Here is a 69,558-nt window from a genome sequence, read left to right as displayed (position 1 = left end):
GACAGGGTTTCTCTGTGTAGTTCTGGCTGTCCTAGAACTCACGTTGTAGACCAGGCTGGCCTCGAACTCAGAGACCCACCTGCCTCTACCTCCCAAGTTCTGGGATTAAAAAGATTTGCACTACCATGCCTGGCTTTATTACAGTTTTTCATAAAGGGTGATTAATTTCTAATAGTATGGAAGCAGAGTGAGTTCACAGCTACACGAGGCCTGAAAGCACATTACTTACTACTAACTTGGTTACAGGTTAAGAGAAAGTTTGATTTGTAATGGTAAGTTATAAACAAGCACTGTTTTCTTTTCCTTCCCCCCCACCTCTTTTTTTTTTTTTTTTAGAAAAATCATTTCTGCCAGGTGATGGTAGTGCACACCTTTAATGCCAGCACTTGGGGAGCAGAAGCAGGTGAATCTCTGTGAGTTCAAGGACAACCTGGTCTACAAGAGCAGGACCCAGAATAGTCAAGGCTATACAGGGAAACCTGTCTTGAAAAAGGCAAACAAACAGACAAAAAACAAAGAAAAAAGAAAAATCATTTCTATAAATACTTCCTTTTCCAAGAGAATCTCAAACAAGAGTTAAGGACACGTACCCGTGCTTGATTAGATGCGTGTTCTTTGCATCTCAAGTGGCCAACCACATCAGTGCTCTTCCCATAACTATGCCTGAACAGAAAACCATCTTAGAATTACAAAGAAGAAATTCTTTAGGAGGGCTGTATAAACAAGCTCTCCCTTTAAATTCAAATTTTAAACTTTGCTTAATCTTTAGATCTGGTTGTGAATTCTATCTTTTCAGCAATATAGCTTTAAAAGTCACAAAGTCACACAAAGGAGGACCGTTAAAGTATTTAAAAGTAAGCCCCCCATTGTGGAGAGAACCGACTCCAAGTTAGGATATCTGAGCAACATGAATGCATGCATACTCTGCATGTGCTTGTACACACACACTCTCTCTTTCTCTAATTCCTTTCTCTAAATTACACCCAATGTAATCGCCAGCCAATAAAGACTTAAACTCATGTCCGTCTGGGCAGTCTTCTCTGGTGAACACCCCACAACAAGGGTGCCATCTCGCCAGCCCGAGGACCTTTTAAAAGACCCGTAAATTGGGCCAGATAGTGGTAGCACATGCCTTTAATCGTAGGAGGTAGAAATAGACAAATCTCTATGAGTTCAAGACCAGCCTGGTCTATAGCGTGAGCCATATCAGCCAGTGCAATATGATAAGACCTTAATCTCAAAGAGGTGGAGCTGCTGAAGAGTTAAGGACATTTACTGCTTTTGCAGAGGATCCAGGTTATAAATCAAGATACTTTTCAAACATGCTGAAACATCAGATGGCTGGGTCAAGTGGAGAGATCGTGCCAAAGTCCTCAGGAACTACCTAATAGGATTTCTAGCTTCCGGGGTGGAAACTAGTGGCCAGCTAAGTTAATACATTCCAAACGTTTTTGCCTGTCACAGAAGAGCTGGGAAGGGAACAGCTACACAGGAGGCTAAAGATAGCCCAAGATAAACCGTAATTCAGCTCTTGACCCGCCACATTCCAGCCTCCCCGTGCTGTGCCGCTGAAGTTCTAATCACAATAGCACAGCTCCTCTCCAGGAATTCTCCTTCGCGCTGCCCAGTCCCTGTTATGTGCTGATCTCCCACAAGCGATTTCTGTTTGAAGTGGAAGCTTCTTGTAGAGAGTTTAAAACAATGGCTTTGAGTTGTGTTTTGTTTTGGTTTTCAAGACAGGGTTTCTCTGTGTCACCCTGGCTGTCCTAGAACTGCTCTGTAGACCAGACTGGCCTCGAATTCAGAGATCCACTTGCCTCTACCTTCTGAGTGCTGGGATTAAAGGTGCATGCCATCACTGCCCAGCCCACCCCGTCAAAAAAAATGATTTATATACATTCAATGAGAATTTTCCATCAGGTGTGCACTGAGTGACAGGACCGGCTGTCTCTGGGACTCTCACTGAGAGTAAAAGGTGATACTGTAGAACTTTAAGACAACTCTGAAGCCATTTCTGACAACTCTCAGTACTTTCTCTCTTCCCCTGGGAACCAAGGACATAACAGCTATGCATGCACGTACTGAGATGTTGGGAACTTTTCATCTCCCTGAATAGGGGCAAGATAACCCTTAGGTGTTGACTCAGTTACTGATGTTTTGACTTAGTCCCTGAGAAGGGGCAAAGTGATTCTCAGAAGTGTCCCTTTACCTCATCTGATCTGGCAACCACTCTCCAGCCAATTATTGGTATAATAGCCTTTTTGAATAAGCCAATTATAATAGCTAAAGAACAACCCCCAGACACCCCTTCCTTCTGTGGTTTTTCCCTTTAAAAATAGCTTGTACCAGACATTCAGGATCTTCTAGCCTCCCAACTGCTGGAAGACCCTGTCATGACAGAATTAATAAAATCCTCATACTTTTACATCAGCTGTGATATGAGAGATGGTCTCTTGGGGCGACTCCTCCTCCTCGGTGACTGGACGCTAGGGTCCAACAATACATTCCTTACATTTGCAAATATTAATTTTGTTTTATGTGGAAATATCAAATAATCACACAAATAAATGCAAAATTACAACGTCTTTATGGGGGGGCAGCATTAGGACAGGGTCTTTCTATGTAAACCAGGCTGGCCTGAAGCTCATTAAGTAGCCAGGCTGACTTTGAACTCAGAAATCTGCCTTCCTCTGCCTCCCAAGTGCTAGAATTAAAGGTGTGTGCCACTAGACACACCTAAAGACACAGTTTTGAAAATAGATAATAGATCTCTTAGCACTCCAGACCTGGAGGCAAGAGGATCAGGAGTTCAGGGGCCAACCTCAGCGACACAGCCAGCCTGAATGACAACATAGCCTGACTTGAAAAACAGAGAGTAAACTCAAAAGAGAGGCTCGGGGAGAAGAGTTAGCACTCCAGTTCATGGATACCTCTTCAGGTTGATAGCTGAGCTTCAAGGAAAGCAGGCGTTAACTAGAAGACTCAGAGCAGCGCTGGGTGGTGGTGGAGCACGCCTTCAATCCCAGCACTCGGGAGGCAGACGTAGGCAGAGGTAGGTAGATCTCTGTGAATTCGAGGTCAACCTGGTCTACAAGCGCTAGTTCCAGGACAGCCAGGGCTGTTACACAGAGATACCATCTTGAAAAACAAAACAACAAACAACAACAAGAAGACATAGAGCAATTACAGAGGGATGAAGAATGGACTCGGGAAGGTCAGCTCAGTCATGTAGAGCTGAAGGTAGGATGACTAAGACAGTAGCCATGGAGATTCAGGGAAACCAGGGTCTCTAGAGATGTTCAAAAATAAAAGTTAATACAGACCTTGGTAATGTCTCCCCCTGACTTTCATTTGTGTGTGTGTGTGTGTCACATTTGTGTCTCTGTTCAAGGTCAGACATCTAGCTTTCTGCTCTGTTACTCGTGTGTGTGTGTGTGTGTGTGTGTGTGTTTGTGTACCCTGTGTGAGGTCAGAGGACATCAGCATTCTGTTCTATTACTGTGTGTGTGTGTGTATGCTGTTTGTGTACCCTGTGTTAGGTCAGAAGACATAAGCATTCTGTTCTATTACTCGTGTGTGTGTGTGTGTGTGTACTATATTCACATAGCCTATGCAAGATCAGAGGACATCAGCATTCTATTCTATTACTCTGTGTGTGTGTGTGTGTGTTTGTGTACCCTGTGTGAGGTCAGAGGACAGTCAGCATTCTGCTCTATTACTCTGTGTATGTGTGTGCTGTTTGTGTACCCTGTGTGAGGTCAGAGGACATCAGCATTCTGCTCTATTACTGTGTGTGTGGTGTGTGCGTGTGCTATGTTCATGTACCCTACGTGAGGTCAGAGGACAGTCAGCATTCTGTTCTATTACTCTTCACTTTATTCCTTAGGGGCTGTCTCACTGAAGCTGACTGATGAAGTATTCAAAGAAAAAGTCGACGATATAGGACTCTTGCGGCTGCTGTCCTTTGAGTTTGGTCTGGGACACAAGGGATTGAGGATGCACCAGCTTAGGAGATACACAGGACCTTGCAGAGAGGCAGAGTGAATGCCTGGGATGGTGACAAACAGGACAGGGTCAATCCTTTTCTACCATCAGTCATCATGGTGAGGTCACTGATATGGAGAGAGGGTGGGAAGACATCGGTGAGGGAGATCCGAGAACAAACCAGGTATGGTGGTGCCCGCCTGTACGCCCAGTACCGGAGAGGTGGAGCCCAAAGATCAGAAGTGCAGAGTCATCCTTGTCTACAGAGGGAGTTTAAGTCCAGCCTGGGCTACATGAGACTGTGTCTCCAAACAAACAAAACCAGTAGCAATGCAAAGGATTTCCTTGTACCGTCCACACATATCCTGAATTCTCTGCTCCCCTCTTGGTAGAACTCCAAAAAGGTTTTCATATTCTTTCCTTCTCCCTCACACTAACTGCTCAGCTCCCATCATGTCACGGGCATTTTTTATTAAGTTCATCAATAAATCGGTTTAATCAAAATATTCTAATTCTTTTTTTTAAATTTATTTATTATGTATACAATGTTCCCTGTGCAGGTACATCTCCATGCCAGAAGAGGGCCCCAGATCTCATTACAGATGGTTATGAGCCACTATGTGGTTGCTGGGAATTGAACTCAGGACCTCTGGAAGAGCAGCCAGTGCTCTTAACCTCTGAGCCATCTCTCCAGTCCAATATTCTAATTCTTTAAGCATGTTTGCGTGTGAATGGGCATGGGTGTGCCACTATGCTCAGTTAGGGGTCAGGGAACTTGAGGGAGTTGGTTATTTACTTTGAGTCCCAAAGGCCATCAGGCCTGGCAGCAAAGCAACTTTACTCCACTCACCGAGCCAACTTCACTAGTCCAAACGTGCAGTTCGTTGTCCCATGATTGAATGTCTCTGCACAATTTGACATAGTTGATCCTGCCTCTTAGGTTTGATTTATGCTGAGGTTCTGAGATGGTGCATGCCTGTGACAGTCTTTGCTTTCCATTTGTTTCCTCTCTTCTACTTTGCTCTTCCTTTTTTTTTTTTCTTGAGACAGGATTTCTCTGTTTAGCCGTCTGTCCTGGAACTTTCTCTGTAAATCAGGCTGGCCTCGAACTCACAGAGATCCACCTGCTTCTGCCTCCTGAGTGCTGGAATTAAAGGTGTGTACCACTACTGCCCAGCTCCATTCTTTTCTTTATGTGACGCAAAAGTCAGATATCTCGGTGCTTCTGCCTCCTATTGCTGGGATTAAAGGCTTGAACCGGCGTACCTTCCATCAACAACTCTGTTTGGTTTGAGACACTTCTCTGTGTAATAGCCTTGGCTGTCCTAGAACTCATTTTCTTTTTTTTTTAATTGATTTTTATTGAGCTCTACATTTTTCTCTGCTCCCCTCTTTTGTTCTTTAATGATATGATGTTGGGGTCCCCCCCCAGTGGCCTACAAGCCAGGCAGAGGCTGCTGCCAAAGTGGTGTAGGTGTCGTGTCCCGTCCCCCCACCCCCCGTGTCTCCCCCCCCCCAGCAGGCGGACGGATGCGGCAGATAAAAGACTTACAGGACATAATAAATAGACGTAAGGCTAAACATAAGGGTAAACACTTATTACTTAAAGAAGAAGGAGAGAAAGAAAGGCAGAAATAGAAAAGAGGACAGAGAGAGGAAAACACATGTGCACATGCCAGGAGAGAGGGACAGAAGAGAAAGGGTTAATATGGTGTTGAGGGAGGTCAGAAGTGGCTGGGAGTGGGCGTGGTTAGCCCTTAAAGGGACCAGACCCACAGGAATAACACCCTCCCTGCCTCTCCTCTCCCTGCTTCAATCCTCCCCCAAAGTCCCCATGCTCCCAATTTACTCAGGAGATCTTGTCTTTTTCTACTTTCTACTTCCCATGTAGATTAGATCTAGAACTCACTTTCTAGACCAGTCTGGCCTCAAACTCACAGAGATCCTCCTGTCTCTGCCTCTGAATGCTGGGATAGAGGTATGTACCACCACCACCACCTGGTCCATCAACGCTTTTTAATATAACTTTTAAAAAGTGTTTGGTGTTTTTCCTGCATGCATGTTTGTGCATCACATGAATGTTTAACATTTTATTCTTTGAGAATCTCATACAGGTATACAATGTATTTTGAGTATATCTCCTTGAAACAGCCTCCAAAAGGTCCCCTTCATGTCTTCTTTTTAAAGTATGATTTCCATTTTATTTCCCCTGGAATGATGGGGGAAGTTTTGTTAACCAATCACCTCCAAGAAGTGGAACCTAATTAAGGCATGGCTACCTGGAGCCCAGGGAAGAAAAACTGGTACGGACCAGGTACTCGCTCTCTCTGGGTAATTCCCGCGGGACACAGGGGAGCTTGGACTTCCCATTCGCACGGTGTGAGTTTCCCCTTATAATAAGTAAAAATATAATTGTTTATCTTCAAGCTGGCCTGGTTATTTCACAAATCGAGTTAACATTTACAGTTGGTGCCCGGTTCGTGGGGCCACTTGAGTCGCTGGCAGCTCTGGCCAGCGGCGGCTACACCCGCTCATTCCGGCATAGAATACCCGCACATTGGCTCTGATTGGCCACTACTGGAGGCCAAGAAGGAAAAAGTTGAGGAGCTCGCCAGCTCTGCTGGTGACGGCTGCGGAGCTTGCACCCAGGCCAACTCTGTCACTGCCACGGTGGACAATGCGCCCTCTGTCCTGAACAGGAGGCGCCGTCTCTGTCCGCCGACTGTCTCATGGGGCTGTTGAACAGCCAAGGACCTTCACGGAGCACACAGTCTGTGATTTATACTAAACAACTTCTTGATTTGAGCATATCTTTCAACATTTAACCTAAAATCAGATTTAAACCAAGCACGTGGCTCCAAGTGCACCCCGACACCTACTGGCAGATACCAGTTATTGCACTTACTCCAGCTAATTAAACCACAGGTGAGATTTATTATTCTAAATATAATTAATGTTACTGATTTAAAAGGGCAATATGTCAGACACTCTAACTGTCCAAGGTTTCAATAGCCTCTTCACTTAGACCATGTGTGAGGTTTTACAATATGCTATGATGCCTCTTCCACATCACTATTTTTATTTGTAGGGTTTAGTCTTGTCCTCAATATTTTTTTTCTTAAAAGTATGGTTTGACAATAGAGAAATGGTGCAGTCTTTACAGACTGAATCCAGGATTCTTAGGAAAGAAGTTGGGAATCTGAAGAAGGACACGACCATCTTAACTAACAATTTTCAGTCAGCTGAGGTACTTTTAGACATGGTACAGACTGGTACAAAACTTCTTGAAAAGGAGGTCATACATCTAAAGGAGAATACAAACAATTTGAATAACAAAACTCAGTCGAATGAGGTGCTTTTAGAAGTGGTACAGACTGATAACAAACTTTTTGAATTATACATCTGAAGGAGGATACTAAGACTTTACTTAATAAGGCTTGCTCAACTGAGATGTTTTTGGAAAAGGTACAAAATGATAGTAATTTATTTAAAGAGAGATTCAGCATTCTGGAGAAGAAAACAGCTGTTTTGGCACATAAAACCCAGTCCATGACAGTGGTGCTGAAACATTATTTGTGAGAATTCGCACTGTTGATGTATTAATCGGACTCTGTCAAGGGAGTATGACAGATTGACTGGTAGAATGTCTCTCCAAGAAGGTAATATGCATACCATGAAGATATGCCCTGCTGAAAGCTTTTTTAAATTACTCACTCAGTCTAAGTAGTGCTGTTTATGTGCATATGCGAATGGGGGCATCCACCGGAGCATGGGTAACCTACCAATGGCCACACCCCAAAGAAAAGTAACTCTGCACTAACAACCATCAATTGTCAATGGCACCTCAGCTAGGTGTGGGAACTTGTAAGCCCCTTCCTCATCCAAGCTGGATTCTCAAACAAGAATTTTAATGATCCATTTTTGTGAATGTATAGAGACACAGGTGACACCTTGCATGTGGATGTGGAGATGAGAGAACAACTTATGAGGGTCAGTTCCCTCCTCCCAATATGTGGGTTCTAGGGATCCAACTAAGACCATCAGGCTTGGGGGCAAGTACCTGGAACTCACTCTGTAGACCAGGCTGGCCTCGAACTCAGAGCTACACCTGCCTCTGGAGTTCTGGACACAAAGGTGTGTGCCATCACCACCTGGAGCAATTCATATTTGACAAATGCTATCATCCTGTATTTGGGTGTGTCATACTTATTTTTGTCTTGGATCACAAACCGTTCCCAAGAATAGGAGTCAGTTTTACCCTCTTGCTGTCTTCTAAATCTTAACTTACTATCTTTTTTTTAAAAAAGATTTATTTATTATTATGTATACAGTGTTCCACCTGAATGTATGCCTGCAGGCCAGAAGAGGGTGTCAGATCTCTTTACAGATGGTTATGAGCCACCATATGGTTTCTGGGAACTGAACTCAGGACCTCTGGTAGAGCAGCCAGTGCTCTTAACCACTGAGCCATCTCTCCAGCCCCAACTTGGTATCTCTTTAAGTAGGCCTTATTCAGTTGGGTGGTGGTGGCTTGTGCCTTTAATATTAGCGAGGGCAGCAAATCTCTGTGAGTTTGAGGCCAGCCTGGGTTATAGAGCAAGTTCCAGGACAGGCTCCAAAGCTACATAGAGGAACCATTTCAAAAAACAAACAAACAAACAAACAAAAAGACCTTATTCTTCAAAAATGCTCATAAACCCCATTCCACAGAATAGAAAACAAAGTCACGCCTCCACACATACCTGCAGGTCTGCTGGTGCTAAATAAGGGTGGGAAATCAGTAACAATTTTCAAAACCAAGCATTCTAGCACAATACAATCAAAGATGTACAAATTTGAGACTTAAATAAACGGAATTATAGTAGAAAATATTTAAAATCTTTGCTTTTTCATAACTGTTAAATTTCTCTAAGAGCAGAAGACCTGGGAAGAGCAAAATCACTGCCATTCATTGCATGAATAGCCTCATGAGCACAGTGCAAGGTGCACACGTGTGTGCAGAACCAAGGCACCAGCGAAGGTGCACACATGTGTGCAGAACCAAGGCACCAGCGAAGGTGTACACGTGTGTGCAGAACAAAGGCACCAGCGAAGGTGCACACGTGTGTGCAGAACCAAGGCACCAGCGAAAATGTACACGTGTGCAGAACCAAGGCACCAGCGAAGCCACACAATACAATGTGATTGTTACCAAAAACACCTCTGATTCATTGATTGTGCATTCGAAACCTTTTATTGTTGACATTTTTCTCAACCCCACAATCAGCTACAGCAATCCCCACACAGGGTTACAACCTACACTTAAAGGTCTATGCTCTAGGAAATGACGGAGTGAGAGCCAGGCTAAGAGTCTGGGCTGTGATTGTGTGCAGCAGGCATCTGAGCCGGGCACCACTTACACAGTTAGAGCTTGTTTGAAATTACCAGGATGAGTCTTGTGTCTTTCCCCAACCCCTGACTGGCCTCCACCTCTCGATCCTCCTGCCTCCAAGTGCTGGGATTACAGGCACCATCACCCAGCCAACCACGTAGTCTTTATTCCAGTGAGTCAAAATGACTTCTAAGGAAAATTTCCTGGCAGCTTGCTTCCTCTCACCATTCATTTCCTGTCCACAAACCTTTCCCATCATCCGCCACTCCGTTGCTCAGGCTCCAAGATGACAGGCCACTCTCATTTTCTATCTTTTCCTTCATCCATCACCTGGACACTGCTGACCTATTGGCAGTACTCCAAAATGCCCAAATCTGCCAAAGCCACTACCACCTTTTATCGTAACCCCAAGGTTTGCTGGTTGGTTCATTCGTGTTAGCTGCTTCCTTTTCTCCCTTCCTGTGTGGAGCTGGACAAGAGTTGGAGCAAAGGTTCACACATGCGCTACTGCGGAGCAACACCTCAATCCGTGCCCCTTTCCTGAGTCACCCGATGCGTCTACACAGCAGCTAGAATGGGATTGTAAACAATTCCCTTGTCTCCGCTGCCAATCACTTTCCTTGATGCTCAGAGTGACTCCAAAGATTGTATCTGGCTTTCGAAGACCTAAGACAGACTTTCTTTCTGAGCTCCTCTGCCCAGTCCTTTGTTCTTTTCTCACCTCCTGAGAATTCTATTTCAATTGCAGGGCCTTTGCACTTGCTGTTACCATTCTTTCCTGGACCATGACATAGGTCAGGTCTCAGTTCAGACACCAGCTTGGAAAATTCTTAAGTGAACTGGTTCCTGAAACGACCTCACCTTCTTGGTTAACTTTTTTTTTTAAATTTTTTTTATGATTTATTTATCTTTTATTTTATGTGTATTGGTGTGAAGGTGTCAGGTCCCCTGGAATTGGATTTTCAGACAGTTGTGAGCTGCCATGTGGGTGCTGGGAATTCAACCCGGGTCCTCTGGAAGAGCAATCAGTGCTCTTAACCGCTGAGCTATCTCTCCAGCCCCTCTTGGTTAACTTTTGTATTGTCAGTAACTTGTAATTACAAGTATTTGTGTGCATGCGTTGCTGAGAATTGGACTCAGGGCCTCAAATGATAATTTTTCTTGACCACCACAAAGTTTAGTTATATGAAGAATGAAAATTCACACTAGGAATATTTTAAACCTACTCTTTGCAAAATGTTATCCTTATTAGCTACTAAAATAGATTTTTATGTCCTTAGAGACAGTGTCTTGCTTTGTGGTACAAGCTGGCTTTAAACATGGTCTTTCTGTCTCAGCTCCCCGAGTACTGGGACTCACGTAAGCACAGCCATGACTAAGTGTTTTCACTTCCTGGCCTTTCTCACTAATGGAACAGACTCCAGCTGGGAGTCATTCATGAAGTCATCTGTCTTCAGCACTACAACAACGGCAATTTCACAATATAAAATGTATTACTCCTAGATAACTTATTTTGCTATGTTAAAAGTAAATCTACGCTGGACAGTGGACTTACACTTTTAATCCCAGCGCTCGGGAGGCAGAGGCAGGAGGATCTCTGTGAGTTTGAGGACAGCCTGGTCTACAAAATTAGCTCCAGGACTGCTAGGGCTGTTACGCAGAGAAACCCTGTCTCAAAAAAACAAAAAAAAAGTAATTCTACTACCATAGGATTAGATATCAGCTGACTCCCAGCCCATGAATATAAACACAATGGGCAAAAATGATTTTAGCTGTGGTTTCTCGGTTCAAGAACAAAACATTTTTAGCACTTTACTCTCTTTTATTCAATGACTTAATCCTAGCAGTAGGGCTCATGGACATTTTACAATTTGGATTGTATTACCATGTACTACTTGGGTGTGTTTAAACATACCTGCAACTACAGCACTTAGAACAAAGAGGCAGGAGGATCAAGTGTTTCAGTTAGCTGAAAGATAATAAACTCTATTTTAAAATTCTTCTCTTCTGGTCAGTCAGAACCATGTAGATCCCACAAACATGGGCGCACTACAAGATGGACCCAGGAGCAACCCAGGAAGTATCTGTGACACTACACACTAGGTACAGCCACACAAGTCTCAGGTGTCTGGAGCTATAGAGTTTCATCACTGGGCCTGCCCTTCTGCAGCTTTCCTGTGTCCCTCGATCCACCGGATCACTAAGAACCATAGCCCAGAGGGGACACACTGGGATACTTTGATAGACAATGCCTGTAAGCTACTAGTGATGTAACCCTAGCTGAGTGTGACCTTGAATGTCTGGTTTTTCTGTCTTCACCTGTGAATGCTGGGATTAAAGGCATGGACCACCACGTCTAGTTTGATGCACTGCTGGAGCTGAAACCCAGGACTTTGTGTAAACCAAGCAAGCACTCTACTGACTGCTGTGCTCCCAGCCCATACGTGAGAAACTTTAGATTGAACTATTGTCCCCAAGAAGTCATATACTTCACAAAATTTGCTTTTGATGTGTGAACATGTGTGTGCATATACAGGTACACATGCAAGTTGCACGTGTATGCAGGTGGAGGCCATTTTAATTTCTGAGTTTTTCTCACTGGTTCTGTTAGCTTACTGATTCAGCCAGTGCTCCTAGCCAGCAAGTCCCAGGGACCTTCCTGTCTCCGTGGCAATGGGGTTGCACGCATTTACCACCATGCCCAGTTTTTAACTGATTGTTGATCCAAACTCAGGTTCTCAGGTTTACAAGGAAAACATTTTAGTAACTGAGTCATCTCCTCAGCCCCACAAAACATTGTCATTTTTCATGGTACTGGGTGACCTTCTGCTGCTAACTAGACACTTTACAGCTGAGCTCCATCATCAGCCTAGTGTTTCGTTCTTCAAACAAGGCTCTTGCTCAAGCATGCCTCCTGTTTAGCATTCCCAGCCGCTAGGTCTTTTAGTGTATGCTATCATGTTTAGACAGTTTCAGTAACATTTAAGATAGTTAGCTGGGTGTAGCACTTATTTATAACCCAGCACTAGAGAGGCTGATGGAGAATGGAGGATCTGAGGCCAGCCCAGGCTACAAAGATTGTCTCAAAAACAGAAAATGCACCAAAACTGCCACCAGGATCGAAGAGCAATTTGGGCATTGGTTAGGTGCTCCTTAAAGGACTAAATACAGGTACTAACGGCAGTGAACTGATCAAGACAAGCCCTTTTGCATAAACTGAAAGTTACCATCACCTTCTCTGATGATGAGACGCAGTTCAGACTTACAGATACCCAGCAAAATCTTGGTGTCTTACCTTCTACCAGAAGAAACCAACCCCCCAGGACTGGCCCGACACCAAGCTCCTATAATTGTTCAACTATCCAGTTCAGCTACCTCTATCCAGATTAAACAGTACCCAAAGACCCTGAAAACAAAGGCTTTTCCCCCATGCCGTACGCTATTATGATCTTTTGTATCTGGACACCTTCTAGGTCAGAGCAAAAGTAGATTTTTACTTCTGTGTAACTTCAATGCAGTTACAGGTCTAGCTTTGTAAATACTGTCTGCTCAGATAAATACTATTGCATATTAGTCCCTCAAAGAAAATGTCTGTTTGACCTCATATTCTAGGAAGAAAACAATAACCAAATAAATGGAATATAACTTCCTAGAGGTTCTTAGAACCTTTTCTTCTGAGTGCTTACCCATAATTTTTGGTTTGTTTTTGTTTTACATTTTTGACAAGGTCTCCTACATCCAAGGCTGGCTTCAAACTTGCTATGGCACAGAGTGACCGTGGATTGCCCTGCTCCTACCTCCCAAGAGCTGGGATTACAGATGTGTGCCACCAGGCCTGGTTTCTGAAGTGTTGGCGATAAGACTCAGAGCTTCAGGCATGACGGCTCTAACAAGTGGGTTTCATACCAAGCTATATGTAGATATTTTTCTCATTTCTTAGGAATATCTTGAGTTGAAAAGTTGTACCTAGAAATGCTAACCCAGGATGCTAACCCTTTACTAAGTAGAAGAGTTATTGTTTCCCACAGATGCCAAACAGAAAACAAAATGTTACTAACATTGTCTATTTATTCATTAATAAAAAGTGCATAGTACAGCCCTTTACCCCAATCCAAGTACTCAGTAAAAGATTAACAGTAAATGCTAGATGGCACAAACTGATTTGTTTGGCATGAATGAAACATTTAGAAACAGCAAATTACATTTAGTACATCATATGACCACTTTTGCTTTTAACAAATAATCATTGGACATGTAACAAATACTCAGGATTCTTCACCGAGAAATATAAGACTGTCCCTAGTTTCTATTGCAACAACAAAATTTAATCATTTGATATTAAGTCTCCTCATTTTTCCTTCTTCAAGTTGTTGTTTTGTGATTTAAACTAAGTTGGTCAAATTTGAGCATAAAATCACTGAAAGTGACAAACTTTTGGTTAGAGTGACAGACTTCCACAATCTAAGACATCAGTGAGTTTATAAACACTATCACAGATTCTAAATGGAACCACGGGACAGCAATACTCACGGATACTCTGGAGAATCACTGTGCATTGTGAAACATGTCTTCTTAAGCATGGGATAGTGTTTAGATACATGATAGAATCTTTCGCTGGAAACAGTCCTAGTTTTACCCTGTCCCAGTGTGGAAGAGGGAAACCACTACTACTAGCTTTTGTATAACACCGTACGAAATGACTCAGACTCTGGACAGCACACGGCCCAGACTGACAGGAATGGAAGATTTCCCCTTTGCTTTCTCTGTTTTAAGAGAACTGCAGCTACAGAGCAAGCGAAGGTTTGCAAGCCAAATAAATAGTGGTATTAGGAATGTGCTCAGTTAAGACATGTAGAAGCTTCAAGAAGAGAGCAATATAAATCATTAGTGAGGTTAATAATAACAATATTCTATACAGGATACCACTATTTTAGGAATACAGAAAAATTTCCACAGCAAACAAAATAACAAAGAATAAAAAATAAAAACCCAAGATCAAGTACTTCTCAAAGAAACTCAACTGTTAACAGGCATTGAAATGTCTGGATTGGATTTTTCTATACAATTGTGCTCATATATACTTCTGGTGAACATGTAACTAAGCTTTTCCTGTGTTGGAAAGCAAAACCTCTGAAGGGTTAAAACACCAGGGCTGTGTCACGAACTCAAGGGAGGGCTCATGTGGGGAAAGGCTCAGCTATTTACAGAGTGTGCATGTGATGGAAATGAGCGTCTAGAACGAGAATCCACACTTCCAAGGCTCTAACACGTGTGTTCTCTTCCTACATTTGTTCATTCTTTTTTAACCAAGGTCAAGTCTCAACTACTCTGGAGACTGAGTGAATACATCAGCTCTCCACTGGGTGTTGCTTAGGTGGGTTAGAAAACGGACTGTTGGGACACATGCGCAGGTCTCCAAAGGGTGAGGACAGGAAAGGAAATTCTACAGGGATTTAGTTCCCTTTGATGCCTCCAGTCTTGTTCAGCTTTATGTCCCTCGCCCCATTTTCCCTTCTGAGGCAAGGTGTTCCTACACAGCCCAACCTGACCTGCAATTTACTACTTAGTCCAGTTTGGCCTCAAGACTGTCGCCATATCTGGCTTTTGGTAAACTGGCTACCAGAAATGAAGCAGGGAAAACTAACAGTTGGCCACGGCAAGAGAGAAACCTTTCTTTCACCCTGTGGTCTTCTGCTCGGATTTAACTTACCTGGGTTAAGTCACCCTTTATAAGCACAAGTACCTAAAAGATGGTTCTATTATTTCAAGCCTTGAGCGTTGAGTCAGGGGAAATGTCAGCAGCCAGAACCACAGCACAGGCCAAAGTGATGCCCTGAACCATGCTTCTGGCCAGAGTGTACCCAGCACATGGGGGATAAGCAGTGACATGGAGCCGGGCCACTGACAGACAAGTTTATTTAGTTTACACAAACAGTTTCTCAGATCTGTACAGTGACAGCCTAGACTGACCCAGGGGAGGAAATCTTTACATTGATAGCAAAGTATGCTCTGGCCCCAACAGATCATCTGCAGCTACTTCCTACACAAAAGCTCCAGGCCGTCCACGCATGTCCAGATGCCATTAGTATTCACTGCTTTCTGAGCTGAGGACAATAATGCAACCTCTTACTTTTTAAATACTTTCTAAAATTTCAGTTCTGATACTCCTTCCCACTCCAATACATCCACTTCCCACTACTAAACAGAATCAATCGAGCTGAAAGGTGAGAAATATTCTTGTTTGGAAATAAAAACATTTTCCTCCTTTTCCTGGGAATAAACCAATTTTTCTTCATGTCAGAAGGGCAATAAAAGACTAAATTTTTTTTTCAAATAAAAAAGTGTGAAAATAAATGGGCATTAAAATGTCAACCCCACACACATATGTAGGACAATTCCATTCTAATAGGTAAGTGTTGGACTGGGAGAGAGGTCTGATGAGAGGCATTCACTTCAAGAGACAGACAAATACAGCCCATGTTAGCCCAGGGTAGAGTGTAGCTGGCAAAGGCAGAATCGACTCTTCCTCTCATGAGCTGTGTAAGGCTAGTGTACAGTGGCTTTCAACGACACGCAACGGATTCTAAACCAACCACTATATTAATCAATCATGTTTATTTAAAGTATTCTTAACATCAGAAAATTTTAATGTGAATTTAAAAAAAATCATTAAACAACCAGTTCACTTTTCCTATTCTAGCCACACGAGCCATCTGTAGCCACCCGGATCGCAGCTGGAGGCTCTAAGGAAAATAGGCTACAAGCTTCACTGTCCCAAGAACTACAGAAAACTGCCAAGGTAAAGTAAATACAGTATGGCTCTGTCATTCACACCAGATAACCCCAAATAAATACCTTATGGAAAAAATTAAAATCTATTAAAACCACTTAAAATACTTAAATGCAGAAATCTCAATTTTCCTTCAGTTGGGCAAGAAACCACCAAAGACATTATGATCACGGTTCCAAGGACAACGAGTGGAATGTTTAAAATTAGGCCAACCAACAAAGTCCTGTGAACGTTCTGATAGATCCGTTTACTCAGGTATACCGTAAATAAGAACTGAGCAACACAAGAAGCAAAAGTCAGTTTGCATGTGAAATTTCTATAAGCTCATGAAAACAATACCATCCCCAATCGCAGATGGAAAAGGAAAAACAGCTAAGAGTACTCTGGTCATCTTCAGTCATTTGGTCGTGCACAGCGTTAACATCTGTTTCCCACATCAACGTTAGTCCACAGGCGGAGCAGGCGGGTCCTGTCCCTGGCATTAAAAAAGAATGGGTTAGAGACTTTTAACACATCTAATAAGTAAAAAAGGAGCAGCGCACCTGTCCCCAACCCCGTCGTGCTAAACTCATACTTGGAGTCCTCAGGTTTTTATACAGGGAACATAAGGTAATACTGTGGTCTGGCAGGGTTTGCCCCATGCCTGCTTGTGTGTGGAGAAAGGGAAGCAGCCAACATGAGGCAGTGTCAGTCTTCTCCCTGAGGTGACAGGCTGAGTGCAGACACTCCCAACTGGAGACTCCGGTTTCTCACTATGGGATGTGTACCAGAATGTGGCCTGGGTGCTTATGGCAACCGTCTTATCACTAGAAGGGAAGCCCAGCTTCCAGTGAAGCCTGTAGTAAGAGAACAGAAACTGGCCATGCATGCACAAGTGCATGTATGTATATATATGTCTAGAACAGGTCCTGCACACTGTCTTGGGTACCTCAAAGGTTGGCTTCACGCACATTGGCCAAGCACTCCTAGTGAAGCCATCTCCTCAGACCATATGAGAGCACTGCTAATTTTTGTCTCTTTTGAGACAAGGGGATTTGTTAGGTAGCCTATGTGCTGGGATTACAGCTGTGTAGAGCACGTTCTGCTTCAGATCATTAAACTTCCTCAACACTGAACTAACTGGATTTTTGGTTTGTTAACCAGTAAGTCCACCTATTTAGTCACCTTTATGTTGGTTTTTGCTACTTGCATTAGAAAGCGTCTGAGCTAAAAGATGAAAACTGTGCCAAGCCATATGGGCTGAGGTACCAGGATCCTGAATGAGGCCAGCTTGAGCTACAAAGTGAGTTCTAGGCTATCTGGGCCATTCAGGGAGACTTATCTCAAAAACAGAGAGCGAGAGCAAGAAAGTAAACAACCAAATTTTAGGTCCGCTGGGATGGCATTATTTCCTCACCATGGCATGCTCTGTAAGGGGGGCAGCATTTCTACTGTAGTTTGGTTTTTCTGTTCCTTGCTTAAGACACACAAACTACTGTTCCTAGGACCAATAAGGTCCAGGGGTGTATCACCTGCAATGACTTCTAAGTCAGTTTAAGTTGGATTACTTTATCTCTAAACATTGGAGATATTGCTCCCTGTCATAAAAATAATAAAGGTGTACACACAGCATAAGAAAAAATGCTAAGAAAAAAAAATTCACACAGGCAAGTTCTTTATGCACATTCCCCTTTAAAGCTTTCTTTTCTACTTCCTTCCCTCCTTGACTTTCACCAACTCTGGCTGCCTCCAGGTGTCAGGGTTAAAGGGTACACCATCACAGCCTACAGACAAGAACCTATGTGCCAATGACGCCATTCTTAGCTTAACTCAGCATAGGGCATGTCTACTGCTCTACCAAGGCTCCACGGTGCAGCCCGATTCTCACTGTATACTTGGTTTGCTTATAAGTTCTAACGTTAACAACACAAGGCTGCAAAAATGTAGCAATTAAGAACCGCACTTTGTGAAGGCTGAATAACAGAATTAGGAATAATATGGTTCCAGCATGTGGCTTCAACATGAAAAAAAGAAAGCTACTTTGTTTGTTTTTTTGAGATGGGGGTTTCCAAACTAGGCTCTAACTAGGCTCTAACTTGCTAACTAGCTCTAGCTAACTGGTTCTAACTAGCAAAGGACGACCTTGAACCTCTGAGTGTCCTACCCCCACCTCCCCAGTGAAGGGATTACAGGTGTGCCACCACATTCTGTGTGTGAGGTGCTGAGGAGCCAATGCAGGGCTTCATGCACGCTAGGGAAGCAGTCTACCAACCAAGCCATATCCCTAGCCTGAACACTTTTTTTTTTCTGGATGCCGTGTCATTTTATAGATACTATCACCTTCCTAAAATAGTACAAGGTGGCCTAGAGCTCACGAGGTAGACTAGGGTTTGTGGTAACCCTCCTGATCTACCCTCCCAAGTGTAGGGATTACAGATGAGCCACACCGAGCTCTGTCTGTTATTTTTTTATGTTTGCCTCCACAAAAGACAACCAGGGACTGACAATTTTATTATGACTACAATGAAAGAATTCAGTCCAAGAATTAAGTCTTCCCCTGGATAATTTAGATACTTCAGTCAAAACAAACACCCCAATGCTAACCCGAAAGGATGAGTAATTCTTACACTGTGAGGACTGGAGGGCTTTCCGGGGAGGCTGGAGCCTCTCAAATTAGGAGGCCTCAGTAAGAACAGGAGCACTGCAATCACCATCCAGGCCATCAGGATCACAGTGATGCTGACACTGTTGTCACTGGAGGGTCCTGGCACTGAGGACAAACAAGACAAACAGCTGTAGCGAAACTGTAAAACTGTCAGATAAAGGTAAAATAGATTCTAATGCTAAAAATCACAGTAAGAAAAACACTAATAGAGTAAAGCTGTAAACTAATATATTTCAATTTCTCATTCCTTCAAGTGAGAAAAATCTACAAGGTATAACTTATGTTAGTCACAACCCAAATTATAGTAAGGACTTTGACTAGTCTAACAGTTCTTTTTAATTTATTTGTTTATTATGTATACAGTGTTCTGCCTGCATGTATGCATACCTGCTATCCAGAAGAGGGCACCAGATCTCATTCCAGATGGTTGTGAGCCACCATGTAGTTGCAGAGAATTGAGCTCAGGACCTCTGGAAGAGCAGCCAGTGTTCTTAACCTCTGAGCCATCTGCCCAGCCCCATCTAATAGTTCTTTACAATTTTATCTTTTATTATGTGTCTGTGTAGGAGTCAGGTCCCCAGAGCTGGGGTAATGGACAGACTGTGAGTCATCTGACACACATGCTGGGGACAGAACTCTGATCTTCCACACGAGGCAGCCCAGCCAAATGTAGTAAGTTTGTATTTTGTGTTAAGAAAAACCTGAGACTGGGAAGACACTTATCACTGTGCCACTCCATGGACTACACATACTCAACAGTTTTGCATTGATTGCAGAAGGTTCATGGACTTAGGAAATCACAAATCCATAGATTTGCTGAGATCTAAAGAAGCCGATTAAGAATACCTAATGGGGGCTGGAGAGATGGCTCAGAGGTTAAGAGCACTGGCTGTTCTTCCAGAGGTTCTGAGTTCAATTCCCAGCAACCACATGGTGGCTCATAGCCACCTATAATGAGATCTTGTGCTCTCTTCTGGCCTGCAGGCACACATGCAGGCAAAACACTGTATACATGATAAATAAATCTTAAGGAAAAAAAAAGAATACCTAATGGTAGACCAGGCTGGCCTCAAACTCACAGAGATCTGCCTGCCTCTGCCTCCTGAGTGCTGGGATTAAAAGCGTGCACCACTACCACCCAGCTTTATCCTTTTATATTTGTGTGTGGGTCAGGGGGTAACTTTTAAGATCTGGTTCTTTCTTTCCACCATGTGATGCCCAGGCATTGAATTTAGGATATAAGCCTTGGTGCTAAGTGCTTTTATCAGCTGAGCCATCTTACTTGAACTTCACTGGACCCCATTCTTCTTACACAGGGTCTATCCATCATTTGTTATCATCAGGTCTCCAGGGTAACCTAGGCTGGCCTTACATTCCCGATTTTCCTTTCCCTAACTTCCAAACAAGCATGTCATCCAAAACTCCAGTAACATGAACGTCTCTGCTGACCAGCCCAGTGAGTAACCACTGCTGATCCATCTGACACCGAGCACACTGGTTTGACCTTTGCTGGTGTGATCTGGCCCTACTTATCTAATCTTCCCTTCTTCCAACAGTATCTCTTCTAGTCACTTCACATTCTTGAGCCAATGTTTCCCTCATCTGGCTGTACAACAATAAGGCCTGCGACCCACATCACAGATTGAGGCCCTGCCTCAGACCATCTGATTGAGGAGCAGCATATGGGTGTTGTCTAATACTTTTTTAAACCTTCCCAAATGAATATGATGTAATAATAATTCAATACTACTCATGCAAACTCAGTCCTTCCAAAGAACCCCATATCCTCCACCCTGTCTAGCATGTGTTCACAACCAACTCCCATTAACTCTTTACTTCCCTTTTCTATAACAATCCCATTCCTTCAGCTACTGTCCTGCTGCTTTCCCCACAGTATCATGGCATTTCTCAGTTGAAAAAAATGGCTTCCCAGCTTCCTAAATTAGATGATCAGATTGTTGCTGCTGATTTCAAAGGCTGGGGATCAAACCCAGGGCCTTGGATGTGCTGAGCAGCTAGATCTCTGTGAGTTCAAAGCTAGCCTGGTCCACACAAAGAAACTCGGCCTCACAAAAAGAAGAGGAAGAAGAAGAGGAAGGAGAAAGAAGAAGAAAGAATTGCCTGAAGCAGTCACAGAGAGGTAGGTGACAAGTAATGCTTTAAAAATTATTCCTAAGTGGTATGTGTGCATATGTGTGGGTACTGGAAGAGAACATCAGATGCTCTGGAGCGAGACTGAAGGTACTTATGAGCTGCCTGACATAGAAGCTGGAAACTAGGGGCTAGAGAGATGGCTCAGAGGTTAAGAGCACTGGCTGCTCTTCCAAAGGTCCTGAGTTCAATTCCCAGCAATCACATGGTGGCTCACAAGCATCTGTAATGAGATCTGGTGCCCTCTTATGGCCTTTAGGCATATACGCAGACAGAAAACTGTATATATAATAAATAAACAAAATCTTAAAAAAAAAAAGAGGAAGCTGGAAACTGGATTCAGTCCTCTGCAAGAGCAGCGAGCATTCCTAACTGCCAAGCCATCTCTCCAGTCTACACCAAGCTTTTAACATGGGGAATATAATTTAGTCTTATTTTATTTAAAAATTACATTATTTACTTATTTTGTATATGCATGAGTATAAGCATACATGCCATAGCACACGTGTTGCAGTCTGAGGACACCATGAGAAAGTTATTTCTCTTCTACTGTGTGTGTATGTGTGTGTGTCCCAGGGAATTGAACTCATCACCAAGATTGGAAGTAAGCGGCTTTATCTGTTGAGTCATCTTACTGGTCATTGCTTTGTTTGTTTTGATATCTCATGAATCCAGACTGGCCTCAGTGTAGCCACAATGGTTTGAACTCCTGATTCTCTTGTTTCTGTCTCCAAAATGCTAGGGGTTGCAGGCCTGCGCCACTACTCCTGGTTTGCTGAACTATGAAAAATAAGTAGTGCCATTCTAGGAAGTAAATCCGGCATATGAGCACAGTAATGTTCTACAAACCATAAGCAAAGCAGAAGGCGAAGGCGACATAATTTAAGCAGTAGCAAAGAAGGGAAAGGAAGCAACAATGCTTAGACATTAAAAAGCATACTAAAGAGGATTTGAGGAGGTCAGGCACAGTAGGTTCAAGGATAACCTGAGCTAGGTAATGAGTTTGAAGCCAGCCTAAGCACACAGTGAGACCCGGTGTGAAAAGAGAGATGGGCTAAGGTATGGTTCAGTAGTGAAGTGCTTGCCTCCCATACATAAGGACTGAAGTTTGATTTGAAACAGCATAAGAAAGAAATAGTCTTTTAAAAAGATTCTGTCAGGCAGTGGTGCATGCCTTTTAATTCCAGCACTTGGGAGGCAGAGGCAGTGGGGATGTCTGTGAGTTCCAGGACAGTCAGAGCTGTTACACAGAGAACGACTGTCTTGAAAAACTAAAAAAGGAAAAAAGATTCTACAAAGCCCTAACAATGTTTTTCATATTCAGACAAACCTCTGAACTGTCTTTCAAGGTAGTTCTATGAAAAGCCTAGAAATGCTCTTCAGATGGCTGCCTTCAGTAATAAGAAAACCTTGCTAAAAGGTAACTACAAAATGCAGGGACCAGAGGATGAAGATGCTAAGGCATGGCAAGTTTAGATCCAGAGATCAGGCAACTGCCAACAGAACTAGGGGGAGAGACAGAGATTACTACCTCTGTGCTGGGAATCTAGAAGATAGAAAGATTTGCCTCCAAAGTCTCTTTGCTCTCAAGAAACTTTGAACAGTTGACATAAAATAACTAAGTAGCCAGTGGTAGCAGGTGGACACCTTTAATCCCCACCCAGTAAAAAAAAGCCTAAGTAAAACATAGTTACTAGATACATACTTACTAGTTATAGGACCAAGAGTCACTAGATACATAGTTACTAGACAAAAGACAAATATAGTCACTAGATACATAGTTACTAGACAAAGGAAGAAACTTTAAAAAGACTTTTTAAGAACAACAGAGGACTGGAGAGGTGGTCAGAGGTTAAGAGCACTGACTGCTCTTCCAGAGGTCCTGAGTTCAATTCCCAAAAACCACATGATGGCTCACACCCATCTGTAATGAGATCTTGGTGCATGCTTCTGGTGTGCAGGCATGTAGGCAGAACACTGTATACCTAATAAATAAACAAATCTTTTAAAAAAAAGAACAACAGAGATTCTAGGTTTCTATCTGTAAAGAATTTTAAGTTATATAAAGTACATTTTTCTAAGTTGTATGACAAGTGGTTTCTGTTGTGGGAGTATCTTCCGCTGCCTCAGCCAATAGTCGCTGAAGCACTAGCCCACAGTGCGGCGGGGAGCGCCTTCCACTCCGTCAGCCAATAGCAGCTGAAATACCAGCCCACTGGGGCGTGGTATATTTCTCTTTTAAAAAGAGACACAGATCCCGGATCAGGCTCTCTTGGTTCCGGCGCTTGCTCCCGGCTCCTGCTCCAGCGACTAGGCTCCCTTCCTGACGGTTTATGGTGTATGTAAGTTTTACCCCCCAAAATAAATAACCCCTTAAAACATAACTGGTGTGGGATTGATTCGCCGATAGGTTTCTGTTTTACTACTGATAATGTCTAAAAAAACTGTATTCATGTCTATATTATATTTTAAAAAAACCAACAGAGAATGGTACCACTAAGAAGGTAAGACTATGGGCTGGGCAGTGGTGGTGCAGGCCTTTAACCCCAGCACTCAGGGACAGAGACAGGTAGATCTCTGTTAGTTCGAGGCCAGGCTGGTCTACAGTGTGAGTTCCAGGACAGCCAGGGCTGTGTTACACAGAGAAATCCTCTCTCAAATAAACCAAAAAAAAGGTAAGACTAATTGTCAAAATATAGATAGAGTGAGGACCAGGAAGATGGCTTTGTAGTTAAAGGCACCTGCCACCAAGCCTGATGACCTGAGTTTGGGTACCATCCTCCAATATTTTTTTTAGGATATACCATCCTCAAGACATTAAAAAAAAAAGATGCAGAGTGAGCAGGAGTTGTGAGGCTATCTGGAAGAATATTCCCAGCATGGGGAACCAATGATGCCCCTGCATGAGGATCCAGTGGGATGTGGGATGAGCTCAATACTGACCATCACTAGTTTAGAAGTGGGATGAGGTTTGGATACCAGAGAAAGACTCATCAGAGGAGCAGTCAGTCACAGCCAGGTCACAGCCCTGCCAGGACATAACACGGACCTTCTATTATGCACCAAACAAAAAACCCTTAGGAGTTTTAGATGAGTGGGCTGGTGGGGTGCCTCACAGGTCCTGAGTTCAATTACCAGCAGCTACATGGTGGCTTATAACCATCTATAATAAGATCTGATGCCCTCTTCTGCATGCTGGCATACATAATAAATAATCAAGTCTTTTAGATATAAAGAAGGCAAAAGCAAACTGTTATTTGGACAGGCTACTCTCTCTCCAGCTATTACATTAAGAAAAACAGAGAAACAGGGAGATAGTTAAGAACATATAAGGCTGGTATGGTGACAAGAGCCTTTGATCCCAACACTTGGAGGCTGAGGTAGACAGATCTCTGTGAATTTTAGGCCAGCCTGTTCTAAATATCGAGTTACCGACCAGCCAAGGCTACATAGTAAGACCCTGTCTTAAACAAACAAAAGGAACCTATTATAAAAACTTACATGAGATGGAACAGGTAGGCATAATGGTAGTTTTGGTTAAATCCTAAAGGTAGATGATAATGGACAGACCCCTGAGAGTCAAGAAGAGTCAAGGGTAACTTTCAGGGCAGGGATACTACAAACTTATGGGAAAGACAAAGGAAGAAAAGCAGCTAAGGCAGATATTTCTAGGAGCTCAGTTCTGAAGAAGACAGTTTGAGGTGTCTGTGAAACATCACAGTAGACATGTCCAGAAGATAGTCACCAGCACATAAGTAATGAGTCATGAGACTTGAGAACACCACCAAGGGAGTGTAGGAAGGGAACAGCTCCAGAGAATGAGCTAATGAGGCCTGAAAAGGAGAAGGAAGACAGAGTAATTAGAAAGTTAGAACTGGAGGGAAAACATGGATAGAGAGAGTTGGGAAGACCTGTAAGACTGAACAATCACAGGTTCACAGTAGATAAAGGGTAGCTTTATGTAGAAATGGGCAAAGAGAGGAAACTATGTCAAGGATTGTGCTGGGTAGACAGTCCCATCAATGATGTGTTTGCCATGCAAACACGGCAAACTAAAATCCACTTAAAACCTGAGAGTCTGGAAAGGAATTCTAGGCAAAAAACAAAACAAAACAAAACAGTTAAGCACGGCTTAACACCTGTGGCTCCTTTAAGAGAGGTTTTCCTGATTCAGGGGTAGCAGAAAAAAAACTGTGCAGTTTTGAAATGGTAGTTTTCTGGGCTGTGCTGCCAGTGTGAACTCTGGCTCTTTCAGGAGGCCCAGCATTAAATGGGGTTTGTGGGCAGTGTGCTGCAAGTTACTTGGTGGCAGCATGGGCCAACTGGTTATGAGAGTTGACGTGGTGAGGATGGCTCCCACCCGGCAGTCTCAGAGGCAGTGAACAGGCTTCTGCCAAGTCAGACTGGGTGGGAGCAAGCAGGCAGAGTCGTATTTCCCCTAGCAACGCCGCCACTTAGGTTTTTAAGAAGCAGTCTAGGTCAGAAAAGGATTATAGATACACAATAAAGACAAATTCAGATGGAAAAGACCTCTAAATGGGTCACAGTGTTGGATAAATGTGCATAGGTTTGGGAAAGAGAAGAAAAAGAGCAAAGAAGGTTATAAAAAAGAGACAGTACAGTCATAGATTAAAAGGAATAAAGAAAAATAAGCCAAGTAAAGATGGAATATACACAGAGAATCTGGATTATGTATATTATTGTGTTTTCTTTGAATTTTTTGTCTGGAGAGAGACATTTGATTCTGGGGACTGCTAAGCTAAATCAACATACATGTTTTAAAGGTTTCTTGACTTCAAAATTTGAGTCTAAGGATATGTTGCTTTGGAAAAGAGGTTCTTCTTTTGTTTCCAAAGAGGATGAGAACATGTGGAATCCTTCCAGACTAATGCAGTTTGATGGACCAAGATCATCCAAAAAGTCTCTGTGAACACCCCCAAAATTAGTTCACCCAACAAAAAGCAGGAAGTAGTCTGGAGAGAACTATGTCCAAATTCCCAAATATTGTTTATAAATGTTTGTTTATATTTAAAGGGGGATATGCCATAAAGATCTGTATTGGTATAGATCTTGGTTTGATACAAATTTAAGGTAAATTTTGTTATATGTATATTTCTACTCTTGATTAAGGTATTGTGATTATGAAATTTAAAAATGTAATATATAATTAAGAAATATATGTTAACAGAGAGCCATCTATAATAGTCAAGCTTATAGTCATGTTAGTTTCTCTAGATGTACAGAGATATATTTCAGTTAGATAGATGATCTTCAAACCTTTCAAAGACCTACAGAATATGGAATTTAAAATGTTTTAAGAACTAAGACTTTTCATGACAGTGAGACACATCTGCTCCTGGCAGCACCAATTACTTTAAGAGAACCCACAGAGAAATGATTGCTGAACATGCCTAAAGGAGAGATGGTCCTTTGGGATTCCTGCTACATGAAAGAGTCTGTCAGACATTCTGCCAGGAATAAAGCACCTGATAGACTTGGCCATTACAAATTTCCTGCTTCATGGAAAAGTCTGCTGGATATTATGGGCCTGTGGGCTAAAGACTGGATGCCCCAACGATAAAGAAGAACTTTGGGTGACTATCCAGGCAGCAAATGTCTCTCTCAATTCTAGAGTTTTGGAAGTTGCTTACAATGCTCTTCCTGTTTACTTAGGTAATATTATATCTTTCTGAAGTATTTGATGGAGTTAAAGAATAGATAGTTATAATTATAGTTTTCCTTAGTTATGATAAAAGATAAAGCAGATATCAATATTGTAACTATAATCCTTGCTTGATAATTGACTTGTTATATGTAATTTTTCTGTTAAAGTTAAAAGTTAAAATCTTCCTTTTTATTTAAATAGAAGAGGGGAGGTGATGTGGGATTCCCTTCTGAACGCTGTGAATATCATTGGTTAATAAAGAAACTGTCTTGGGCCTGCGAAGGACAGAATAGAGGTAGGTGGGAAAAACTAGACTGAATGCTGGGAGAAAGAAGGCAGAGTCAAGATAAGCCATGTAGCCCTGCCAGAGACAGGCACTGGTAAGCCACAGCATCATGGTGATAGAAAGATTAATGGAGATGGGTTCATTTAAGATATGAGTTAGCCAGAAATATGCTTAAGCTATTGGCCAAGCAGTATTGCAAATAATATGCTTTCTGTGTGATTATTTTGGGGATAAGCAGCTGGGAACAAACAAGTGGCCTCCTACTACAGGGCCCTGAGTTCAATCATCAGAACTCATGTGTGAAAAGGGTGGGCATGGTGGCACACTTGTAATCCCAGTGTTGTAAACATGGGGAAGGAGGATTCTTCCCTGAGGCTCACTTGGCCAGCCAAACAGTCTAGCCTAATGGTGAACCCTAGATCCCATTAGAGACCTTGTATCAAAAACAAGGTGGAAGGTTCATGAAGAATGGTATCTGCGGTGGACATCTGACCTCCATACACATGTGCACACACTTGGCATGTACAGCAGCACATAGGTACTCCTGCACACATGAACACACACCACAAAGAAATAAATATGGCTGCATATACTGATGCACACCTTTAATCCTAGCACTTAGGAGGCAGAGGTGGAGGCAGGCAGTCTCTATGAGTTAAAGGCTAGCCTAATTTATGCTTATATAATGGGCTCCAGGCTAGCCAAGGCTCTATAGTGACACCTGTCTCCAAACAAAACAAAACAAAGATGCCAAAAGTTAAGTTTTTTTTTTTTGTCCTGGAACTAGCTCTTAGAGACCAGGCTGGCCTTGAACTCAGAGAGATCCACCTGCCTCTTCCTCCTGAGTTCTGGGATTAAAGGCGTGCACCACCACTGCCCGGCCAAAAGTTAAGTTTTGATAAAAGAAATTAATAGTATAAAGTGGCAAAGAACTATCAAAGAGAAAAAACACCGGATGCCTTTAGCAACTGTGCAAATAAATTAAAACTTACAACTTAAAAACCTAAAACATACTGACTGGCTAATACCAAACTCATGTAGATTCTACAAATGGGAACACAAGTATTTCTCTACCATTTATCTTTTTGGCTTATATCTTATTTATTTTATAGTTGCCTGGTTTGTTGACTAATTGAGTAAATAAATTTTTTGTCTTTTGAGACAAAGTTTCATGTATGCCAGGTTGGTCTCTAACTCACTAAGTAGCAGAGACTGACCCTGTACTTCTGATTCTTCCCAGTGCTGGCAATACAGGTATGTATCCCCAAAATGTCCTCTTTATTTGGTGCTGGGGATCAAATCTGGGACTTCACAGATGCTACAACAGCATAGTTGAGAGACCCTATCTCAAAAACAAGGTGGAGAGTGTGATAGGGGAATATACTTAATGTCTACCTCTGGCCCACGCACACGCACGTGCGCGCACGTGCACACACACACACACACACACACACACACCTCTGATGCTAAATATGAATAACCAACTTATTAATAAATGTAACTCGGGGCTGGTCAGAAGCAGAGCACTTGCCCAGCACGACCGAGAGCAAGTTAGAAAATTAGCACCGCACAATAGACACCATAATCTGGCAGCCGAAGCCTTTGGATGTATGCATGAGACTTCAGAACAACTGAGTATGCTTTTGATGTAAAAATTATTTTGATTTGGAAGCAGGTTAGAAATATCAAATTAAAGAAAAGCTTCCACCGGGCAGTGGAGGTGCACACATTTAATCCCAGCACTTGGGAGGCTGAGGCAGGCAGATCTCTGTGAATTCAAGGACAACCTGGTCTACAGAGCAACCTTGTCAAGAGAGAGACCCCCATAAATATGTTTTCTCCCTGATGGATATCTACAGTGGACTCTGTAAACGTCCTTCATAAACTCCCTCCCATGTATTTACTCCCGTACTTTTCCACCCTGGAAGCCTGGAGCCCCTTTTTGTCCTATTAGTCTCCCACAAACATGCTTTTAGCTGAAGAAGCTACAAAGCAAGAGTTATGTTATTTTTCACACAGGGTCTTACCATGTACCACAAAATAGCCTAGAGTTCACCATTCTGTTGCCTTGGCCTCCCATGTGTGATTTCAGCCATGTACTTCTACCCATGAGAGAAGAGCTATAAATCAGTGACTCTTCCTTGAGGCGTCTGTACCCTCACTTGAAGCAGTCAAAACATTTTTCAGTATATATTAAGCATCAAATATATAACCAAGAGCTACTTACCATAAAATAAACTAAAAGCCAGGCAAGATGGTACATGTCTATAATTGTAGCACCTTGGGAGGTGGAAGCCATACAATTAGATAGTCAAGGCCAGCCTTGGGTTTTTTTTTCTCCTTTAAAGATTTACTTATTATGTATACAGTATTCTGCTTGCATATACTCCTACATGCCAGAAGAGGGCATTGGATCTCCAGATCTCTTTACAGATGGTGAGCCACCATGTGTTTGCTGGAACTTGAACTCAGGACCTCTGGAAGAGTAGCCAGTGCTCTTAACTGAGTCATCTCTCTCCATGAAACTGTTTTTTTTAAAAAATGAAGGTAATATACAAGGTGATGGTATGGCACGCCTTCAATCCTAGCACTCAGGAGGTAGAGGCAGGAGGATCTGTGAGTTTGAGGCCAGCCTGGTCTAAAGAGTGAGTTCCAGAACAGCTAGGGTTGTTACACAGAGAAATTCTGTCTTGATAAAAAACGGAGAATACTGTGTGCTGACTGTGGCCCCGCCCACCCTCCAGCTTCCCACTGGTACTCACACTCTCGGAGGCACTCTGTGTCTGTGCAGTAGGACTGGGACTGCCGAAGCTGCGCGTGAGAGGAAAGGACAGTTAGCTGCTGAGTCACCAACAGGGGTTTGGGGGTCGGCGGGGTGGGGGGGCAGAACTCAGTGTTGGAGCTAGCTCAGCCCGCATGCACTGCATGCAATTCCTAGCATCACACAATAAAGAAGCAAATCAGCTTTTCGAAAGTTTAGACATATTTACTTATTTTTTTAAAATTTATGTATTTATTATGTATGCAACATTCCTTCCATGTGTGCCTGCAGGCCAGAAGAGGGCACCAGATCTCATTATAGATGGCTGTGAGCCACCATGTGGTTGCTGGGAATTGAACTCAGGACCTCTGGAAGAGCATCCAGTGCTTTTAACTGCTGAGCCATCTCTCCAGTCCCTAGACATATTTATTTTATGTGGGTATCCTGCTTGCATGTTCGTCTGGGCATCACGTGTATGCCTGGTGCCCAACTGAGGTCAGCACTAGGTATCAGGCTTGGGAGGGGCACAGAGGGTTTAAGCTACCCTGTGAGTGCTGGGAAGCGAACCCAGGGCTGATCTCTGGAAGAGCAGCTAGTTCACTTAACCCGCCATGGTCTTGAGCCATCTTTTCAGGACCTTTACTTTTTTGAGACAGGGTCTCATGGGGACGAGGCTAGCCTCAAACTCACCACACAACAGAGGAACATCATAAACTCCTGATCCTCCCTGCTTCTACCTCCCAAAGGCTAGGATTGTCACCATATCCAAATATAACATTTTGGACAAATAAAACCTTTGGTTTTAGAATATAAAATATTTTAAAATCCATCAGTAAATTACACAAGTCAACTTATGAATGAATTTATGCTACCATTTTTCAGGTAGTTAAGAAATGAAAATCTCACTAGAGATGACTGTACAGTAGAGTCAAGACATGCAACTTTTCAATTCAGTCTCAAGAATGACACCCTCTTATATATTCAGTAACACCGCGTCTGCTGCCAGCCCAGTGTAACGAGTCTTTTTCTGTTCCATCAGGCAACTCCCAAATAATGACACGGAGACTTCTTATTAATTATGAAAGCTTGGTCTATAGCTTAGGCTTGTTCCTAACTAGCTCTTATAACTTAAATTAACCCATCTGTATTAATCTGCGTTCTATCATGTGGCATTACCTCCCTTCCATCTTGTACCCATTTTCTCTCCATGGCTCCTGGCAGCTCCTGTGCATCTAGATTCCTTCTCCTCTTTCTTTCTCTCTCCCTGGAAATCCCACCTATACTTCCTGCCTCACTACTAGGCAGTCAGCTTTTTATTACACCAATCATATCTTCACACAGTGTACAAGGAGCCCACAACACCAAGAGTGCAAACTATTTGTGTAGCAACCAAAAGAACTACTGCTGCACTGGGCTCTGCAGAATGACAGGCATTGTCTTCAAGTCAGGCTAGGCAACTTTCAAGTGTTTCAAGACTTTGGGAAAGTTCCTTGACACCTCTAAACATTAGTTTGCTCATCTACTAAAATGGGGACAAGAAAAGTGCCCACTTATCAGGGTACCATCAGGATTAGCACAGATGACACGTGTGAAGAGCAGAACAGACCCACTAAACCCTATTATGATCGTGCTGCAGAGTCCAGTCTCACGAATAGGGCTGCAATTAAGTAGTCATTCTGTAGGTGATGAGTCTTGCTGAGTCCAAATGGAAGCAAAAGATCCTAACTAATGTAAAATTATGCTCTGTATCTTAACCCACTCTATCTGAAAGGGACCATCTAAACACACTAAGATTATTGCAAGGGAAAATAAGATTTTTTTTTTTTGCTGCTGTTTTGTTTTTGAAACGATGTTTCTCTGTGTAACAATCCTGGCTGTTTTGGAACTCAATTTGTAGATCAGGTTGTACGCCTGTCTCCCAAGTGCTGGGATTAAAGGCATGCACCACCACCTCACAGTGACTACAAGCCTTTTAAACAACAAAACAGACTCAACAAACTTTTCCATGTGTGTGTTTTTAATTTTATTTCTTCTCACAAGTAATATTTACATACTAAAAATTTAAAAGTACAATGTAAATCTCCCAGTCTCTCAATAGCCTCCCCAAGCACTCAATTTTTTTCTTTACTCTTAGAGGTGAATATGTTCTTTCAAACATTGGGGGGGGGGGTAGCCCAGTGGGTAAAACAACCGCCACATCAACAGAAGGGTCTTAGTTTAAATTCTCAGAGATCACAGGTGTAGTGTGCATCTGTAATCCCAGCACTCCTACAGCAAGAGGATGTCTATCTGCCTGTCTGTCTGCCTATCTGGGTTCAGACAAGAGAGTCCCTGGAAGCTTGAAAGTCAACTAGTCTTAGGTACACAGTGGGGAACAAAGAAATCCTTTTGAAATGTAGACCAGGTTGACCTCGAAACCATTGAGATCCACCTGACTTTGCCTCCCAGGTTCTGGGATAAAAGGTATATGTGCCACCAGGTCACTTTTATAAATATGTCTTTAGGTAAGCATGCATCTCCCTAACTTTAATCATATTTTACATTTGCTATAAATCTTTTAATGGCATGATTAGGCTTATATTTAAATTGATAAAATCTAGTTGGGAAATTTCAGTTGTTCTTTGTTGGTAGCAATTTTTTTTTTAAAGTTTTTGGGATCAAACTTGAAATCCTTCTACCTCAATCTCTCCAGTGTTGGGATTTCAGGCCAGTTTCACCATGCCTGGATTAGTCAATTTCCTTTACATCATACGTGAGGACCCACAAATGTGAGCCTGTTCCACCCTGACTGGAGATCAGAGAGGTTGAGCTTATTTTTGCTCTTTCAAAGTTGTTGACAGCAGGTGTGGCTATACACCCTGACCTAGGGTATGGTTACTTGGTGTTTTGGACATAAGATGGATCCACTCCATCATGAGCAAAGGTCAGAGAATTCAAGTATACTCCTGTGCTCCTTCATTTAAAATAGGAGGTTCGACATAGGGATGGCCTGCCTATAGGATATGTGGTCTAGTGTGTGTTCACTGCATATCCTGCCCAAGATATCATGCTTTTCTCAGGAAATAACGGCTTCATGTTTCAAGTACTGAAGCAAGTAACTGCTCTGGTTATCCTCTGTGTCATGGTAAAGCAGTCTTTTGCTTTTTTGGGCCCCTTTTGTATTGGGGTAGAAAAGTTTATGAAAAATAAGCGTGTGTGGATTCACTATTCACTGAATGTCCCTCCTGATGCTGTTTTCTGTGTTTCTGTCTCTTATTTCCCTGATATCTCTGTTCCTTTTGCCTAGTAATTCTAATCCTCATGGTCCTACCCTGTCGAAGCTGGTCTTAATATTCCCCCCCCCCACTCCGTCCCTCCCCTGGTCTTAATATTCTTCAACAGCATCATTTAGACATTGGGACAGTAGATAGCTGATACCAGGCTTGGTGGCACATGCCCTTAATTCCAGCACTTGGAAGGCAGAGGCAGGTGGATCTCTGAGTTTGAGGCCAGCCTGCATTATAAAGTGAATTTCAGGACAGCTAGGACTACACAGAAAGACCCTATCATAAAAAACGGTAAATAATCCATGATCATACCCTATCTAACCACTAAAGGTTGAGACAGGAGGATTTCTGTGAGTTCAGGTCATCTGTTTTTGTGTGAAAAAGCTAGTTAAATCCAATTTATGGGGCAAGCAATGAGCATCCCAGATACTAGGTCTCAGATGGCAACTGTCCTCTCAGCAGACCTTACAGCATGTGTTGGTTACAACTTATCTAGGAAAAGAAACACCTCCTAAATTAAAGATGACCAGCAGGAGTGTGAGGCTCCTCCGTGAGGGCACACTGTTTCTTCTGAGTGTTGAGCATCCTAGTTTGGCAATCAAGGCATTTTCTACTGTTACTTATTAGCTGTGAGTCTTGTACTCTCCCTGGACAGGGGCTTGGGGGACAGACAAGGAGGAGCCCTTCTTGTCTTGTTATGAGGGCTCCTGATTCTGCAGGTCTAGAGTCTGGCCTGGCTGAACCAGCAGCTCAGAGTACCAAGACTCAAGCCCTTCTGGCTCCTGACACTAGACCTCTGCTGCAGCCACTTAGGTTGCCGCCTCTACTCTGGGCTTTAACCACAGTTGCCCTGGTGCTTGGCAGGTACTGTAGGATTCTGGTAACAATGAGCTGTGATGGCGAAGCAGCAAGAGGCAGCGGGCAGTGCCTCAAGTGTGACAGCTACCAAACAGACTGGGTGCTGGGACCCGAGACCTCATAGTGTCTAGTACTGGGGCTTCCGGGCAGTCGTTCCTCCTCTCAGCTCTTCACAGTGCTCTTTCCTCAGCTCAGCTCTTTGCCATCTTCTGACTCTCCAGTCCCTCTCTCCCTGCCTCCGATACCTCTGCTCCCCACTGTTTCTGCCCAGCAATTCTTCGGACCACTTCAGCTGCATCTCATTACCGCTCCTTGGGTTTCTCCCTGTAACATCTCATCTGCTGCTGTGTCTGCCATCCTGTCTCCTGGTTATCTGCTCAGTCCACTCCACTAATGATAAAGATCAAAAGAAGGCAAGAAAAATCTAGGTAAGTCTTTTATGGAGCCAAATGTTGGAACACTGGGCGACGGGGCAAGGACAATGTCAATCAAGGCATGTGGGTAAAGAACCACATCTGTACTAACCTGGTAAGAGTTAAGGGCACTGTTTACCAGCCACAGGATCTCTGTATGACAGGAAGGGGTGCTCTCCCTCTGGTCTGTACAGTGATGGCTACAGGGTTGTTAGAGTTCCCAGAGGCTTGTGATGGCAAAGAAGAGTGTAGTGAATAAAAGAGCCTGTTGCTGAGCCTGACAACCTGAGTTCAATCTATGGATCCAGACGGTGTAGGGAGAAAACCAACTTCTCCAGGCTGTCCTCTGACCTCTGAGTTCACACTGCAGTATGTGTATATCTGCATGTGCAGGAGGGAACTTGTGAAGGAAGTTTACAGTCTACAGTAGACCTCCATCTTCAGCAAAGATTTATATTTTGTCATTAGGGAGAAAAACGTGTTGATGGGGGTCTCTCTTTCTCTTTCTTGACAGGGTTTCTTTGTGAAGCCTTGAGTGTCCTGGAACTTGCTCTATATATCAGGCTGGCCTTGAACTCACAGAAATCTGCCTGCCTCTGCCTCCAGAGTGCTGGGATTAAAGACATGTGGCACGCGCGCGCGCACACACACACACACACAACTCTCTCTCTCAATCTTATGTTTGAAAATATTTTTTAATCTTTAAAAAAAAGATGAAGAGAATGAAGAAACATATCAAACTACAGCTTCCACACTCTCACACACATACACAGCTGAAATACAGACTAAATAAAGAATAGGCATTTCTCTGTGTAGCCCTGACTGATCTGAAACTCGCTTTGTAGATCAGGCTGGTGTATGAACTACAGAGTCAGATCTGCCTGACTCTGCCTCCCATGTGCTGGGATTAAAGGCATGCACCACCACCGCCCGGTTCAGCCTTTTTCTAAAGAATACTCAACAGCTTAGCAGGCAGTTATTTAGACTGAGCTTTGGCCTGGCCTCTTTCCATTTACACAGTAAATAACACTGTAATGTGATACAATGAAGACAAACTTCAGTTGAAAGGGACTCACTGTGTATCTATTCTCATCTACCTCTTTTTAGAATTGTCATGTCACCTTTATGCAGAGCACTGACACCAGCCTGTTCTACACAACAAACTCCAGGCCTGCTAGGGCCACATAGTAAAACCCTGTCTCAAAACAAAAAGAAAAGAAAGGATTTAATAAGTGAAGCCTAAAGGATTAGCCTAGGAAAGGGAATGGGCAAACAAAGTCTATGCTCTGATGTAGTAGCTCCATTGTGAGGATCGGTATGGTGTATGGGGTGCACGTGTTGCCTTGCCTAAGCCTTTACAACTGGGGATCAGAGGATAACACTGGGTGTCCTTATTGTTCTCAATTCTTTTGGGGGGGGGGGTGTTTCAAAACAGCGTTTCTCTGCGTAGCTTTGGAGCCTGTCCTGGAACTCACTCTGTAGACCAGGCTGGCTTTGAACTCACAGAGATCCGCCTGCCTCTGCCTCCAGAGTGCTGGGATTATAGGCATGCGCCACCACCGCCCCAGCTCCCTTACTGAACCTAGAACTCTCTTTTCACTAGGTTAGCCCATGGTGATGCCCCAGGGTCGGTCAGTCTTTGTCCCCACAGCACAGGTGTGGTTGGGGCACAGGTATGCTCCAGCATACATGATTTTTATATGGGTACCTGGGATCTGAACACAGGTCCCTTTGCTTGCTTAACTCACTGAGGCATCTCCAGCTACTATTTAAAAAATGTTTCTACAAAAAAAAAAAATCGGGGCTGGAGAGATGGCTCAGCGGTTAAGAGCATTGCCTGCTCTTCCAAAGGTCCTGAGTTCGATTCCCAGCAACCACATGGTGGCTTACAACCATCTGTAATGAGGTCTGGTGCCCTCTTCTGGCCTTCAGGCAGACATGCAGACAGAATACTGTATACATAATAAATAAATAAATATTTTTTAAAAATCCCATAAACAAAAAGTTTCTAAACATTCCTGCCCCCTCCAAAAAAAACAGAAACATAACATGCACCTCCCAAAATGCAATTGAATTACAAATATCCAATACTCACACTCTAGGAGCTATGGAGGGAGGAAGGGAGATGGATCTTAAACTCATGTAACTCAACAGTATAATTTAATGACAAGCACCCCAATCTGGGCATTCTTTGTATTGCAGTTGCAAACAGCTCTGAACTTAGACACTCTGGATTTGTAATAAAAAATTTAAAATAGGCCTACTATAGATAGACAGTTGTTTGCTTCACATCTAACACTACAGGCAGATAATAAAGTGAACGAATAAGTTTATGTTCTTATACTAAAACTTACGTAAGCAATGAAAAGGCAGTAAAGGAGTCTGAATTACTGTTTTTTTTTGTAATTTTGTGCCCATAAAAAGGGGGACACTCACGGCTTCTATATTTGTAACTTTTAAAACTATGTTGTGAACAGCTGGGTGGCACATGCCTTTAGTCCCAGCACTCAGGAGGCAGAGCCAGAAGCAGTCAGATCTCCGAGTTCGAGGCCAGCCTGGTCTACCAGAGTGACCAAGACAGTCAGGACTATACAAAAAAGAAACCCTGTGTCAAAAAAGCAAAAGATTATGCTAAGAACAAATCTCATCAATTTAGAAATCAAAGGTAACAAAGCCTTATTTAAATTGTTGAAAACTAGGATGGAGAGATGCCCCAGTGGTCAGAACACTTCCTGCTCTTCTAGACCAGCACCCATGCCAGGCTCCCACAACCACCTAACTCCAGCTCCAGAGGATCCAACACCCCCTTCTAGAAATTCTGCGAACTGTACTTATGTGCAGAAACACAGACCTACATATATACATAATTAAAAATAAAATCCCAAGCCTGGCAGTGGTGGTGCATGCCTTTAATTCCAGCATTTGGGATGCAAAGGTCGAGGCCATCCTGGTCTACAGAGCAAGTTCCAGGACTGCCTCAGAGAAACTGTCTTAAAAGCAAACAAGCAAGCAAACAAAAAAGGTCAGTGGTGATGCCGCCTTTAATCCCAATACTTGGGAGGCAGAGACAGGTGATATCTGTGAGTTCAAGGCCAGCCTGGTCTATGAAGCTAGTTCCAGGACAAGCTCTAAAGCAACAGAAAAACCCTGTCTCAAAAAACCACCACCACCAAACCCAAGAACCCCCTCCCACCAAATTTTAAAAACCAGTCCTTTTTGTTGTTTTTTGTGCTTGTTTAGTTTTGTTCTGACAGGGTCTCTCTACAAAGCCACGGATGCATTAGAACTCAACATAGACCAGGCTAGCCTCTAACTCAGAGATCCAAAAGCATGTGCCTGGTGTAAAAATAAAATCTTAAAAAGTTTAAAAGCAAAGGACTAGGGCTCAGATGCAGAACACTTGGCTGGAAGGCATGGGTCCCTAGATTCAATTCCTAGCATTGCCAAAAAATTGTTGAAAAGCAGAAAATAACAGGTCAGGTAGCTCAGGCTGTAACCCCGCGTTCAGGAGTGACGGGTCAGGTAGCTCAGGCTGTAACCCCGCGTTCAGGAGTGACGGGTCAGGTAGCTCAGGCTGTAACCCCGCGTTCAGGAGTGACGGGTCAGGTAGCTCAGGCTGTAACCCCGCGTTCAGGAGTGACGGGTCAGGTAGCTCAGGCTGTAACCCCGCGTTCAGGAGTGACGGGTCAGGTAGCTCAGGCTGTAACCCCGCGTTCAGGAGTGACGGGTCAGGTAGCTCAGGCTGTAACCCCGCGTTCAGGAGTGACGGGTCAGGTAGCTCAGGCTGTAACCCCGCGTTCAGGAGTGACGGGTCAGGTAGCTCAGGCTGCAATCGGGCACTCAGGAGGCTGAGCCCCATAGTTAACAAAGGGAGTTTCAGACCAACATACACTACAAAGTGAGGCCTTCCCTCAGCAAAATAAAATAAAAAAGCTAAACACTGTGGGACGTTATTTCTCCTCTCAAATCTTACAATTGCATGTGAAAACACTCTTCAATGGGAACGACCTGAGATTGATACTCAGAACCCACAATTAAAAAAAACATTTCACCCCATTTTCCAATATACCTATGGCTGAGTACACTGACCCTCCCTAACCAAGCACATAAGCAGAGCAGAGTGGCTCTCAGCGCAGAGAAGATTTAGTCTGAGTCTATCTCACCGAGCCAGGCAGTCTTTCTTTTTGTTACTTTACAGCCACGCGGAGTTTTGACATCACCTTGGCTTCCCTCCTGTTCCTTAACATCCAAGGAGGAGCCTTCCCAGTGCCTTTTCTTAGAAAGAAATTCTAATTTTAGCCTGCTGGCAGAGGTCTACAGTCATCTTTATATCTCACAGAAGAGAAGAGAAACAATGGGGCCTCCTTTCAGCAGACACACGTCTTTGTATTCACTGAAATTACAAGTTTTGCTTGGGAATTTTAAGTCTTAGATTTATTGGTTGATCTTATGGGTATATGTACCTGCTTGCATGTATGGATGTATGCTGTATGCATGCAGTGCCTATATTAGATCTGCTGGAACGAAGTAAGCGGGCCTCTGGACACTTGGAATTGGGCCAAATCCTCTGGAAGAGAAGCCAGTATTCTTAACTGCTGCGTCACCCCCTTCCTCTTTAAAAAGTTTTCATTTACTTGTGTGTCTGTATGTGAGTATGCCGTGTGGGGGTGAACTGGAGGCCAGAAGAGGACACTGGATCCCCTGCAGCTGAATACTAGGTGGTTGTGAGCTGCCTGATGGGTGAGTAAGCGCTCCTAATCACTGAGCCATTTCTCCAGCCCACTTCTGACGTCATCCTGAGGCTCTGGTTACACAGGAGCCACCAATGAGCCGAATATGCCATCTTTTAAAGGTTCCCAACACACTTCCATTTTCTCTGCATTCTTTCCTTTTCTTCATTTATGTCTGGCACTGATATTTCAAAAGTCTTGTATTCAACGTCTCTTATTTCTTCTTTCATCAAGTTTGTTGCTGAAACTCTTGCTTTCTGACTTCATGAGCTGCTCATTCTCAAGGTTTCTGTTTGGGTCTCTAACAATCCCCCTCTTCACTGTGTATGCAGACAAGATCTCTCTTAACTGCTGCATCGTCTCAGATGTTTCTGGAATCTGCTATGAACTTCAGGAGTTGTCTTCTTATCCTTTTTTTATATTTCCATCCTGGAGTTATCTGCTGGATGGACATCTCTTACATTTCTCCAACTCTGTGTCCTAAGGTATGAGTCTGAGGCTTGGTCCAGAGAGGGTTTCTTCCCTCATGGTAAAATCTCCATGACTACCGTCTTCCACCACACCTTCTCATGCACCCTGACCTAGAAACTGAGCTAAAGTTAGAAACCAGGTCACATGCATACACCCAGGCAAGGGAAAGGGTGGACACTTCCCAGTTTTAATTACTTCTAAAATGTAGCCAAGTTGGAACAACATTAAAAAAAATACCAAATTAAAATATAAATTTTAAAGAGAGATAATAATTTTAATTAAAAATGGAAAGCCTGTTTCACTACAGTTAAATTGTAGGACTATTTTTTTTGCTATTAATGTCAAAGTATTTTTAAAATTATGCCTTATGTTGGACTAAATTTAAGACTCGAGGGGCTGGAGCAATTGCTTACTGGTTAAGAGCACTGCCTACTCTTCCAAATAGCGCTAGTTTGATCCCTAACACCCACATTGAGACTTACAACCAGGATCTGAGACACTATTTCCAAGACTACCAGGCACACATATGATACACAGGCATACATTCAAACAAAACGCCCATACACACAAAATAAAATACTTTTTAAGAGAGTAAGACTTGAGAGGTTGAGGAAATAGCTCAGCAGCCCTGGGTATAATCCCTAATACTTAAAAAACAACTTTATTATTAATAATGGTCAAATTTCTCTTTCTATATACTATAAATAGTATCCATTTTAAGCTTATGAACTAAGAAAGTTTTTTTCTTTCTTTCTTTCTTTCTTTCTTTCTTTCTTTCTTTATGTTTCTTTGAGACAGAATTTCTTTGTGTAGCTCTGGCTATCCTGGAACTCACTCTAACTAGTTCAAACTCACAGAGATCTGCCTGCCTCTGTCCCTGGAGTGCTGGGATTAAAGGAGTGCACCAGCTCAGCTTACTAGATAAAAAAATGCGTTTCTGAGGATTTATTTGTTTGTTTCTTATGCAGTGTTTCTATCTGCATTCATTCCTGCAGGCCAGAAGAGAGCATCATATCTTATTACAGATGGTTGTGAGCAACCACTGGTTGCTGGGAATTGAACTCAGGACCTCTGGAAGAACAATCAGTGCTCTGAGCCATCTTTCCAGTTCTAGAAATGCTTTCTACAGAGACTCTTACCGTCCTGATCTATGTTGGAGAAGGACTGAACTGTGTTTATCAGAAAGGATACATGGTTTCATGGGAGCTTGGCAGTCAAACTCCAATAACGAAAAAACAATTATCTGTTCCAACACAAATACAACAGCCTCAACATGATTGTGGTTAATTAACCAGAATGTCAGACTCCTTAAAACAAACCTACAGAAGTAAAGAAAATAAATCAGTTTTCATCTCCAATAAAACAAGCACTGACAGGGCTGGAGAGATGGCTCAGCGGTTAAGAGCACTGACTGTTCTTTTAGAGGACCCGGGTTCAATTCCCAGCACCCATATGACATCTTACAACTGTCTGTAACTCCAGGATCCAGCACCCTAACACATTTATACATATAGGCTAAAACACCAATAAAATAAATATTTTAGAAAAAAAGTACTGACGTGTTTTATCATTATGTTTCCATTATTAAATATTTTTAGTGACTATCCTGAGACAATCCTCTATTAACCTCTGTGCTTATTGATGTTTTGTGCCACACACAAATTAGTGCACTCTGGGAAGAGGGAACCTCAACTGGGAATATGTCTCTACCACATCAGCCTGTGGGCAAGCCTGCAGGCACATTTTCTTGATTAATGATAGATGTGGGAGGCCCTGCCCACCATGGGTGCTGCCACCCCAGGGCTGCTGATACTGTGTTGTTCAGAAAACAAGCTAAGCAAGTCAGGGGCACAGCGATTAAGCAATGTTCCTCGTGGCCTCTCCTTCAGTTACTGCCTCCAGCCTCCCGCCTCCCTTCAGGAAGGAAAGCTGAAATAACACCTTTCCTCCCCTGGTTGCCTGGGTCTTAATTTATGGCTGCAGAGAAATATAACGGAGAGGAACCCTAATCCCACAACCCAGGAAGGACACAGATCCGCTCCGAACAGGACTGCTCTGTCCATCTCACCAGGTTGATCAGTCTTCTCATCGCATGTTCATGAGAGCAAACACATTCACAGGGATCAAATCCACCTTCAGCCATGGTTACCCAGCTTGATCTTACTCAACTATTTAAACCTAGGAAGAAAGAAAATAATAGTTACGAGTATTACTGAGCTTCTCTCCAGCTATGAAAAATTCATACACTGCACGATTTATAATATTTACTTAAGCTATGTATAATCCATATTTATTTGTAGTGGCATTTCATTTGTATTTTAATACATAAAGCTTGCCTGAAGATCAGAAAAGTAAAACAGCTATACTGGTCAGCCTTATAGACCAGGCAGCAATGGCACACATCTTTAACCCTTAACCCCAGTTGCCACACTAGCTTGCCATAGAAACCAGGCAGTAGTGGTGGATGTACTTAATCCCCAAACTAGAGAAGATTATAAAACAGGAGGAGACATCAGTTTCTTCTGAGATTCCTGGAGGCAGGAACACCATTTCAGACTGAGGGAGAGGTAAAAGGCAGTGGCTGGCTGTTTTGCTTTTCTTACCTTCAGGTTGAACCCCAATTTCTGTCTCTTAGTTTTTATTAATCACGCTTCATTTATCAATGGCATATACCTTATGAAACCATTTCTCCTTTATAGTAATTACAATTTTATCATATGAACCTACACAAGCTACTGGTCCTTCTGCCAGCAGCCCAACTTCCTATAAGTATCTTTGGGTGCTCTAACTGGACTTGTCCCTGATACTATGGCCTATTTACTTAATTCCTAAACTTTATTTGCTACTGAAATAAAAATTCAAATTTTAAAGCAATCTTTATGCTTGATTTTGAGTATATGACACATATCTGTAATCCCAGAACTTAGGAGGCTGCAGAAAATTCAAAACAAGCCTGAACTACACAAGTCTAAAGCTACGTAGTTAGAAAAAAGGGGGCAGGGGTACAGAGAAATAGCTCAGTAGTTAGGAGTACTTGCAACTCTTCTAGAGGACCATGCACCCACATCGAACACCTCAGAACTGTCTGTAATTCCAGTTCCAGGGCATCCAACAACTTCTTCTGGCCTCTGTAGGCTACTGCATGCATTTGGTACATGTAAACTCATGCAGATACACATACACATATATAAAAAAATTTTAAAATATTCTGAAAGAAAAATGAGGTATCTGAAATAGTATCAATGTTTATGGAATTAAAATTGAAGACAACAAGGATAGGAGAAAAGGCTCAGCATTTAAGGGCACTCGCTGTTCTTGCAGAGGATCAGGGTTTGATTCTCCACACCCCCAGAGTGGTCGACAAGCATCTGCAACCCCAGTTCTGGGGGAACTAATGTATGTGGTACACATGCATACACACATATGTACATACAGGCAAAATATTCATACATATAAAGAAACCTATAATTTTTTTATTAATGACAAGTTAGAGATTCACTGTTACATTCTGAAAAAACTAAAGAAATGAGATTCTGGGATGGAGGACCAGCAACCAGATTTATTTTTCTGTCTAAAACAAGTTTTAGAAATTGGACAAAATGCATAAAACAGGGGCTAGAGAGATGACTGCAGCCAGAAACATAAACTGCACGTGCAGAAGAGGTTGATTTTAAGCACCCAATCTATTTATTCATTTATTTATTTACTTTGTTTTTTTGAGACAGGGTTTCTCTCTGTAGCTTTGGAGCCTATCCTGGAACTCACTTTGTAAACCAGGCTGGCCTTGAACTCACAGAGATCCACCTGCTTCTGCCTCCCAAGGGCTGGGATTAAAGACATAAGCATCCATTCTAGACAGCTTAAACAGCCTGCCTGTCACTCCAGTTCCAGAAGGTTCTGATGTCTCTGGTTCCCATGGGCACCTGCACTCGTGTACATATTCATACACACTCAAAGTGCACATATTCACACACAAAATAAATGCACACACGCAGGGTGTGCACACACACACTCTTAAAATAAATCTCCTTAAAATGAATGAAATAGTGGGTTTCTAGCTAAGGCATAAGTAAAAACATCCCAGAGCAATGGGAAATCAAGTGAGATTGACTGAGATTGACTCATTTTGCTACCTAGGAGCCTTAATTCAAAATCCCTGCAGGGAGGATGATTTCAAATGAAATTGTGAACAGGAAGAGGAGGGACAAAATGAGTCAGGCCCCGAGAAGGCCACGGGGGTCTTCTAGTCACGGAGGATCCGGTCTTTACCCAAAGACCAAAAAGGTAAATTTCTCCTAGTTTAGAAAAAAAAAAATCACCTCTCCTGTACTCTGAAAAACTGGGAGGAGGGAAACCAGAATACATAAAGGAAGTTTGGCCCAGCCTAGTGATGTAAGCCTGTGATTCCAGCTACTTGGGATGCAAAGTTGGAGGAACAAAGCTCAAGGCCTGTGGGTCAGGGCAACTTAGCAAGACCCAGGGTCAAAAATTAAACCGCCAAGAGAAAAGAAAGGGAGTTGGTAGAAAAAAAAAAAAAAAGGAAATGGTAGAGCATTCCTAGCATGCAACAGGGCCTAGACTTAATCCCCAGAACAGGAACGAGGGATGGGAAGAGCAGGAAGGAGAGAGACCTTGTAGACATGGTGCTCTTTGGAAAGGTCAGGGCGAATGATGCACGGCATAGACACAGTGTCCGATATGCAGTGTATAAGATGGGACGATGATGATTCTCTCATAAGTGGTGTTAGGAGAGCTGGCTTCCTACCCCAACCCTCACGGCAAAATAAAACTCTAGTGATTTAAGGTTCAAAATATCACAAGTGTCCACAAACTGACCCATGTGTAACTAAATACCTGGGAACACATAGAAAGATAGAAACCAAAGAAGCCATTAAAAAAAGGAGAAAGGATGGAAGGAGGGAGGCAGGCAGGCAGACAAGCAGACTCTCAACAGCTTCACTATTAACAGCTAACTTAGTATGAAAATAGCATCCTTAGAGCGCACGCCTTTAATCCCAGCACTTGGGAGGCAGAGGCAGGTGCATCTCTGTGAGTTCGAGATCAGCCTGGTCTACAAGAGCTAGTGTCAGGACAGGTTCCAAAGCTACAGAGAAATCATATATATATGATTATGATATATGATATCATATGATATCATATATACATATGATATATATAAGTATATATATTGGGGGAGGGAGGTTGTACATGTGTGAATGTCAGAGAGGAATTTGAGAGAATTTGTTTGGTTCTCTCCTCCCATCACGAGGGTTCTAGAGATGGAACTCCAGTCATTAGCCTTTACCCCAACCATCTCACTGGCTGATCTGAAGATATTTCTAAGCTGTCCTGAAATCAATCTGTGGAACGGTCTGTGTAACCTGTTTCTCATCAAGCATTTTTCCATCTAAACCCTGTTTGTAGGAGCCCAAGAGGACAAGGAGGTGCTTGCAGGCCTCCAAAGGCCAGCACTGTGTACAGACTCTGGCTCATTCACACCATCTGGAGCCACTCTGTATCCACACCTAAAAACAAACAAACAAACAAACACATACATACATACATACATAAAGGGGGGGAGTCAGCCTTCTTCTTAGTGAACTGTGTACAATGGAAATAGAAAACTCAAAGTAAATATGATCAACCTTTACAGGCAGATTATATTTGCCCTTCAGAGTGTGACTTAGCCCGTGTCCTGTAACAATACTAGTCTTTCCTTCCTCCTAGATGATCTTCCTCTGCTAGCAGTGTTGTTCCAGAACAGCCCTTATGTAGCCCAGATCTGTCTGCTACTTGATATACAGGTCACAACTGCAAACTTCACCTTTCCACCTCCACCTCCCAAATCCTGGGATTACAGGTGCACATCACAACCAGCTTCACTAAAATGTTCTGAAAATGAAATTCAAATACCAAAATGTAATCCCAGCTCCTGGGAGGCAGAGACAGACAATCTCCGTGAGTTTGAAGCCAGTCTGGCACTAGCAGAATTGGAAAAGACAGACTTGCTACTATCCTGGACAATTCATCACAAGTGTAAACACAGCTCTCTACAAGTCTGCCTTTAAATTTATTAACAGAATTCAATTTGACCTGCCTCTCCTCCCAAAGAATCCGTATCAGTCACCACCAATCTCAACACTTCCCTCACCTCTTCAAGCCACAGCATTCACTGAAAATATATTTATAGAATTCTTTTTGGTAGACCCATATCTATCACCATGCACAAAACTCAAGTCCAAATGGATCAAAGACCTCAACATAAAGCCAGCCACACTGAACCTTATAGAAGAGAAAGTGGGAAGTACACTTGAACGCATTGGCACAGGGAACCACTTCCTAAATAGAACCCCAGTAATACAGACTCTGAGAGAAACAATTAATAAATGGAACCTCCTGAAACCGAAAAGCTTCTGTAAAGCAAAGGTCATGGTCAACAAGACAAAACGACAGCCTATAGAATGGGAAATGATCTTCACTAACCCCACATCAGACAGAGGTCTGATCTCCAAAATATACAAAGAACTCAAGAAATTGGACACCAAAAGATCACATAATCCAATAAAAAAAAATGGAGTACAGACCTAAAAAGAGAACTCTCAACAGAGGAATCTAAAATGGCCAAAAGACACTTAAGGAAATGTTCAACATCCTTAGTCATCAGAGAAATGCAAATCAAAACAACTCTGAGATTCCACCTGTAAGAATGGTCAAGATCAAAAACACTGATGACAACTTATGCTAGAGAGGTTGTGGGGAAAAGGGAACACTCCTGCATTGTTGGTGGCAATGTAAGCTGGTACAACCCCTTTGGATGTCAGTGTGGCGATTTCTCAGAAAAGTAGGAAACAACCTTCCTCAAGACCCAGTAATACCACTTTTGGGTATATATCCAAAGGATGCTCAATCATGCCACAAGGACATGTGCTCAACTATGTTCATAGCAGCTTTGTCTGTCATAGCCAGAACCTGGAAACAACCTAAATGCCCCTCGATTGAAGAATGGATAGGAAAAATGTAGTACATTTACACAATGGAGTACTATACAGCAGAAAAAAAACAGCTTGAATTTTGCAGGAAAATGGATGGAGCCAGAAAACATCATTTTGAGTGAGGTAACCCAGACAAAGAAAGACAATGATCACATGTACTCACTCATGGGTGGTTTTAAAACATAAATCAAAGAAAGCCAGCCTACAAATCACAATCTCAGAGAACTTAGACAACAATGTGGACACTAAGAGAGACTTAGTAAGAGAGTGAGTTTCAGGACAGTCAGGGTTGTTACAGAGAAATCCTGTCTGAAAACAAACAAACAAAAAACAAAACAAATACTTTTTCCCTTTTAGTAGAAAGGACAGAGTTGGTTAGGAAACAAGAGTGTCAACATGCAACTGAAGCTGAACACTGTAACCAATCTCACTTCACATTCACTTTGGAGACATTATGAAGCTGCACTGTGCTGGGCAAGACTTAACAAGGCCACTGAGTCAGAATGCTGGGAATCAGCTTCAAAGAGGCCTTTGATGGAGGCATTTAAAACTCTGCTTTCTCTTCTTTCCTGCTGCTAAGGCTGCTTGCCTCTATAGCAGACATCCTTGAAGTTAGGCAACAGTACCGACATCAAAGGAGTGGGTCTAATCCTTGGGGACACAACCAGCTTCAACACTTGTTTCCTAAAATGTGCAAGCAAGGACCTAGACTGCAGCTCTATTGGCAGTGGGCTTGCCTAGCTCACAGGGTGTGATTTCCAGAACCTCATACACAAGAAGGGCATGGTGGCACATGCCTGTAAGAGCTGGCACCTTGCAAAGGACCCAGATTAGGTCCCAGCACCCACATCTACTTGTAATTCCAGTTCCAGGGACCTAATGATCTCCATGGGTACCCGCAGTCACATGATACACATAAATCACAAAGACGTGCACACACGCATGCACGCGTGTGCGCACACACACACACACACACACACACACACACAAATCAATAAATAGCTTAAAAGTTAAAAACACACTTAAAAAATTTCCAGATAATCTAGGGAAGTTGAAGGAATTATACATGGGCATAAGTAAGGATGGCTCTGAGCACATGAAATCAGCTAAGGGCCTGATTTTAAAGTCCCTACTTTGAAATTTGGAAATAACTCACACTAAACACTTATTTATCTTGCCATGTCAGTACTTTCCTAATGAAGTTACTATTTGTGACAACAATCTAACTGTATGTAGAATCTGATACACAGTTTATGTGGTACAAAGGAAAAATTCAGTCTACACAGCAAGCTCTCAAGCCCACCTACTTCTAAACAATTTATAGTAAGGAAAAGCAGCAAAATGATGCTGGCTGGCAGTCAGGAAGCCAAGAAAATCCCCAGTGCTGTGGAGCTGGTCAGCCTCTCTCAACTAAGACTTTTCCTAGTGACATCTGACAATAGTAAGTTGGTTGGATCATGCTGCTTCTATATCCAGTGAGGAAATTTTCCAGTGTCAGTTTTTAATCTACCACTAGAAACAAATACTCAGGCCTGGTATGTGGGTTCACCTTGCCTAATTTCACCTTGGGGGCAGGGTCAAATTTAATAGTCTGCTTGCTGTGGAGGTCAGGAAAGAGACATGTGATTCTTTCTACTGCAGTGTGCTTTTGAGAATGCTGCTCACAGCCAATTTGATTCCTTAAAGAAATAAAACTGAAAAGTAGTTTGCAACTTGGCCAAATCAGTTAGCAATCAGTACCAAGAGCAAAGCAGTCAACTGATTCCGGTGGGCCTCAAAAGTGCAGAAACACACCCTCTCTCTCTCTCTCACACACACACACACATACACACCATAAAAGTAAGACAAACCTTAAAATAAAAATACTGGGCTGATGAAATGGCTAGAAAGGTAACGGTGTCCGCTGCCAAACCTGGTAACCTAAATTCAATTCACAAGAACTACATGGTAGGAGAGAACTGTTGCCTGCAAGCTATCCTCTGACCGTCATGATATGTGCACGTGCACACACACACACACACACACACTTAACGTTTAAAATTTTTTAAAAGACCCCATATAGTAAGCCGCCCTGCCACATTTTTAATAACTGAAGGATACGTGTAATGATCTGTTCTGTCTCTTTAAGAGACAAGTCACGCCCACTCCCTCCCCATCCACCGAGACAGGCAGATCTCCCTGCTTGCAGCCTTTTCTGTCTCCCTCTTCTCTCTCTCTCTCTCTCTCTCTCTCTCTCTCTCTCTCTCTTCTCTTCTCTTCTCTCTCTCTCCCCCTCCCCCCCATCCTTCTCTCTTCTCCTTTTCCCTTCGCCGCTCAGGGTCCTGCAGCGAAGTTTCGGCCACTGAAGCTCCTCGGGGATTAGCAACATTTTTTATTAAACCATTACAATACTTATCTATGAAAAAATAAGTACAAACAGCCCAAACCTTATGTATTTTTGTTTGCTTTTTCTTTCTTTCTGTCTTTCTTTGTTTTGATCTGTGTAGCTCCAGCTGTCCTAGAACTCTGCAGACCAAGCTGGCTCAGAACTCACATAGATCCACCAGCCTCTGCCTTCTGAGTGCTAGAACTAAAGGTGTGTGCCACCACACCCAGACTGTCCTGTTATTTAAAACATTCCATACCCTAAGTGCTACATGCAAAGGGGAGAGAAATAATGAGACTTCTCACGGTAGAGTTTAATTTCTTCTGATGTGAAGGAGAGAGGGGCATGAAGCTCTAGCCCCCATCATTTGAGATGAGACAAGGACAACTTGAGCCCAGTTCTGGGCTAGTCTAGACAGAACAAAATCCTGTCTCTGAAGCCCGTGTCTTCTGAATTTAATGTGTATGCTCTAAAGATTTCCAAGTTTTACTTTTGTTTAAAAACTTTCTTGTGTATGTAAGTGTGTGTACGTGTGTGTAGAGGGCACAAGAGGGCACTGGGTGTCCTCTCCTGGTGACTCTGCCTAATCCATTGAAGAATCTGAATCTGGGTTGTGTTTTCTCTGCCAGGCTGGAAGCCAGCAAGGGACAGCCATGCTTTTGTCTCTGCCCTCCCCAATTGGGATTACAGACACACACACACACCAGATGCCGGCCTTGTCACACTGGGGTCTGAACTCCAGTCTTCATAAGTGTGCGACAAGTACTCTTAACTGCTGAGTCATCACCTCTCCAGTCCCCCTGTCTTTATTATGTGGATTGGGCCTAGATACTTGTACTGTGTACTACTGAGCTATGTAGCACAGCCCTAGAACAGAACTTACTTTCCTTTACTAGAGTCGTCATCTCTAGGGATAAGTACAACTCAATTTTTCTTTTTTTAAGACAGGGTTTCTCCATTGCTTTGGAACCTATCCTGGAACTCATTCCACAGACTGGATGGCCTTGAACAGAGATCCATCTGCCCCCCAAGTGCTGGGATTAAAGGTGTGTGCCCCACCACCAAGCTTCTCACAGTGTTTTATGAGCCTTGGGCCTTTTTTAAAAAAAAAAAAAATTTGATCTACGACAGCACAGCTAACATGAATTTCATTTCACTCTTTACAATGTCACAGACACAAAACTCACTCTGGCCATTGAGTTTATGACACCAGCATTTTTTTTCCTCATAAAATTGAGAATTTCTACCTTCTCGTTGAAAGGGAACTCTTCACAGCTTCTTCTCAGCATTCAAATTGTCAGGATCACTACTCCTGTATCCAGGTCTGTTAGTAAACCTGAATACAGTGTTAACAAGCACGAACACTGAGTCCTGAAGTAAATGGTGACTATGTGACTAGCAAGCAAGTAGCATACAGAGTGTGGATACACTGAAGCAATGTGATACCACCCACTCTGCATAGGAGTGCTGAGATTACAGATCTGTGCTACCATATCCAACATTTTCTCAAAGGTTCTGGGGTTCAAATTTGGGTCAAAAAGCCAGCTAGAAGCACAAGGTAAGACCCTGCTGTTAAGAGCCAGTACAGTCAAGCTCAGACCCAGCTCCCCAGGCAGATTCTATACTGTAGTTGTATCTGATAAACAGCCCTCAGCTGCTCAGAGATCTAGGGAATATGGTATTTAAATATTTAATTATTAAAAAACTTTTCACAACAAAAAGAGACATGTTGGCTCTTAGCAGCAGCACTCTATTTCCTCCAAAAAAGACAGAAGACAAATGGGCACACAACAACATCCATCTGCAATTCGCCTCAACTGCCAAGCACTGACCACCGGGTAAAACTGCCTTTCATCTGAACTGAACATCTCCAGAAGTGGACAGAATCGCTGGAATCGACAGCCTAGCCGCTCAGGTTAAGGTAGGCTTGTCTTCCTACAGATTTCTTAGCCCACAGGATCTTCTGGAGTCTGGGAAGACAAATATGTCCTTCAGCTATCATGGAGGACACTGAGGAGGGGCTCTAGGTGCCAATCGTAAGTTCTCTGTTATTTTTTAATCAGTAACTCAAGTAAAATTTTGTGCTTCTTAAAGATCTCTGATGTAGTTTGATAGCTGAGAGGTTTTGTCAGTTTAAAAGGACCTCAAACAAATTTCAGTAAAATACAAATACAAGACCTACAAGTTGTAAAGGTGTGAGGACAAATACAAGTTATCAAATTTCTCTCACATTCTGCCTTCCATAGTCTTAAAAATACTTTTCATTGTACAAAAATATGTCACAGTCATTATACAATGTATGTGTCTAAAACTTTTGTTTTCACAAACCCAGAGAATTCTTGTGAGTTCTAGGGAGCTGAATTGAAGAATCCACCTTAAACGGGTCAGATACATCCCCCTCAATTCCCTGGTCCTAATTTTTTTTTTCTTAATTTAACTTTGTTCTCTGTTCTCCCAATACCTTAACCAGGTGTAAGAGATACCAGACATTTTCATGCCACAAACACCGGACAGGAGCAAAGAGACCAGTTATGCCAGGATGTGGTCAGCACCCAGCCTTCTCAGATTCCCCTCCCCCAAAGACGATGCCCACAAATAAGCCTGAAGCAGTCTCAAGAATCCGCCTTCTCAATTCCTTCAACCTGTGGTGCCTAATCTGCTTTTTTTTATTATAAAAAGAGATAGGAATGTAATGATTGTTCTGTCTCTTTAAGAGACAAGCCATGCCCACTCCTTGCCACGCCCACTCCCTCCCCCATCCACTGAGGCAGGCTGATCTTCAGCTTCTGGCCTGAGCTCTCTCTCTCTCCCCTCTTCCTCTTGGAGAGGTAGCTTCTGCCTCTCTCCCCACTTCTCCGCTTCCCCCTACTCTGTCTGTCTCTCCTCTTCTCTCTTCTCTTCCTCTCTCTCTCTCTCTCCCCCCTCCTTCCCCTCCATAACCCACCTAATAAATGTCCAACTTGACTCTACATGAGGTGCCTATCCATTTCTCTCACCCACCGCCTATCTGTCGCCACTGGGAACCAGACACCCCAGCAGTCCAGGAGACCCGCAGCATCTGTGCCTCCCACCAGCCGCCTGCCACACCACTTGCCAGGGGTCCAGTCAGCCACCACATGCCAGCCACCTTGGTTTGTGGACCTGCCGCGTGGTCTCCACCCCGCTGCCGGGAACCCGCAGCAAATCCATTACATTTTGGTACACCTGCCCTGAGAAGCAGAAGCAAACGGCTCTGTGTTCAAGCAAGTTCTAGGCCAGTCAAGTGCTACCTAACGAGAACCTTGTATGAAAAAGGGAGAGTGGGAAGAGCGTTTGCCTAGCACTCATAAGGCCCAGCTTTGATCTTCAGCACTGGGTAGGCTGGAACAGAGAAGGCACTTAGTTAAGAGCACACCTGGTTCTTGCAGGGTTCCTGACCTCTGGTCTCAGCAGAGGTGAGGCAGCTCATAACTGCCTCTTCCGGATTCCTAGGGCATCTGCATGCACATACACAACTAGAACTGAAGAAGATAATCTTCATGGTCTTCTGGTTTTCACATGCATCCACACACACAGGAAAAAGAAGTGCACGATCATCTCTGGCTACACAGTGTCTGAGGACAGCTTGAGCTACAGCTATCTCAAAAGTAAAACTGGTTCAGGTATGAAAGCAATTTCATCACACTCAAATGTCTTGTATATGACAGACATTTGACTGTCCATATGACTTGGACAGGAAGTCACAGTGTAAATGCCAGAAGGGGCTTCAGGACCCATTTGACACAGGACCAGTTATGCAAATTACAACTGTTTCAAGGTTACAAAGACAACTTCAGAATGGCACAAAAATTAGACAGCTAGCCCTGGGCTTTCCGTTACTTAACGACACACTTTTTTTTTTTTTTTTTTGGTTTTTTTCGAGACAGGGTTACTTTGTGTAACAGTTCTGGCTGTCCTGGAACTTGCTTCGTAGACCAGGCTGGCCTTGAACTCAGAGATCTCTGACTCCTGAATGCTGGGATTAAAGGCATGTGCCACCACTGCCCACCTTAGACACACTTCTGAACAACACTGGCATCTCTGCTGGGAAACAGGCAAGGAAAAGACAGACTCAAGGCTTGCCCACTACTGCTAAAAACTGTACTAAAGATAGTTCAATTATCAAGAAAATAAACCTATCTTATACCTAAAATATCAATTATTTTTTGCCTAGGAGTCAAAACTCCCCAACTCCTATCATAACAACCAATTGTAATAGAAATTTTTGTAGTACACTCTGGTCAATGAAAAAAGTTATCTCTGGGTCGTCAAAGTGGTTTAAGAGTTAAATGCTATCTGCCAACAAGCTTGACGAACTGAATTCAATCCCCAGAACCCATATTGTGGAAGAACTGTCTCCCACAAGTTGTCCTAATTTAGATACAGATAAACACAGTTTAAAAAAATAAGCAAACAAACAAAACCCACCTTATATTCTTACTTTCTGTTTTGTTTTTCAAGACAGGGTTTCTCTGCGTAGTCTTGGTTATCCTAGAACTCACGCTGATGACCAGGCTGGTCTCAAACTCAAGAGACCCAGCTGCTTCTGCCACTGGAATGCTGAGATTAAAGGCGTGTGCCACCACGCCCAGTAGTATATCCTCACATTTTAAAAAGACCCAAAAAATGCAGGGCGGGGAGGCACACTCCTTTAATCCTTTGAGTTCAAGGTCAGCCTGGTCAACAGAGTAAGTACCAAGACAGCCTGGGCTACAGAGAAACCCTGTGTGTAGGGGGACCCCAAACTTTAAAGGTATCCTTTTCAGAAGACACATCACTGAAAAGGTAGAGAGCAGACAGAAAGCACAATAAACCTCTAGCTGCACAGAAGGTGAATGAAAACAGACGGTGGGACATGGCGGCTGGGAAGGTGCTAAGGAACTCTGGAACAAGGTTTGGGGATATAGGCAACAAATGGCACCTTACAAGTGGTTCTATCACAGCAAGTCTCTCCCACTTCTGTCTTTAAGACAGGGTCTCACTACGTAGCCTTGGCTGGCTTAGAACTCATTATATAGGCCAGGCTGATCTCACACTTACAGAGATCCACCTGCTTCTACCTCCTGAGTGCTGGAATAAGAGCCTAGCCCTGAACTTCTGGTCCTTTGCCTATATCTGTAAAGTGTTGGAATTATTGGGATTATAGTCAAAGACTACAAGGCTGAGGTTGTATAGTGCTGGGTATCGAATCTGGGGCCTCATGCGTGCTAGGCAAGTACTACTGAGTTACATTCCCGGGCCCTTACCTACTTAAAGAAAGCACTAGCTGGGCATGGTGCCTCATACCCGTAAGGTGACCAACCTGGGCTGTGCAGTGAAGTTTCAGGTCAGCCAAGGCTACACAGAAGACACCGTCTCCAATAAATAAATAATGGCAGGGGGAGAAATGTAAGAGAAAAAACACTGAAATAAAGAGGAAGGAACTAAGGGCCGAGAGTTCCAGTGGCTTGCCCAAAACCACACAGCACACAGGAGCGGGCCTCAAGTCCTCTCATTTCTCCTTTCCTAAAAACAATTTCGGTAATAAATCCTTAGGGACCCTAACAACAGGCAGAAGAGTTTACAGGAAGATACAGAAGAACCAACGGGCAGCCCCACCTCTAAGAGCTGAATTACTAAACACAATGAATTTTATTCCAGCACACAAATATCTGCCCAAATAAATATTATAAATTACTTCATTGTCCAACCTCAGCAAAAAGCTCAAAATACACACAAACACACATTTCTACTAGGCTAACTTATTAAAAACATGTATTTTTTAATTTATGTGATGTTGTTTGTCTGTGTGTGTGTAGACCAGCTATGTGCAGGTGTCCAAGGAGGTCAGGTAAACGGCAAACTGGTGTCTGGGGAGGGCCTGCTCTCTGGACATCAATGGGACGTTCTCACTGCATTACTGAGTGGCAAGAAAGGTCAAGTTCAGGGCCTCTGTCACAAGGACACTGCCCCCTGTGGAGGCTCTCTGCCCTCATCTCCCATTCCACTTATGACTAGACTTTCGGTGTATGAAGGAGGCACATAGCACCATGGCAGTTCGCCCTGCCCACTCCCAAAACTCACAAAATTCATGTCCTTCTCAAATATAAAACACCTCATTCCATTCTAATAGCCCTCCACCAATATTTACTCCTGTGTCAGACCGAAGTCTAAAGATCTGTCTCAGATGGCTCAGTGGGTAATGGAGCCTGTTGCCAAGACTAACACTCTGAGTTTGATCCTCAGACCCACACAGTGGAAGAGAACAGACTTTCTCAAACCGTCCTCTGACCTCCACACAGGCTGTCATTGCACACATGCTCACCCCTAGATTCCTGTCACAAATGTAAAGAAGTCTAGGATCTGGAGAGCTGGCTTAGTAGTTAAATACACATATCAAGTTCAATTCCTAACACCCACATCAGGTGGTTCATAACTTCACTTCTATGGGAACTGACATCCTGTTCTGGACTCTGTAAGCACCTGCATTCACGTGCACACATCAATACAGCATACATATATATATATAACTCCCAAATATTAAAGACATCTGAGCTGGGCTGGGCAGCGATGGCACATGCCTTTAATCTCAGCACTCAGGAGGCAGACGCAGGCGGATGTCTGTGAGTTTAAAGACAGCCTGGTCTATAGAGCAAGTTCCAAGACAGTCAGGGCTACACAGAGAAACTGTTGTCTCAAACAACCAAATAATAACAACAGTAATAAATAAATAAAAAGTAAATCTGAAGCCCAAAGGCTTACCTAAGTGCCATCAGGCTGGGAATGCAGGCGGTACAGTACCTGCCAAGCATGAAGCTGACTACCGAATGAATGGATGCCATCAGTTACCTGTGAAGGGAAGGAAGGCTTCCATAGGAAGGCCGTCTTCCACAGAACATGCAGTCCCTCTGGAACCTGGGAGCACCACGAAGCTCCTAGGCATTCTGCCCTTCAACCTTCTGAACTCTAAGCCAGCTGATAGCAGGGCAGCCTCAGAACTTTGAAAGTGCTTTTGGGGTCGTCTATCTATGAAAGGTACCTGATCACCCGTGTCCTTATCAAAAGGCAGCTTGAGATCCAATGCTCAGTACAAAACAAAACAGTCTGGCTCCCTGCACTCTCCCACACACAGGTGGGCTTTCTCACTGCTCCCCAGGCACTGGCTGAGCACAGGACGACTCAGGAAGCACTCTCTAAGAGTAAGGCTTACCAGCAGCTCTCTCCTCAGCCCTCACCAAAATCTTTCTGAAAGGATGCATTTGTGAACACATAAGCTTAGTGCTGTGCACTTTACAAACTCCAGTTTCTAAGCACTGGACAGGTGCATAAGCACTTCCCAGCTAGGTGTTTGCTGAAGAGGCAGCCTACTCTTGCTTCCAGTTCACTCTTGGAGTGCTTGAGCTACTACAGCAAACACCACTGCCTGAGCTAACAGAAACACTTGTTCACACTCCAGAAGCTAAATCCCCTTCACAGTGGCTATGTCCGTAAGACAGAAGCAGCAAACTTCTAAGGCTCTGTTTGGAGAAGGCATGGGAAAGAGGTGCTAAGACAGGGTCTCCTGTGGCCCAGTCTGGCCTTGAACTGACAGTGTGGCGAGGGAAGCCTTGCCTGAGCGTCCACAGTGAGTGCTGGGGTTCGGGCTGTGTGCCGCCACACCAGGTTCTGTCACAAGAGTTCCTCCTAATATTACCGTGTGGCCAGTTAAGGTTTCAAAGACACTTTTTGAAGAAATACAGACATTTTGGATAATACAACATTGCCTTTTTTTTAAGTTTTTTAGGTTTTGGGGGATTTGTTTTTGTTTTCGAGATACAGTTTCTCGGTGTAGCCCTGGTTGTCCTGGATAGAACTCGTTCTGTAGACCAGCCTGGCCTGGAATTCTCAGAGATTTGCCTGCCTCTGCTGGGATTAAAGGTACATACCACCACTGCCTGGCAAACCTTTTCTAAATGACTTTTTAATATCTATAATTGACTCATTCCAGAAATCACTTTAGACAATTTACCAAGTCATCAAGGGGTTAGCACACAAAATGTCTTAGAGGACTCAAGTTATTAGCATTACTGAGAGGAATAAATCACTTAGCCTTGGGGCCTTTAGTCTGTCCATAAAGCAGGACTGATAACAACAGAAACCATTCACTTTAAAGGAGTGTGCAAGGATTCTTAGGAGTTCTTTAGAAACTGAGAGTGGCCAGGGTCTTTAACCCTCAGCTGTGTGCTACCTTACACTGCTGACATCCTCCTGGGACCGTGGATACTATTCTCCTGCACAGGAAGGAAGGCAAGAAGAAAATAGGCTACCTATTCTGAAGTCCCACTGATTTGCTGATTTGTCTTTTCTCAGCTATACTTGACTCATGGACATTCTCCAAGAGTCTCTCTACCTGGTCAAGGCACAGGGAAAAAAATTACCATAAATGACCAAATAATGTTTCAATTAAATTAACTATTTATTTATCTTCAGTATCATTGAAGTTTCAAATTTTGAAAATAGTTCCTAAAATGTCTTGTCAAGGGTGTTTACTACTCTGGGGGCGGGGGGGCAAAGCTATAGTTTGGACTTGCCCACTGTGTACAAAGCCCTAGGTCTAGTCCCCAGCAATACACACACATACAGGGGAGCAGGGGCTAGAAAAGTGTCATATTACAGGAAAAAAAAATCTTTTAAAAATTCACACTAGTGGGGTGGTGGGGTTGTACCCAGGAGGCAAAGGTAGGCAGATCTTTGTGAGTTCGAGGCCAGCCTGGTCTACAAGAGTTAGTTCAAGGATAGACTCCAAAGCCATAAAGAAATCCTGTCTCAAAAAACCACAAAAAAAAAAGTCGGATGGTGGTGGTGCGTGCCTTTAATCCCAGCACTTAGGAGGCAGGGACAGGTGGTTCTCCATGAGTTCGAGGCCAGGCTCTATCAAGTGAGTTTCAGGACAGGTTCAAACGCTACAGAGAAACCCTGTCTCAAAAACAAAACAAAACAACAAATCCGCACTAGACATCTGTAATTACTTTGGATATGTTGCATACAAAGGCTAATAAAGTAGCTTTCAAGAGTTGTGTTGGTGAGCTCTATCAAATATAATGACTGTGTTAGTGAGCTCTATCAAATATAATGACAGCTGACTGTGGTGGTGGCAGACATTGACAGATTTCCAAGACTTTGAAGCCAGCCTGGTCTACATAGTGAGTTCCAGACTAGCGAGGGCTACATAGGGAGACCCTATCTAAAACAAATGAACCAAATCAATCAATGAAACAAACAAAAACCCAAATGTCATGGACAACAAAAGGCACTAGCCCTGAAGCACTGACCTCTGGAGTTCTGGAGTGTAAGTCGTGAAGATGCTTGCTGCACCCACACCCGGCCGAGGGGCACCATTAGGTGGGAAAGCCCAGGAGCTCGGCCCCACAGCGAGTGCAGGCAAGCGGAAAGCAGCTCCGCTCTGCCCTAGCACAAAGCTAACCCATCTGTGTTTTGACCGTAATTGAAAAAAAGCAAAAAGGGAAATGAAAATCCAGTATGAAAATAAGCAACAGGGGAAAACTTTCTCCAAAATAAAAGCACTGTCATTAAAAATATTATTAAATACATGTGTGTAAGCTCCACTATACAACAAAAGGCTAGTTTAGAAAAATATGCATGTTTTCAGAGCTGATTATTTTAAAACAATATGTATTTCAAATTAAAAACTTTCAAATAACTCATCCTGCCACTCCAGGAAAAAAACAAATGGAAAATCAAGAGCTCTGTAGAGGCAGTTTCTAATACAAACTTTCTTGTGGATTTTCTAAGCACATCCCAATACAGGCACACTGCTTAGATTGTCTGAATTACAATCTCATTTTGAGTCATTAAAGTGCTGTAAATATGGTTTGCTTTATACTTACTTATTATTACTTTTTAAGGATTTATTTATTTCCTATGTATAGTGTTCTGCCTGTATAGGTGTGCAGGCCATAAAAGGGCACCAGATCTCATGATAGACGATTGTGAGATGTGGGTGCTGAGAATTGAACTCAGAACCTCTGGAAAAAAAGCCAGTGCTCTTAATCTCTAAGCCATCTCTCCAACTCTTTTATTTTTCCCCTCAGCTTTACTGTGTAGCTGCCTGGGATGAAACTCACTAGATACATCAAACTGGTTTCAAAATGAAGAGTTCTGCCTTTCTCTGCCACCTGAGTGCTGAGATCAAAGATGTGCACCACACCCTGGTATGGCTTATTTTATAACTGAACTGCTTGTTGCAATTCTTCAAAGTTTGAGTTAATTTAACATGGTTGCTTATTACTTATAAGCATGGAAATTACTTTCATTCCCAGAATGAACTGAAAACGTCAAGTGATTTTACTTAAAACATTTTATGACATAAAGCCAGTTTGAAAACATGTTTAGTGGGTCTAACATGGAGCTTAATAAGAGAGTCTTTGCATAGCTTATAAGAGGCCTTGGGTTCAATTTCTAGCACTGACAGAAGAGAGAAGGAAGAAGTTAAGAGGCTACCATGGGCTATATTGAGACTTTCTCAAAAAACAAAACAAAACAATATAACTCCAGTTTCAGGGAATCGAATGCCCTCTTCTCACCACCTCAGGCACCAGGCACTTACACAGTGCACAGACAGACATAAGGCAAAACATCCATACTCATAGAATAAAAATAACAATTAAAAAACAAGAGACAAGGAAAATGCAAGTACTTTCAAGAGGATCATAGAACTGCAGTTGGTTTTAAATGCTACTGTTCATTGTAACTTTGCAGTAACAAGTGCAAAGAGGTAGAGGGAGAAATACATAGCTACTAATAGAAGCCCAAGGTCCCTAAGTGAGGTTAGAGCTGGTCAACAGCATGTGTGACCTAAGCCTCCATGGAAAGAGTGAGGCTAACAAGACAGAAGACTTAGAACATCAGTCTTTGTCTTAGACATGAACACAGCAGTCACACGTAACTTCTCTCCTTCATATGCAAAGGGTCTTGCCCTGAGAACTCTGGAGTTTATGCTTGTCCTAGGCAGTCCAAAGAATAAGACACTCACATCAACAGATGTAGAAATAAATGACCTCATCAACAAGGATATCTTTTTGATGGGAAGAAGATAAAGAAATGCACAAGGGAGAAGAAAATGCTCCAACTGATTTCTCCTACCTGTAGGTTCGCAGAGCAAAGCAAGAGGACCTGAGAGGTTTCAGGGTCTTTTGTTGTTGTTGTGACTGCTCTGTTAGAAACAATGTCTCACTATGCTGCCTCTGCTAGTTTCAAATAGTTCTCCTACCTTAGCATCCTGAGTAGCCAGAAATAGAGGCATGCTCAAGAGTATTTCTCAAAATCGCCTCCTAACTCTGCAACTTCAAGAAAATACAGCAGCAACAAAAGCTTCTCAAAAAATACAACAACAACAAAACTTTTCCAGGTAGATTGCAAATAGGAAAATACTATCTGTCCTTAATGAAAACCCAGTTTAGGGCTGGAGAGATGGTTCATCAGTTAAAAGCACTGGCTCCTTTTGCAGAGGATTGACACCCAAATGGTGGACAATTCCAGTTCCAGGGGATCCAGTGCTGTCTTCTGACCTCTGTGAGTACTCCAATATACCCATATGCATACAACAAATACACCTTAATAGGAAACCCAGCTTGATGAAAGTTGTGTGTGCAGTTCTAAAAGCTGTAGCTCACAAGCAGCGAGACAAGCAGAGTAAGCACAGAACTGGGCTTCAACCATTCACTATGTCTCAGTGTATTCATCTGTAAGATGTGGGTAGGAAAACTTACACCTAAGTTGTTCTGCAGCTACACAAAAAATAAAAAGTAATACTTAGCATTGTAACCTTATCTAACATACTGTTCCCCTAAATCAGAACTAGTATAAAAGAACTATCTTCCAGAAAAAGAGACATTAAAACACCAAGAAACATTCTCAAACTTGAATGTAAAATAAAATCACCCAAAGGGTTTGTTGAAAGTGCAAATTTGGAGCTGGGTGTGGTGGTTCATGTCTGTAATTACACTGGGGAAGCCTCTGGGGGAAAGAGACGGGAAGACTTCCAGTTAACCAAGGCCAGCCCTAGCTATAGAGACACCACCTAAAAAAAACCCAAAGCCTGGTGGAAGAAGTAGGATCAGAAGTTTAAGACAGGTCCCAGGTCAGCCTAGGCTACATAAAACCCCTCCAAAAAACATAACAAAAAGTTATAGCCAAGGTCTGGGCTGTAACTCAGGGGTAGGGCATGTGCATATGTCCAACACTACAGAAAAGTGGATTGGGGGAGAATACACATTCTGGGAATGGACCTCTCTAAGGTTCCATAGGTCTAAAACAAAATGAGGATGTTCCCTGTCTCAAACACCAAGGATTAAAAGTGTCCTATAAGAAGCGGCTGAACATTAGTCTTCTGGGAAAAAATAGGCCTAAAGAGGAGCACAGATATGTCCACAAGTTCATTCATCCAGCCAACAGTCAGAGTTCCCATTATACAAACCTGAAGCACTGCCATCAGATGCAGAATTTTTCCCTTGAGATGGGGTTGCTTTGTGTAGGCCTGAGTGTCCTGGAACTTAACCTACAGACCAGGCTGGCCTTGAACTCACTGAGATCCACCTGCCTCTGCCTCCTGAATGCTAAGATAAAAGGTGTGCACCACCACCTTCCAGTTTGAAGCAGAAAAAAAAAAAAAACCCTGAAAATTAAGGCAATTCATGTAGTAGGAAATGCTGTGAATAAAATGAAAAAAAGAATAGAGAAATAACATCATTTCTCTGGAAAGCTGACATCTGAGCTGCAACCTGAAAGACAGAAATGAATTGGCTAAAGCAAACCGGGAGAATACCAAAGCCCCAGGGTACAGGAAGAGCGCAAACACTAGCAGCACACACAACAAAAGGGACGGAAAGCAGAAATCTTCTGATGCAGCCAGACTCCAGTACAGGACTAGGTGGAATACAGGCACACAAGCATGGTAAGAAAGGAAGGCAAAGGCGAGTAGGAAGCGCACAGCAAGCCTGATACCAGCCCGGCTCCAACTCAAGACATCCATCTGCTCTGCCTCCCAAGCGTGTTGGGTTAAAGGCGTGCGCGCCACCATGCCAGGCTGGGGTTTTACTCTGAATGGGAGACTTTCAAGTGTTTGCGTGTGTGAGCCCGCGCGTGTGTATGTGTGTATCTTTGTGTGTGTGACAATCTAACTTACATTTTAAGGTTGCGATGGGAGAAAGCGCAATAAGCAGCCGATGTTGAAGAGAGGCCAGGAAGTTACTTCAGTTGACCATTTAAGAGATGGTGACAGTCTAGCAAGGATGGTAGCACCAGGATGAGGAAAGAATGCATACAGAGTGCTTTAACTTCTTTTAAAGGGGCTGGAGAAATGGCTCAGCCATTAAGAGCACTTGCTACTTGTCCAAAAGACCCAGTTTGGTTCCTAATCCCCTTGTCTGGCATTAGGTCATAACTAAATTCACAACCACTCCAGCACAAGGGAGTCCAATACCCTCCTCTGGCTTTCTTTGCACACAGATGCGCGTGTGCGCGCGCTTCACACACACACACACACACACACACACACACACACACAGAGGCACATTTCACAAATGTAAAAATTTTGTGAAAAAAAAAAAGACTTGTAAAAATTAATGAAAACTGAACCGAGTCAGAGTGTACTAAGCATGTGGAATTAGTTACTCAGGAGATAATGACAATAGAAACTGGCATTAACAGATTTAGGATACTTCATGATACTTAGCCTTTGAAGCTGGGGTGAAGAGGGCATTCTCCTTTGGCATCAGTGGCTAAAAGGAACAAAAACCCTGCACCAGAAAGCACACTCCCAAAGCTAAAGAAGTACACTAAGTGCACCGAGCAAAGTAAAACACCTCCAGGCCTCAGGGCTGGGGTGGTAGCAGCTACTGTGCAGTTGGAATGCTATAACTAAGGATTGCCATGAATTTACCTGAGTGGAATTACTAAATCAGACTTTTCTCAAACTCCACACTGTACTTGCTCCCTTGAGAACTTAGCAAGTGAAACCTCACATGTCATTCCGTGTCTATTGATTTCCTAAATCTAACATCATCGCCAAAGAGACATGGGAGAAAAAATTTCAGCACCATGGCATTAATAGCTGCTGCTGGGTGGTGGCACAGACAATGCATGCCTTTAATCCCAGCACTAGGGAGGCAGAGGCAGGCAGATATCTATGAGTTCGAGGCCAGTCTAGTCTACAGAGCAAATTTTCAAAATCCTGTTTAGAAAAATCAAAAAGCAAACAAAAAAACTACTGTTTTTTCCAACAGTGGATTTCACCTGAAAAGGTCCACAGTCCATAGCTGCAAAAATGAATGAATGAATGAATGGATAGATAGATAGATAGATAGATAGATGAGAGAGAGAGAGAGAGAGAGAGAGAATTTTGGGGGGTGGCAGTTGCAGGGAGTCGGTGGTACACGTCTTTAATCCTAGCACTTAGGTGGATCTCCGAGTTTGAGATCAGCTTGGTCTAAAGTGAGCTCCAAGACAGCCAGCAAGGTCTACACAGAGAAACCATGTCTCTAAAACATAAAAAATAAAAATTGTCGCGCAATTGTGGCGCATGCCTTTAATCAAGCAATTGGGAGGCAGAGGCAGGCGGATCTCTGTGAGTCTGAGGCCAGCCTGGTCTACAAGAGCTAGTTCCAGGACAGGCTCGAAAGCTACAGTGAAACCCTGTTTCGAAAAACCAAAAAGAAGAAAGAGAGAGAGAGAGCGCTAGTATAAGAAGCCCACAGCAAAAAAGCAAATGCATGGTTGAGGGGAGGATGGCTCCAGAGTTAAGAGCATTAGCTGCTCTTGCAGAGAACCTGGGTTTCATTCCCAGCACCCTTACAGTAGTTCATAACCACTTGTGACTCCAGTCCCATGAACTCAACACCTCCTAGGCACCCAGGAACACACAAGGTGCACAGACATAATATAGGCAAAATATCCATACGCATTAAATCAAAATAAATAAATTTATTTTTTAAAAAGCAATGCTGTGGTGGTACACGCCTTTAATCCCAGCACTCAGGAGGCAGAGGCAGGCGGATCTTTGTGAGCGAGTTCCAGAACAGCAGGGACTACACAGAGAAACCCTGTCTCCAAAAAAAAAAAAAAAAAAAAGCAAGTGCAGCATGATCGCATATTTTTATAAAACAAATGCAAAAGTATTTGGAAGGATATAAACTAACATCTGGCAAGTTGAGTGGCAGAATTATTATTTTCTCCTCATGTACTTCTAACATTTTCTTCAATCATCAAAAGAACATTTCGTACAAGCAAAAATAATGTTTTAGTATAGTATAAAGGGTTTTTTCCTTTTAAGCTAAAAAGGGGGACGTGCAAAAAAAACAAAACAAACAAACAAAAAACAAAATTCCCTTTATCTGTAGCAAGAGCATTCCAAGTATGGTAAAAATGAAAGAAAAAAGCCCATGACCTACACAAGAGGAAAAGATTTGCAAACAGGTCCGTTACTGCTCTAGGGCATGCACTTCAAAGAAGGGCTCTATATTCCCAAGAATTCTTCTCCGATTTGATGGAAAGCAATCAATCAGACATATTTATTTTTGCCGTTTTTTCCTACCGCTTGCCACTGAAACACTTACACTAAAGGATCTCGGAGAGGGGAAGATGTTCCTTTTTAAGCCGCGTTGGGTCACCCAAGTTTGGTTTCTGGTCTGAGTTCGGAGGGCAGGCGGGTGGGCGACCACACTAAAGGAATCTGCGTGAGCGGTGAGTCACCTGAAGCGCTGAAGCGCTTGCAGCTGCTTCCCCTAACCTCCACACCAGACCAGGGCAGCAAGAATGTCTCCTAAGCGTCTCCAGACTAAACACTTGGAAAATTGCAGGCTTTTCCAAATTCTTGTACGAAGAGCTGCTAGCAGTTTCTGACAAGACAGCAAAAAGATCGGGAGGGTCTCTTCTACAAATGCAGGTATAAATGCTTCCTGGGCTCATCCGGCGCTCCAGGAGCAAACCCAAGGCATTCCATCAAGACCACATTCTCAGCTTTTCCAACTGGGGCAACTAAAAACATCCTGCCGCCTCTCTACGGTTAGCAAGTATCATCTTGGCTAAAATCCCAACGTTTAAACAGCTACTTCAGAAAACTTCGGCTTTAAGCAGCGACTCGGATCTCAAGCCCTTGCCAGGCTATCGCCTTGCATTCCTTCCAATAACGGTGTTGCCGCTACCTGCTCATTTTCAGCCCAGCTCCCCATACAGAGCCCACAGAAAAGGGGACTCTTTTAAATCCGCAACACAATGGAGGCTAAAAGGAGCTGTGGCTTTCAGGATGGCAGCTATCAGACACCACAACAAAGGCCCGCGTCCGGGTGACTTCATCGGACCCACCAGGCGAACGCTACCGCCCGACTTTCGAGGTTACTGTCCCCAAATCCCTGCACGCCCACGCTGCCTATCGAGCCCTGAAAGTGAGAGCGCCCGGAGTGCGGGTGCCCGTCCAGCCCAGCTGCAGGCTGCCCGGCCGGCGGCCACGGGCTCCCCGGGTGCAGCGCCCAGCCGGAGCTGCCCTCTCTGTCGCAGCGGTCCCCGGGAGCGCGCGGGCATAGAAATAGAAGTGACGACGCGAAGACGGTCGCCGAGGAGGGTGGTGGGCCAGGGGGACACTCACCCGCCCAAACAAGCGGCGGGCGGGGAGGGTGGCAACCGGGAGCGTTCCGGACGCCGCTGTCGCTGCCGCTGCTGCTGGCCGCCGCCGGCCTCCTCCCCTCTGTTTGGATTCCACAGACCACGTCACTCCTAGCCACGAGACCCGGATCTGCCGGCTCCCGAGGGCGGCGCAACAGATTGCAGCGCCCCGAGCCGCCCGTGACCCCGCCGAGTGAGCATGCGCGTGTCGCGCTGGCCGCCGGCGTCGGAGGGGGGCGCTGACGTGCGTGGGCGCGCCGAGCGCGGAGGGGGGGGAGTTCCGGTGGGGAGGGGTGGGGCTGCTGCGCTGTGAAGGAAAGGCGTGGGGGCCGTCGGATTGTCCCACGTCGTCTCCGTGTGTTTACCGTCGTCTGACGTCTGCGTCCGTGTGCTGCGGGACTGGCTTCCGTCCTCCGCAGTGTTTAGTCACACGGAGGTGGAGGTGCGCATGAATTGGTGTCTGCTGAGACCCGGTCTACCTGCAGAGGTGGTGACCCACGTGAACATCGGAACTCGCAGATGACAGAAGCGCGTCAACCGTGGGGGTTTGAATGATCCCGATGACGTTCCAAACGGTGTTGGGCCGGGAAAGCAGACCTAAATGAAGCTCAGCTTTAACGTTAATGTGTTAGAAGCCAGGTGTGGTGACGTAACAGCACTGGGGGGGTGGGGCAGTGGCAGCCTGGTCTACAGAGCGAGCTCCTGGACAACCGGGGCTACACAGAGAAACCGTGTGTGTGTGTGTGTGTGTGTGTGTGTGTGTGTGTGTGTGTGTGTATGTGTGTGTGTGTGTTGGGGGCGGAGGTGGGATTTGAGGTCAGCCATTGTGATATAGAATCTGTCTCAATTTTCATAAAAAATGAGGGTTTTTTTTTTTTCATAAAAAACCCAGCTGTGGCTTCAGCCTCCTGGTGAGAAAGGGGCCCAGGCTAAAGGAGAGTAGGTAGCTTCCTTACTTGGGCGAGGGAGGCTAGGAAGTAGTATTTCAACAATCCAAAGACAACTTTTCACACCTATGTAAGGAAAACAAGAAAGGTCTGGAAACAGCAAATAGAAGTGCGGAGCCTGGTAAGCAAAAGCATCTCTGCAAGCAGTTGAGGAAGTCCTAATTCTGTACGTATGTCTAACGACTTAAAGGAACTGTGGACAAACTAAGAGTATTGTGATAAGTAAACAGAAGAAAAAAATTATTCTCAGAATTTAAAGTCTGGACAAAAAATAATGACTTTAGAAAACATCCACGTGCAACTTCCTTTTCTTCCCTAATACGTTAAAACGGAAACAAACATGACCCTACATGGATTCTAATGAGGTAGGGTCTGCACACTTTGGTAAGGTTACAAGTTACAAATGAAAACAAACACAGAAGCTCTGGCTTGGCTACACTGTAACTACAAAGAGGCATTGAAGCCGGGTGGTGGTGGCGCAGAGGCAGGCGGATCTCATGTGAGTTTGAGGCCAGCATGGTCTGAAAAGCCAGTACCAGGACAGATTCCTACGCTATTCAGAGAAACCCTGTCCTGAAAAATAAATAAAAGACAAAAACAGAAACCCTCATTCTCAGTTACTGAGTTAAGAAAAACAAAATTGGCTGGGCAGTGGTGGTGCAGGCCTTTAATTCCAGGATTTGAGAGGAAGAAGTAGGCAGATTTCTGAGTTCTGAGGCCACCCAGGTCTATGGATCCAGTTCCAGGACAGACAGGGCAACACAAAGAAACTTTCCTTGAAAAACAAAACAAAAGCAATAACAACAACAACAACAACAAAATGGAATCCATCACTACACTTATAACTTGCACCCTGACAGCCAGGCTTCCGCGGTTGGCATCCAACAGTGAGCCCTAGCCTAGGAGGGAAGCTGAGAGCTGAAGGCACTTGGGCAGCTTCTGCTCTTTGTTCCCCTACCCTACATGACAGTTGAGTTCTATAAGGGAGTGTCAGGTAGGCTTCAGAGGCACACATGGAATGGCAATACTAGGGCTTTGGCTGACCCAGGGTCTGGTCCAGTTCTCTTGTGAAGGCCTAAGAGGCTGCTGCCCAGACAGCCCCTTCAATGAAGCACCCTGTCAGCTGCTAGAAAGATGTGCCAGGCCTTTGTAAAGATGGTTGCAAGGTTGTTCTAGGCAGCTGATTGGGGACGGGAGCTCCTGACATCGAGATATGAACATCTTCTAAATCTTCAAAAAGGAAAAATAAACAGGTTTCTTTCTGTTTTCCTTTTCTTGAGAATAAATTGCAGGCTTTGTATTTTTTTTTAAAAAAAAAAAAAAAGAAGATAAGCAGATGTCCACTTGCCAAGCAAACACACCACCGACCCTGACAACCCAGCTGGCAATCTACTTTTTCGTTTTATTTTTACTTTATTCCTTAAACTCCTCTATTATTTTCTTTGCTATCTGCATGAAATATTTTCAGAGATTCTACATCCACCAAGTGACACTATCCACTTCATGTAATCCTAGCATTTTATGAAAACAGCATTACTTCTTTTATAATTTATTTTTACTTTACTTGCATTGGTGTTTTGCTTCCAGGTATGTCTGTGCGAGGGTGTCGAATCTCTTGGAACTGAAGCCACAGACAGTTCTGAACTGCCACGTGGCTGCTGGGAATTTAACTACCATCCTCTGGAAGAGCAGCCAGTGCTTTTAACCCCTGAGCCATCTCTCCAGCCCCCAAAGACAGCACAATTGCTCCTATCCTGTTGGATGCTCCTGACATTTCTTTCTTTTTCACGACAGGCTTTCTCTGTGTACTCCTGGCTGTCCTGGAACTCACTCTGTAGATCAGGCTGACCTAGAACTCAGAGATCCACCTACCTCTGCCTCCTGTGTGCTGGGATTAAAGGCATGCGCCACCACTCCCTAGCTACCCAATCTATCTTTCTTGTTTTTCTTCTACGTAAGTATATGCTGTCAAAATTTAAATTTACCAGAATAAATTTCCTAAGATTTCTTTCATAGTTTTTTTTCTTTCATTTTTAATATCCTTACTGAAGTATGATTCACATAAAATTCTGCCTTTCTTTCCCCGAGAGAGGCCTCGAACTCACAGAACAGAGATCCACCTGACTTCCAAATGCTGGGATTAAAGTCATGCACCACCACTGCCCAGCTAACTTCTGTCCATTCAATGATATAATTTTCAGAATATTTTTGATTCAGAATTTTACAACTAACAAGTTTAAAATGTAGCATATTTTCATTACATATTAGCATTTGAATTAAATTTTATAGACATAGATTTGTTTCAAGAGTTTTTTTCCCCCCAAAATATCTTAATTCTATTTTTTTTCTTGGTTGAATGATTTCTTTTTGAAAGAGGAGATTGAATAAAAGACCAATTTTAAAAGTTTTTTTTTTCCAAGACAAGGTTTCTCTGTAGCTTTGGTGGCTGTACTGGAACTAGCTCTTGTAGACCAGGCTGGCCTCAAACTCACAGAGATCCTCCTGCCTCTGCCTCCCGAGTGCTGGGATTAAAGGCGTGCACCACCACCACCTGGCTAAAAGTTTAAAAAAAAAAGTTGGGGATAAGTATGTTAGGAAGTAGTAGGAAATAACCTTTAAGAGATCGGCCCCTAATGGCTGTAGAGATGGCTCAGCAGTTAAGAGCACTAGCAGCTCTTCCAGAGGACCCAGGTTCAATTTCAAGAGTGCTGGGATTCGAGGAGTGTGCTACCAGCACCAAATTTTGGCTTGATTGCTTTTTTAAAAATATATTTAGTTTTATTTTATGTGACTTGGTGTTTTGCCTGCATGTATGTCTGTGTGAGGGTGCCAGATCCCCTGGAATGGGAGTTATGGACAGATGTGAGCTGCCATGTGGATGCAGGAAATTGAACCTGGTCAGTGTTGGCACATGCCTTTGTAGCTTTGAAGCCTGTCCTGGAACTAGCTCTTGTAGACCAGGCTGGCCTCGAGCTCACAAAAATCTGCCTGCCTGCCTCTGCCTCCTGAGTACTGGGATTAAAGGTGTGCACAACCACCACCCGGCATCTGCTGAGCCATCTGACCAGCCCCAAAGAGAAATAGTATTAGAAAGAACATCTGGTATAAGTGCTCTTAACTGCTTAAACTGGGGAGTATGCTTTGACAATCAATTTGGCAATATTTCAAATTTCCTAAAAAATTTCATATGAACTGGCATTATGATCTAAAC

At 43.4% G+C, this 69,558-nt stretch overlaps 1 protein-coding gene across 2 annotated transcripts; it reads right to left on the bottom strand.

Moving 5' to 3' along the window:
• Positions 1-15,951: 15,951 nt before the first annotated feature.
• Smim14 (small integral membrane protein 14) lies at positions 15,952-65,539 on the bottom strand. Of its 2 annotated transcripts, none has more exons than XM_087908998.1 (5): positions 65,384-65,539; positions 41,459-41,568; positions 29,654-29,702; positions 18,752-18,894; positions 15,952-16,620 (listed from the first exon to the last, which is right to left on the bottom strand). In XM_087908998.1, exons 2-5 carry the CDS (start codon positions 41,531-41,533, stop codon positions 16,588-16,590), a joined length of 300 nt encoding a protein of 99 aa, XP_087765124.1. In that variant the 5' UTR covers positions 41,534-41,568; positions 65,384-65,539; the 3' UTR covers positions 15,952-16,587. The 2 variants fall into 2 exon arrangements, with proteins under 2 accessions (XP_087765124.1, XP_087765125.1); XM_087908999.1 differs by lacking the exon at positions 65,384-65,539 and adding an exon at positions 58,056-58,189.
• Positions 65,540-69,558: the final 4,019 nt, after the last annotated feature.

Source organism: Myodes glareolus, chromosome 8, assembly GCF_982192425.1.
Source record: "Myodes glareolus chromosome 8, mMyoGla1.1, whole genome shotgun sequence".
NCBI lineage: Eukaryota > Metazoa > Chordata > Mammalia > Rodentia > Cricetidae > Myodes > Myodes glareolus.
Note: the sequence above shows the minus strand (reverse complement) of the source record. Positions and strands in the feature narration are given on the sequence as shown.

Excerpts from the sequence above, each read along its gene's own strand:
- Smim14 (XM_087908998.1), bottom strand. The coding sequence starts at position 41,533 with ATGGCTGAAGGTGGATTTGATCCCTGTGAATGTGTTTGCTCTCATGAA. Across the intron at positions 29,703-41,458 it reads TGAGAAGACTGATCAACCTG|CTTCGGCAGTCCCAGTCCTA; the intron begins GTGAGATGGACA and ends TCTCACGCGCAG. Across the intron at positions 16,621-18,751 it reads AGCCCTCCAGTCCTCACAGT|GGACAGGACCCGCCTGCTCC; the intron begins GTAAGAATTACT and ends TTTTAATGCCAG.